Below are 64,595 nucleotides of genomic sequence, written 5' to 3' on the forward strand. Positions count from 1 at the left end.
CGTATTCAGCGATCTGGAATCCATTAGCTTGCTGACACTAAAAGTGATTTCAGCTTCAGAGAGAGAAACTCTGCAGTTACATTCACCCATATAATCGGGAAAGCTTTATTCTGAATTTTTAAGAATGCAGGATTTTGTACTGTACAGCTGTATGTGTTAATATATCTCTTTTCTTGACCCCAGCTTTTCAATCCTGCTTTAAAATGGCAACGAGATCTTATAGCTGATGATGTGAACGTTTACAAATATCTTTGGGGGGTTTTTTCCTCCCCAGCCTGGGCAGGAAACTCTGGGATTGTATTCATTAAGGATCAGCAAATGGGATGCTAAATCCTACACCCAGGATGGATTATCCCCTTTGCATCCTCATTCCCTGCATGCATAAATCGATCGATTTACATTTTAAATATTTAAATGAGGCCTTTGGTGAAGCTCCCGTCACCTCGAAAGAATGAGAGGGAAATTGCTCAGCAAGAATACCAAGTGGCTCAAATTAATAGACATCACCAGCCCTTCAAGAGTCATTTCAGGCTGAGTTAATAACCCCGTGTTTAGCTGTGAGCCATGATAGGGTTGGGTTGGCACGATGCGGTAATCCCTAAACTATGATTTATAGGCTCCAATGGGCGTCCTGACACGAACGAGACCAAAAAGAGAAATTTATAGCTTTGCAGGCAATGACTTAACCACCACAACTGAGGCCCAGATTTCTGCTGTTAAGCAAGACAGTTGTTAAGTGGGTTTAACAACCTTTCTTGCCACCGTTGTTAAGTGAATCTCGCTTCCCCTTTGATTTTGCTTGTCGGAAGGTCGCAAAAGGGGACCTCGGGACCCCCCTGGGAAACTGCGACTGTCATAAATATGAATTAGTGCCTGAACTTTCATCACGTGACCAGGGGGGTTGATGCAACGGCCATTAAGTGTGAAAAACAGTCGTTTCTAGTATCATCGTAACTTCGAACGGTCAATAAATGAACCATTGTAAGTTGAGGACTACTTAAAAGTAGCGATCAACTCTTTAGATATCACAGAACTACAGCTCCTATCATCCTCTACCCATTCCTGTGCTGGCAGGGGGTCCTGGGAGTTGTAGTCCAGGAAGCATCTTCCGCAGAGCTTTTTCCTTAAAATTGCAACCCCAGGATGTCCGTTTTTCCATCCAGAAAGATCCAGAAAAGGAACAGCCAGATAGCTATTTAATAAATTGCGTGAGCTGCTCTGCTGCTGCTTTTATTTATTAAATTGTTTTTTTTCTATTGAAGAAGAAATGACTGAATTAAAAACATGTAAAGCAGAACGGAAGCAGAAAAAAAAAAGGAAGATGAACAGTGTGAGAAAAGAATAAAAGGAGGAGAAGAAAAGGAAAAAAAAAAAGAATTAGAGAAAGAATTAGCTTTCCACCATTTGCTTGTAAACACATTTAACTTTTATCTTCTCTTTCTGAGGCTGCCCTGTAGCTAAACTGCGTGAGCTTTTTATACTGGGAAGAAAAATGTGCATTGTTGTTGTTGTCTTCCTTTATAGAGAGGAAAGGACGTGTTTTATCTGAATTCTTTCCTTCCCTATCTTTTTAAGTCCTGCCAATGCAAGTGTTAAAGAACAGCGTTGAAGAAAACAACCAACCCGTTGTTATTCCACCTTGAAAGGGAGGGGGAAAAAAAATTGAGATAATCAAGAGAGCAGATTCCAACACTGAGAGCAGATTCCCCCAAGGACATTACTAAACCTCTGGAATCCTTGCGCAAACATCCCTCGGCCCTGGGAAATCTCGGTTTATCTTCTCACCAGAGTTTTGAAACCTGACATGGGAGAACAGAAGATCTAGGAAGAAAACAAAAATAATAACAATGCCACAACAATGGTTGTTGGTGTGAAAAGCGGACTCAAGTTTCTCTCTTCAGTGCCGTTGTAACTTCGAACAGCCACTAAGTGAGGCCCAGGGCTACCTGCAATCCAGGGGTTGTCTGGGCAGGACCATGTAGAGTGGCGTAACCGCTTTCGATGATGGTTAATGCTTTTGTCTCCAAGGCGCAGTGTTTGGGCAGCTGCAATAAAGCAAAGGTATTAGGCTGACGGTCGAAAAAGGGGGTGAAACACTAGACCCTAAACCTAACCCTGATTTGGCCCCTGGGTTTGTAGGGGACCCCTGTGATGGGCAGGGTGGAGGAGACCCTGGGCTGCTCTCTGTGTCCTGGGCCAAGTTGACAAACCTCTCCAGGAACGTTGTGGATAATAAGTGCTTTGGGCCTTTCAGGAGGTGATTCAGGTTCTTGGCTCAACCAAGTTGGGTGGAGGGTCCCTGGGAAGGGCCTGGTTGATCCATGCCTGTTTGGCTGCATTTCTGAACCATATATAAATTTTGTTTCTCCCAGGAAATTTGAAAGCAGAATAGAGCAGGGATAAACTTTCTTTCTTTCTTTCTTTCTTTTTTCTCTCTCTCTCCTTTCCTTCTATCTGTCTTTCTTTGTCTATCTTTCCGTCTTGATGTGCACTGAAGATGGTGTTTGATTTCATTGTACGAGGTGAAATGACAATAAAGTAAACTAAACTTTCTGTCCTTTCTTCTCTCTTTTCCCCTCTCATTCTTTCTCCATCAATTTCTAATTTTTCTTCTTCCTTTCTTCTATCTCTCTCATCTTTTTTCCTTCCTTTCCACCCTCTCTTTCTATATTACTTCCTTTTATTTTTCCTTCCTTCTCTCAGCTCTCTTCCCTTCTTTCCTTCCATGCATCCCTTCCTTCCTTCCTTCCTTCCTTCCTTCCTTCCTTCCTTCCCTCCCTCCCTCCCTCCTTCCTTCCTTCCTTCCTTCCCTCCCTCCTTCCTTCCTTCCTTCCTTCCTTCCTTCTTTCCTTCCATCCATCCATCCATCTGCCTCCACACCTCAGAAACACAGCCGGGGAATTTCTCATCAAGTGTTGTGTGACCCAGCCCGGGACAAAGGAAAGTTAGCAGCATGACCAAGTTGGAAGGGACCTTGGAGGTCTTCTAGTCCAACCCTCTCCTCAAGCAAGAGACCCTATCCCATTCCAGACAAATAACCGTCCAGTCCCTTCTTAAAAACCTCCAGTGATGGAGCACCCACAACTTCTGGAGAGAAGCCCTTCCACCGATTAATTATTGTCAACTGTCAGGAAAAAAAATTCTCTTTAATTCTAGCTTTGGGCCCCTGGGGGGGTGGGAACCGTTGTGTCGTGTTAACCACACTTCCAGCTGGTTTATATCTATTGTGTTTGACTGCAGCCTTCCTGAAGGCAAGCCTCCTAATTATTATTATTATAACCCTTGAAGCACCTCTGCCAATGCCCAGAGCAACGCCTTCATCATGGCACAACCGAGGAAGGGGTTAACTTGCCAGCTTGCTCTGCAACTGGAGGAGGGGGAGGGAGGCCCGTGGGGCGCTTGAGCCCTTGCAAAGCCTTCCTCCCCCCCAATCCCAGCAGAGGCACTCCACTCAGCCCGGCTTGTGAATGGCTTCATTGAAGAGAAATGGGCTGGCTTAGGTGCACAAAAGTCCCGCTCCTTCTCTGCTTGGCGGTGGCAGCAACGGCCGGCCGGGAGAGAACCAGCACAGCCAAAGGGCTGGGGGAGAGCTTCCAGCCCCCACCCTCCAAGACCCAGCCACCAGCATCCCACCATGTCCGTGACGCTCAACAATGCCCACCAAGGTACGTGGGGTTTAGTTCGGGGAAGCCTTCCCTTGCCTGGCTGTGGTAGTGTTGGTAGTGTTGGAGAACTCCCCCCCAAAAAGTGCAGCGGTTGCTTTCCAGACGCACAAAACTGTTTGTTGTGCATGCAGAGGTGGGGGGGGGTCTTTTGAATTCCCCTGGGGGCACAGTTTCAACCCCCCTCCTCCTCTTTTGAAGACTAAAATATCAATGGGCTTTGCTATTTGCTTCTGCCTCCCTTTTTCCTTTAAGGCTGCGACTCTGAGAAGGGAAATCTCAAGAAAAAATATTCTCTTTTCTCTCTCTCTCTCCACGGGGTGTCATCTTTGGGGTTGAAAAGGGACCAAGGGAAGGCTCCCCATGAGATAAGGGTGGGTTGGGGGGCGGAATACTTGATCCATTGAGCTGGTAAAGAAATGCTATCCAAGCAAAATATTCCAGCTTGGCTTCTTCATGATTTTTTTTCTTCTTCTCAACTTTTCCTACAGGGGGGAAAGCCTTCCGTTTGCTGAAAGCTGAACAAGAAGGGAGGTTAGAAGAAATCAACAAAGTAAGTGGAACGGTTGGTTCTCTCCAACTTTTTCCTCTCTTTCTCTCTTGTCCGGTCGAGCCCACATTCACACAACCTGAATTTTTTAACTCCGTGCTTTCCTCAACTATCAGGGCATGTGGTGAATTGCCAAGAAGAGAACACGCAACCTCAGGAGGGAAATTCCAAAATTATGTTAGGAAGTATGATTTCATATAGAAAGAAGAATGGAAGCTTGGAACCAAATTCCAGCTGAGGTTGTGGATCAGATTTAAGGATCCTTGGGATAAACGCTTGTCCATCATCTGACCAAAATGTAAAAAATGGAAATAAAAATAAATAAAATACTGTCTCTCTGTCTTCTTTCATTTCTCTCCCTCCCTCCCTTTCTCTCTCTTCCTGTCATTTATCTTTGTCTCATCTCTTTCTTTCTTTCTGTCTCATCTCTCTCTTGTTCTCTCTCTCTCATCTATCATCTCTCTCCTTTCTCTCTCTCTGTCATTTTTGTCTGTTATCTCTTGTCTCATCTCTTTCTCTCTCTATCATCTTTCTATCATCTCTTTCTCCCTCTCTCTCTCTCTCTCTCTCCTTTCTCTTTTGCCCCAATGGTTGAAGGTTCATTTTGCACTTGTGGTATATAAAGCTGTCTGTTGTCTTGGTGGAAGGTTTTGGGATGTGGGTTTGGCCACAGAGGCGTGAAGAAATGTGGAGGCCGGCAATCAGATTTTGTGGCATTCAAGAAACCAGCCAGATCTGCCCTTTTTGATCCCTCCCTATGTTTCAGAATGGATCACCCAGAGTAAAAGGCTCCGATTGTCCCTTGGCAGCTTCAGTTTTTCACGAGAGAATGTGCTGGCTCTTAAAAAAGAAACATGTGGCTCTTGTTGATGCAATCTAAAAAGATTTCCAAACAGCCCTCTGGCTTGAAGCGAACATTTATGCAAGCCAAGGCTTTCCCTGTGTGGTATCAGCCTGCAAAAGATGGGAAAACCTGCTTGAGAAGTTTCAGGTCATAACTTCCAGGCGTTGCTTCCCCTTCCTGCTCAAAGGGTGTGTGGTTTGTGTGTGGTTGTTTTTTAAATCTTAAAAATAAATCCCTTTGGGGTACGGTGGGGAGTTATGAAAATATGTCTCTCTAGATTCTCAAATGGATTATTATTATTATTTTTTTGCCTTTTGCCAAAGATAGGATATAGGAAACTAGCTGGGTTTTAGAATGAGGGGAGGGTGCTTAAAGAAATTTGGAGCATGCCAGCAAAAGCTCTGTGGCTTCTGTCGGGATTATAGGTAGTCCTCAACATACTGGAACCTCTGGAGTTGGGCGGTCAATAAATGAACACAGAATAACGGAAGGGACCTTGGAGGTCTTCTAGTCTAACCCCCTGCTTGCGCAGGAGACTCTATCCCATTCCAGACAAATGGATATCTAGACTCTTCTTTAAAACCTCCAGTGATGGAGCACCCATAATTTCTGGTGGCAAGCTGTTCCACTGATGAATTGTTCTCACTGTTAGGAAATTTCTCCTTAATTCTAGGTCGGGTCTCTCCTTGATCAGTTTCCACCCTTTGCTTCTTGTCCTGCCCTCAGCTGCTTTGGAGCACAAGAGAAGGAGGATTGTGCGGTGCTTGGTGCTCTCTGAGCTTGGCTGCTTTCTTGAAGATGTCATCACTAGCACTGATGACGTTACATGGTTTGGTAATGAAACGTCTGCAACAAAACAGCCAAGCTCAGAGAGCACCAAGGACGCCTGGTATAAGCTCCCCTGTTTTGGCCAGAGGGTTGGACTAGAAGACCTCCAAGGTCCCTTCCAGCCCTGTGCTTCTATAAGTAGAGGATTATCTGCATTCCATGTGTCTGAATTGACTTTCCTTATTAGGCATGCCACGGAGTCTAGTGTGGCTTTGCTGACACAATTGTTCATTATCTCTGCTCAAGGGTCTGCAATCTCTACTTCAAGATAACTTTGTGGAAAATGGACCTCAGTCTTAATTTAGGGACTGTTGACCTTTTTCTCTACTTTTAATGATGTGTTTTCTTCCGGGCAGTTTCTTTCCTTTTTTTTTAAAACAGAATGGCCCATTTTTTTCGAAAAAAAAAACCAAAAACCTGCAACACCTAACAAGATATTTTCATTGCTCAGTGTAAAGTGTTTAAATTTGGCTTCCCCAAAGCCTGTGTATGCTGGTAGTTCTCGGTTTATGAGCACAATTGAGCACAACATTTCTGTAAACACACTGCCTGCCAAGGCTACACATAAAGGAAGATTTGATTGTTGCTTAAATCCATTGATTGTCTCCTTTTTAAATCCTTTTTTCTCTGTTTCAGGAGTTTCTCTGTGACCCAAAGTTTAGCGATGAAGAAGACCTGGAAGAAAAGCTTGCAGTTTTTAAAGGTACTAGTCCACACTGCGTGAACCAAATGTAGAAAAAAACATTTTCCTTTGGGTTAGGGGTGGAAGCATTGCAATTGTCCAGAGGATGGAGAAGGAAACAACCCAACATGACAATCCGCAATGTTATTGCTTTGGATAGATCCATGCCGGCCAGGGAATTCTGGGAATTGAATTCTCATATCTGGGAAATACCCTGGACCAAATTTCAGTTACCTGGAGAACGAGAGTCCATCTAAGCCAAGGAGATAGGAAATCTTTCAGTTGTCCCCCACTGTGGATAGAAAACAGTTCTTCATCTTACTTTTAGGGAGATTGGTGAGAATTTATTTTCTTTTTACCAGTCAAAATTACTTCCATTCACCCTCCTCTTTTTCTTCCCCTCTTCTTTTTAAGTGAAATGGAGCACAAGTCCTATTGTGGTCTCCTGCAGCTTGAAGTTCTCCAGATGTTTGGGGCCACCACCTCCCTGGCTCCAAATCCAGCACATCTGGAAGGGATTTTGCATCCCACCAGTAGCCAGGTTTCGTGGCCAAATCCAGCCTGAGGAATTGGCAAATGGTGGCTAGCCTTTTCAGCTGGGAAGTGGGATTATTTGTTAAGAATGTGTCTTTGGCTACAAGATCAGGGCGTGGCTGAGGACTGGGAATATTATTATTTGCCAGTACAACAGATGTGAATGGAACCTCTGGGTTTTTAAACATGTTTGACCTCCTTTGAGATTGCATAGACTACACCCTACATTAGATGGTTTCACAAGAACAACTGAAGTATCAAGTAACCAACCAGCCTTGGTTTTGCAAAACATCCTCACACCAGGAAAAGCAAACAAGATTGACGTTGATCAGCAATGGATCTGCAAGTAATCCTTGACTTTAGCAACTGTCCAAGGTTACCGAGGTGCTGAAAAATGCGACTGACAATCAGCCTTCACACTTACAACTGTTGCAACGTTCCCTCACCCTCATTTGTTAAAAAAATTCTGCCTCTGAAGGAACGGAGACTCGAAGTTGTGAAATGAAATTCGTGCTTGCTGCAAAGACCTACGAAAAATTCAGCCTTGTGCCCAAAGCTGCAATGTGCAAAAAAGACAGTCTCTTTATTTGCTGCCTGGAGAGGACTAAGCGGCACGGTTGTGTCGGTTGTGAGCACACATGCAAAGCATACACCCCCTTTTTTTTTTCCTTCTCTTTCCAAATCTTTGCTCCTGTCCACTTCTGGCCGGCAAATCCAGCATTTTCCTGACCAAAGACTTTTCTCTTTTGGACCTGACCAACAATCAAGCTTTTGTTTCGATGTCTTTTCTCCCACCGGACACAAAGTGCACAGAAACACACATGCACACAATGCACCCTGCAAACTTGGAGTTTGTATCCTTCCCCACCTCCCTTAATGAGAATGTATACATGCAGGATCTCCAAGGCTTTTTTTCAAACCTTGTGGGCTCAAAGCAGATGGGAGAAGCCAGGGCGGTTTTCTGTTTTTTTGTTTTTTTTATAAAGCATTTTGTCTCCTTGTTTTTCCATGAATTCACTGGGAACAAATTCTGGGAAGCGTTGAGCAGCAACGACACAGAGGAATTTGGACCTTCAACTAATTTGTGCAACTTGTTAAGCCAGGAAGAGCAATGAGGCTAGGATTAACATAACCAAGTGTTCAACAGGTTGTTGGAAAGCGTTTAAATCATCCCGTTTAAGCCTGTTTTATGGATGGATCTGAGGCAGTTTTACGATAGGGCCACACATCAAAGAAAGGCATGTTACTGTGCAGCGTAAAAGTGTGGTAAACAAACAATAAGTGAACAGAATTTTGGGTTTTGTACTTTGCCTTACTCCTTCCTTCCTTCCTTCCTTCCTTCCTTCCTTCCTTCCTTCCTTCCTTCCTTCCTTCCTTCCTCGTCTTTCTTTTCTCCTTCCTTTTCCCCATCCCATTTTTTCTTCTTCTTTCTTCTTTGGTTGCCCTCTCTTCCTCCTTCCCTCACTTCATTATTTAATTCTTTCATTTACTTCTTCCTTTACTTTTCCTCTTTCCTCTCCTTCCTCCTTTTTATTTTGTGCTTTCTCCTCTCTCCTTCCTCCTTTCCCCTTTCTCCTCTCTCCTCTCTTTCTTTTCTCTCTCTCTCTCTCTCTCTGGCTTTCTCTTCTTTCTCTCTCTCCCCGTCCTTCCTGCTTCTTCCATTTTTTTTTCTTGTAATAGCAATCACCCAGCCTGATCTCCCAGGAGGAAACAGCTGTATTTAAAGTCTCCTTTTCTCTGAAAAGAGAACTTGGAAACCAGCAGAAAACAAGCATCAAAGTAAAGTTGCATTGAATAAAATAAAATAGCCAGCAGGAACAGGAAACGAGTCAAGGGCATTTTCCAGCATCTTGGCACAGGGATAGTCCTTCAGATCTTTCAAAACAGGGAAGTACGTGTTGCAAAACAAAAAGGAGGCTGAAAAATAAAGAGAGAGAAAACCAGAATATTTTCCCTGCTGCTGACTAAACTAAACTGGATAACATTTATTTACAAGTGAACATGAAACGGATCAGATCTTTTCCCTCGTCTAACGGAGATATCTCTCTCTCTCTCTTTTTTTTGCCTTGTTCTAACTCAAAAGCTTACAAGAAAAAGAAAAAAGAGAGAGGGAATCCTTTCTTGTGGAGGTTTGCCGTCTCAAAGTCACAGCCTCAAGGGACGAAAAGAGGAGGCCCACCCATCCTTTTCTCCAAAACAATCATAATAATGGCTCCAATATGTGTACCTTGCATACTGGCTTTGACTTCAGAAGTTATGGCTGCTCCATCAATGGAGGCTTTTAAGAAGAGACTGGACAGCCATTTGTCCGGAATGGGGTAGGGTCTCCTGCTCAAGCAGGGGGTTAGACTAGAAGACCTCCAAGGTCCCTTCCGACTCTGCGTGTTCTAAGGGCTGAGTTTGGATGGTGCTAACCTTTGCTTCTCTTTTCTAGAAAAATACATGGAGTTCGACCTGAATAATCATGGCGAGATCGGTGAGCTCCTCCTCTGGCCAAGCTGACCCCGCTTGAAAAGAACAAATCAGTTTGTTTTGTTTCGTTTTTGCATGATAGAAGGGAGTCCTCGAATTACAACTCTTAAACGACCGTTCACAGACGGCGCTTATTAAACAAGCCCCCTTCCATCTGGTCCTCGCCCTTAAAACATCCCTGGGGTGGCGTCACGGGACTCCGTGTTGTGTTTTATGTTATTTTTATTATTTTAATTTAAAATGTACAGTCCGCCCATCTTAGGGTCATTCTGGACAGCTTACGAAATGTTCTATGACAGTTTTGCCAGAGGGAGGGGGAAAAAATGGCACTTAAGTTTCAATGTTTCGCAAAGCCGCATACCCTCGCGAACCGTGGCTTCGCTTAATGACCGTGGTGCTCCTTGGACGACCGCCTCCAGGGAAGCCCCAACATCGTGACTGGCCCCTTTTAAGACCTTCGCGACTTATGCTCCACTGTGGTTGTAAGTCGAGGAACTGCCTGTACAGAAGGCAAGGGACGTAGGCGCCTCTTCTCTGGGGTTCGGTTAGCGTCGCCCTCCGCAAGGCCTTTAGCGTCCTCTCTCCGTCTGTCGTTCCTCGCAGATCTCATGTCCGTGAAAAGGATGATGGAGAAGCTGGGAACTCCCAAGACCCACCTGGAGCTGAAGAAAATGATCTCCGAAGTCACCAGGGGCATCAGCGAAACCATCTCGTACCAGGATTTTGTGACCCTGATGCTGGGCAAGCGGTCAGCCGTCCTCAAGCTGTGAGTATCCGCAAAAGGAGCAAACGATGGGGTACTTGCAACAGTAACAGATAAAGTTAACGGATGATCCAGAGTTGGAAGGGACCTTGTAGGTCATCTAGTCTAACCCCCCTGCCCAAGTAGGAGACCCTACATCATTTCTGACAGGTAGGAGTCCAGATGGTGAATATGACCAACTGGCAGTGGCTCATTTAGTGACTGTTCAAAGCTGCAGTGGCACCAGGGGTGGGGAGAAAGTGACCTACAGCCGTGGGATTGAAAGGCAGACTGCTTGGCAGCTGACTTGTATTCATGACGGCCTGGGATTTCCCCTTTTCTAATGTTCTGACAAGCAAAGTCAACTGAGGAAGCCGGGTTTATTTAAACAATGGTGTTGCTAACTCAACAGCTGCATTGATTCACTAAACAACCAAGTGGCAAACAAGTTGGTAAAATAGGGGCGTGCTTTAAACAGTGGCTGGATTCTCTCTTGGACTCCTTCAGTGCTCCATTTACTAACCTTTTAAGTTCTTGTTGGTTTATTTAAATGCAATGGCCACCAAACTTCAGAGGACTCCATCCACAGAGAGAGGAGTTTCTTGCCCATCACTCCAGCTAAGGCCAAAAACTATTTTGCTAAAGATTTAAAAAGCTAAAATGCAAGAGGAACAAGAATGGCAGGAACAAACTATCCATTGTCTTTCGATCCCCGTCTCGGTTTCCATTCCTGTTCCAAGTTTTGAATCCTGGACGGGGAACAATGACTCTGAACTCTGCGTGGGCACAAGGGATTTGACTCCCATTATGATCAAAGCTTTCCAATTCCCCTCCCTTCTTCTTCCCCTTCTCTTTGCCCTCCGGCTTACATCCTCCCTCCATGTCCCACCCAGGCCACGCACCCCAAGATTCGCCAGAGGGAAACCCGTTGGTTGTGATGTTGGAAGAACTTATAACTGGGGTGGGGTTAGAGGCAGCCAACTAAGGAGGTGAGAGGGAGCAGTCTAGCCATTCTCAGCGGAGAAAAGTTGGAGAGGTTGGGTATCTACAGGGCATCCCAGATGAGTAAGCGACAGGTGAACATCGGTTCTTCTCAAAGAGGTAGACCATAGAGTGTTAGGGCTGAAACGGATCTTGGAGGTCTTCCCAGAATTCCCCAGTGAGCAGGCTTCTTAAGATGGATGGACTTCAGAACTCCCCATCATGCTGGCTGGGGGATTCTGGGTGTTGAAGTCCATACATCTACAAATTACCAAGAGATGAAAGGAAGGTCATTTCTGATAATATTCCATTCATTCTTCTCTCCTTTTCTGTCCTCTCCTCTTAGGGTCATGATGTTTGAAGGCAAGAGTCAAGAAAGCACCCCCAAACTTTCAGGCCCTCCTCCAGAGAGAGACCTCTCGAGTCTTCCTTAAAGGGAGAGGAGAACACGGAACCTTTTCCATCTCTGACCATCACAAGATCTCTGCCCCGTTGCTTTTAAACCAGCCCGTTTTAAAGACGACGTCTGGAGGAATGGCGAAGAAAAGTCCGCCAGACATCATCCAGAAGACTATCTAAACCACCCCTCATTTTTAGTCTCAACCGTAACCCAAATAGCAAGCCCCATTGTTCTCAAGAACAGCAGAAAACTCTAAATGCAAAATCCAGATTTCACGGAGCGTTTTTCGAACAGACAAACACTCTCCTTTTTTCTCCCAAATCTGAAACGATCCAGATTTTCTTTACGACCACTTCTGTTCCAAACAGAAACTACTTTTTTCTGAAAATGGCTTTGTGTACAGGTGGAAGAAGAGCTGAGCCCTCTGATCCAAGGGAGAAAAGAAATTCAGATGGTTTAGTTGAGTCATATCCTTTCAGGAGCATAACAGCCAGAATTTCGCATCAGGCAGCGTGTTATTCTCCTTAAAAGATACCCGTCCTAAGCCAGATGGAGCAGGCTTGAGTGACATCATGGTTAGTTCTAGAGTTGGAGATCTACACATGAAAAAATCCCATTTTTGCTACAACCACCACAAAAGTTCTACGTGTCTTCTCAGAGTCGCTTTTCTGATTTCTGAGGGATTCTTTTTTTTCCTTCTGTCATCCTGTAAAATGCAAACATTTTCGTGATGCTTGGTTTTCTAATCTTGGTTTCTTTGTTCAAGCCAATTTCCTTGATCAGACCAATGTGTCTTCCCCTTCTTGGTACAGGTAATCCTCAACTTACAACCATTTGTTTAGTGACCATTTAAAAGTTACAAGGGCAATGAATAAAGCCAGTCTTCACACTTACGACCATCGTAGCAATCCCACGGTTGTGTGATCAAAATTCATTAGCAACTGGCATGTATTTGTGATGGCTTCACATGATCGTTGTTCCCAGCTGGCTTCCAACAAGCAAAGTCGATGGGTTAGGGGTAGGGTTAGGAAGCGGGATTCTCTTAATGACCACACAACTCACTTAACAACTGCAGTGATTTACCGAACAACCGTGGCAAAAAAAAAAGTTGTAAAATCGGACATGGCTCACTTAGCAACCAACTCGATTAAAATTCTGGTTTCAATTGTGATTGTAAGTTGAGGACTACCTGTATGTGAGTTGTGGAATAAGAAAGATTTGGCTGTGGAATTGGATTTGATCCTCTTGAGGTGTTCTTTTTTAATGTTTGAGTTCACCAGGATCAGTTCTCCATTGACTTGAATTCGATCAAGTTTCTTTCGTTTTCTTGGTATCAATACAAAATAATTTGCCGTTTACTTCTATTGTTTTTTCTTTTTTCTTTTCAACTTCCCAGTCTAACCATTCAGACTTGGGGTCTCGTGGTTATCTCCCATTCAAATGCTAACCAGCTTCAACCCTGCTTAGCTTTCCAAGGTCTACCAAAGATGGCGAGAGGCGCCCCCTGCTGACGTTCAACCCAAATGAACCGATATAGTTAGACTCACATTAAATAATTCATATTCTGGCTTCTGATGTGTGTGTGTGTGTATGTGTGTGTGTATAGGAGGATTCGTTCCACATGCTAAACTCGGGATCATGGCTCTATTCACACGACCTTTGATTACGGGTGTGGTGACCTCTCCCAGTGCACCATAGACCCATAGGTGTATTTCAGCATAATGTGTTGTATGAACTCTGGGGAGGTGTGTTATTTCATCTGTGGAAACCCAGCTCTGTTGTTCATAGACCTTCCTGATTGTATTGACAGGGGTTCTACTACCTCACCTTTGCTTTGACACTCCCTGGAGTCATACATTGCACAAAGCCACTCAACTATTATTTGGGTTTAGCTTCCTGGTTTGTGTGAACCCAGGAGGCTGCAAATCGAGGCTTTAGAACTCAGTGTGCCAGGTCAATCTACCCAAGTGTGGTTTATTCAACCAGCGGTGGTTAATCAAGTCTTGACTTTGAAACATGGGCAAAACTAAGCGACATGGGCTATGAGGAACATTTGTCTTCTAGGATGTCTTCAAAGTCAGCTATTGAGGGGTGTCCAGAAGGTTTTGAGGTATGGATGAAAATACAACAACAATGAACTTCAAGCTACCACATCTAGTAGCATAATTCTTATGGCATACATGGATCTGGAATTCAAGGGCTTCCGTTGACTTGCTCATACAAAGAGAAACTGCATCTAGTTCTGGTCACCACAATATAAAAGATGTTGAGATTCCAGAAAGTTTGTGGAAAAGAGCAACAGGAATGATTAAGGGGCTGCATGCTAAAACATAGAAAGAATGAATACAGGAATTGAGTTTGTATAGTCTAGTGAAAAGAAGAACCAGGGGTGACAGGATAGCAGTCTTCCAGTATTTGAGGGGCTCCTACAAAGATGAGGGTGTCAACCTATTCTCCAAAGCACCAAAAGGCAAATGAGAAATTGTAAATACATGCCTGCTGCCAAATCCCCACATTTTGATCACATGATCCTGTGACATCCATAAAAACAAACACAAAAACACCCACATGCACATTGACTTGTTGATTTTTATACACACAAACATAAAGAGGGAGAGAGGGAGACACAGAGCAATTGATATTTCATTTTTATCTATAAACACTTGACTCTTATTAAGTTTATAATTCATATTACAGACAGGCTCATGGACACTTTCATTTTTAACATTTTCACTCGTATTTTATTTTATTTGTTATTTTTTATTTACTATTTTGGTTCGTTGCACTGTCAGCCAGATGTTTTGACTGGATTTAGCATTTGTATCTACTTCCCAAGGACCTGGGATAGGCATTGCAGGATGTAAGACTTTCCAAGCAAAGCTGCCTTTTGCAATTGACCGACGGGAGTTTTGTCAATGCCAGTGGTGTTCAAGGGATGCTGCCGTTGTTTTGGGGACTGCACACAAGGCTCCTATGACTACTGGCATATCTCTGCTTCCTTTTGCCAGTCGTCCTGTTTCTCTCTGAGGTCTTTCTATTTGATGATCTTCTCCCATTCTTCCTCTTCTATTCTGTTACCTCCGGGTACTGCCCTTTCCACTATCTAGACTGTCTGACGGGTTGTGTAGCAGGTGGCTGTTTGAATTCTAAGGACCCAGAGCATTTTAAACTTATTTTATTTTTATTATGTTTATTTCTATTTTTTTCTTTTTCACACACAGCCAGTGTACGTTCATATAGAAACACACCAACTCACGGACATCTATTTTTTTCAAAAAAATATCCTGCTCCTTGCAGATATATATATTTGGGTGTGTAGCAATAACCAATTGCATACAGATATTGGGGATCTGCAGGTAAGCCTCAGTTCAGCCTATGTGCCCAACTGTGGCGGGGGGAGTGCCTCTCCTTGACTGGATTCCCATAGCCCCCCAACCACCCCCCAAAATCACCCCACAATCATATAGTGGCTGCCTTCCCACAACTAATTTTAAAACTAAGTCCAGCAGACACAAGACTGTTGCGCAAATGCAGCCTCTGGATGGAGAAATGCAAGCAGCAACCCTGATTGGGTTAATCCTTTGGGGAAGAGATCCTTCTTCTTGGGAAGAGATCCTTCTTCTTGCAAAGAGATCCCTTCTTTTGTAAAATCCTTTTTCAGAAGATGCTGAGATCTTTAGATGCTGTCTAAAAGGGACAAATAATCCCGGAAGTCGAAGAGTCTGCATGAGTCTATCATTCCCGCCTCTATGTCCTGATGCTTTTGTTTTCATCTCCTTAGCACCAGCCATAGAGTTGACCGACCGGAAGAGAGAGGGAAGATTCCGGAAGGACGTCATTTTTTCCTTCCTTCCCTCCCGACGGAACAGAACGTCCGGGACTCCCAGGCGGGCTAGGAGCAGCGGCGGAGGCGGCATCTCTCGTTTTCCATCCTTTTTTCTCTCGCAACTCCCCTTCAGCTCCTTTCCTTTTGGGGGGGGGGCAGGTGTCAAACTTAAGCCGCGCCTAGAGCGTCGCCGGAAGCGGAAGCGCCCGCGCGTCCGTCCGGTTCCTCCTTCCCCTCCGTTGAAAAAAAGCGGGGGATGTAAGAACGGGCGGCGCGTGTCCGGGCTGCCGGCGGTGGCGGCGAGATGGGCGACGATATGGACGTGATCCCCGAGCGGGAGATGAAGGTGAGGCCGGGCTTCGAAGGCCGAAGGGGGCCGGACTAGGGGCGGGGGGCAGAAAGTGACGGAGGAGGGTTTTTAGTGCCCCCCCCAATTTCCTCCTTCCGGGTTCATGACCCCCCTTTTGGGGGCTCCTTTGATGAGTCTGGGGAGGGGGAGTCGCCCCCCTCCTCCTCTCCCCCCTCCCTTGTCCCTTTGCAGCCTTTCTTCCTGCACAACAACCCCGCCAGGTAGGCCAGGCAGGATAAGCATCTCATCTCATGTCATTATTATTATATTGTATTATATTAGCATTATATTAGTATTATTATATTTTTATTTTTATTATGCTGCATTTTATTATGTTATAATTATATTATATTATTATATTATAATTATAATACTGTATTACATTAAATATTACATGTTATACTGTATTATGTTATGTATTATGTTATATATATTATACCATACTAGATTATGTATATTATATTTATGATATGTTATTATATTAAATTACATTAATATTTTACATATTATGTTATCAATTATGCTTTTTGTTACTTTATTTTACTTTATTTAATTTTAATGTATTGTTTAGTAAGTTTGTATGCTGCTCCTCTTGCTATCCAAAGCGGCTTTAAGGAGCTTTCCAAGTTGGGTCCACTATGGGGTGTTTGGAGAGACCCTGTCCGTCCTTCCCCGTCCCCACCTGATTAAAAATAAAACAAAGGAATTATCCCGATTTGGGTAACTTAAAAGTTTTCCAAGCCAAGAAGCTGGATTTACTGCTTCCGCCACCGCACCGTCAAAAGAAATGTCCTGACTTTGGTTACCTAAAGCAAGTAAACCGACAGTTACTTTTTTAACAGTTAGAACATAGAACCATGGGGGCTGGTAGGGATTCCATTCTCATTCAGCTCAGCAACTGCAGAATAATAGGGTTGGAAGGGACCCTGAAGGTCTTCTAGTCCAACCCCCTGCTCAAGCAGGATACCATTCCGGACAAAGGCCTGTGCAGTCTTTTAGAAGCCTCCAGTGATGGAGCACCCTTAACTTCTGGAGGCAAGGAGTCCCACTGGTTAATTGTCCTCACTGTCAAGAAATTTCTCCTTAGTTCAAGGTTGGATTTCTCCTTGATTAGTTTCCATTGGTTGCTTCTTGTCCTGCCTTCTGGGGCTTTAAAGACCTTCTTTGTGGCAGCCCCTCAAATATTGGAAGGCTGCTATCATCCCCCTTGTCCTTTTTTTCATTAGACTAAAATGAAATTTCTAGTATATATACATTTCATTAGACGGAGTTAAAAGTTTGGATTTGGTTCTTTTTTTTTTCCCCCTTCAAGGATATCATGTGTCCCCTTTAATGTTTCTCTTTTTGGTAAAGCTTCTAATCTGTTTTTTTCCTGGCAGGATTTTCAATTCCGAGCCCTGAAGAAAATCCGGATCTTCGAAGCCCCCGAGGATTTGCCCAAAGAACGTGGCAACCTGCTAGTGGTGTCCAACAAATATGGACTGACATTCACCGGTTGTGCAGCCGGACTGCAGATCTTTCAGACGAAGAACCTGCTTATGCAGATTCAGGCTGGGGATTCTCCTAATAAAATAGGTGAGTTTTGTATCGGGGTTCGGTCCCTCCTGTTTAGCTAGTTTGCAGGTTTGTTTGATGGAATAGGTGCCACTGTGTGTCAGCTCTCAGTGACCGTAGGAGAGAGATGATCTCCACGAAGATCCGTCACCAGCCTGGTCCTTCAGGTCTTCAAAAGTTGCCCCCATCACCATATAACTCAAATCAATCCATCTTGGTGCTGGCAATATTCTGCCTGCAAAATGCCCAGCATCTATGCTGCCGATGACTCCAGAAGTTGTGTGTGCTCCAACACTGGAGGTTTTGTTTTTTGTTTTTTAAAAAAGAGATTGGACAACCATTTGTCTGAAATGGCAGAGGGTGTCCAGCTTGGGCAGGGAGTTGGACTAGATGACCTACAAGGTCCCTTCCGTTATTCTATATTCAGTGGAATGACTTGCCCTCAGAAGTTGTGGGAGCTTCATCCCTGGAAGCTTTCAAGAAGAGATTGGATTGCCACCTGTCAGAAACGGTGTAGGGTCTCCTGCTTGGGGAGCGGGGGGGTGTTGGGTTTGGACTAGACGACCTACAAGCTCCCTTCCAACCAGTTTTGTTGCCCTTCACCTTATGAGGCGTCAGCAAGATAGAAAGTAGAAAGCGGGTTGGACTAAAAGACCTCCCTTTCTGTTACTCTGTCCCTTGAAAGCCTCTCTCTCTTCAAAGGACAGAGCTGAGCAGAGAGGCAGCTAGGATTGGCAGTGTTGGTGCGAGAGGGATTTGTGTTCGTGGGGAAACAGAAGCGGCACAAAGCAGCCTAAGAAAAACAGAAATACTGTCCACCATGACAGTCCTCCAATATCCAAGGGGCTGCCCCAAAGAAAAGGGGGTCAATCTATTCTCCAAAGCACCCGAAGGCAGGACGAGAAACCATAGGTGGAAGCTTATCCAAGAGCAATGGAGTTGTTGTTGTTGTTTCAACTTTTCCTTTCATTTTGTTTCCACAGTAGAGAATATGCAGGGTCTTTTTGTCCCGACCAAGTTTTGGGTGCATCACTTGGCGCTCAGCTGTGATAACCTCACGCTGTCGGTTTGCATGGCCTCAAATGAAGTTGGGTCCTTCGTTGGCTTTTTCGACGTCCGCACCTTTGTGAATCAGGTGCGCTGGTTCCTCTGTATAAGTTTGAGCAACAAAATTTGATGTCTGCTTTGATCTTTTGTGCCTGACATTAATCTAGTCAACTTCTGGTCTTCTCATCTTTCTCATCTTTCCTACTACCTACCTTCTCTCTCTCTCTTTCTTTCTTTCTCTCCCCCTCTCTCTCTCTCTCTCCCCCATCCATTTATCTACCCATCCATCTCTCTTTACCCATCCACCCATGCATGGGTCATCTTTCAGTCTATCCATCCATCCACGTCTCTCTCCATCCCTCCATGTATGCATCTGTGTCTCTCTACCTGTCTATCCATTCATCAGTGTCTAGCGTCTGTCTGTCTCTGTCCATCCATCCTTGTTAAATGCTCGCTTGATCTCTTCCCAACAGGCTAAACAGCAGAAACGGCCGTTTGCTTATCAGAAGATGGCAGGCGCTCTGGTCAACGACCTGAAGTGGAATCCAGTCAATGCCACGATGTTAGCTGTCTGTCTGTCAGATGGGAGTGTGTCCGTCTTGCAGGTGACGGACACTGTAAAGGTGTATGCCACACTTCCTGCGTCGGTGGCCGTCACATCTGGTGGGTCGCATGGTTCCATCCCCTCACTCAGACCTGGTTTTCTTCTTTTTAGCTATTTGTTTCTTACTTATGTATACCTCACCCTTTATTATTATTATTATTTTTATAAATTACTCAAGGCAGTGAACATACGTAATCCACCTCCTTCCTCCCGTTTCTCTACAACAACAACTCAGTCACTTGGAATCGGTGGGGTGGGCTGAGAGAGAGGGGGACTGGCCCAAAGTCACCCAGCTGGCTTCCATGCCTGAGGTAGAACTAGAACTCACCATGTCCTGGTGATTGGCCCAAAGTCACCCAGCCGTCTTTCATGTTTGAGGCGGGACTAGAACTCACTTTCCTCTATTTTGTAGCCTGGTGCCTTAACCACTAGACTAAACCGGTGGAGAACAAACTCATAATCCTGGTTTACAAGGCCAGTATGCTGATTACTAAGCCATGTTGAACTATAGCTTCTATCTTCTCAGCATGACACGTCGTTGGCTTCATTATCTGGTTTGATAAACCATACCTGAAGTGTCCTTGATTGGCACCAAGGCTGTGGTGCAAAAATTGGCCTGATTTGTCTCAACGATGGGTTGTTCTCTTGGGGTTTGTGAGCCAGGTTGGTGTGGTAATTAATGTAACATTTTAAAGGCTATTTTTTAAAGAAAGTTGTTTTCCTCCCAGTGTGTTGGAGTCCTAAAGGGAAACAGCTAGCAGTGGGCAAACAGAACGGCACTGTGGTCCAATATCTTCCAGTAAGTCTTAATTTTGGCTTATTTCCGATCTGCAGTAATTTCCCATCCATTCCCAATTTGTGATTAGGGACCGGATGGAGTTTTGGGGCGTAGTTATCTTAGTTTAATGGATTCTTCAAATCACCCGGGTGGCTCAACATCCAGAATATAGATTAATTTGCAGAATAATTAGCTTAGCTGTGGGTGACTTAGAACTTCGCTGAAGAGCTGCACCAAACAAACAGAAACGTGGGGTTTTTTTTCCAATTTTTCAGAACCTGCAGGAAAAGAAAACAATTCCTTGCCCTCCATTCTACGTGGCGGATAATCCCGTTAAAGGTACAAAATTTAGTGATATTTCAGTAGGAACACGTGGTAGGCCTTCGTTCTGGTATTAACACAAGTTCCTAATAACTAAATTAGGCAAACCTGTGCTCGGTTTTGCAGAAAAATAAGAATTTTTTAAGTGACGTTTAAAAACGCAAAGTAAAAAAACTTAATACAGATAGTCTGTAACTTACGACCACAATTGAACCAAAAAAAACCCTTTTTTGTTGTTAAGTCCAAACAATTTCACTAACTTAGAAGCCTCCGTCCTTCTGGTCATGTTTTGTTTTTTTTAAATCTCTTCCTGAAGAGCATCTTCCCCCAAAAGGGACAATGTGGAATTTGATGGGTCAATAAATAAATCCACCTTATTACGAGGTGCCTCAACGATAAGGAGGCAAATGACTCTTCTAAAATAATCCCCCCTTTTAAATTGTTCTTCTCCAGTCCTGGATGTGTTGTGGATTGGCACTTACGTCTTCTGCATCATTTACGCCGCTGCGGACGGCAGTTTAGAAACTGCCCCTGAAGTGGTTATGGCTCTGTTGCCGGTATGTACCCACCATCTTGCTTTTTTTAAAAAAAAATAATAAAGTAAAAGAAAAGATGAGAAACTAAGCTGTTCTCTCCATTCAGAAAAAGGAAGACAAGAGGCCTGAGCTGTTTGTCAACTTTATGGAGCCTTGTTATGGTAGCTGCACCGAGAGACTGCACCATTACTTCCTTAACTTCGTTGAAGACTGGTAAGTACCAAATAAATAGAATATTTATAGCTCAGGGTTGAACTGTGGAGTCTGGCATTCTCTGCCCCTTTCTTGCAAGAGTTTCCTTATCCAACTAGGTAACATCATCAGGGCTAGAAGGAAGTGAGACTTGTTTTCTGTTAGTTCTGTTTCCCTGAAGACATTTCATGACCCAACTTGGTAACATCATCAATGCTAGTGAGTGTAGATTGCTCCCTGTTTATATGCAGAAGCTCTGAGCTGGGTTGTCTTTTTGCAGACGTTTCATGACCCAACTAGGGTAAATCATCAGTGCTTAGAAGCCTCCTGCCACTGTTGATGTCACCTAGTTGGGTCATGAAACGTCTGCAAGAAGACAACCCAGCTCAGAGAGAACCCTACCGGTCGATAGTCAAATAGAATTTGCAGGAAAAGACAACTCCAATTTCTGCTAGATGCCCCCAGGTGTAATGGCATCACCTGCTGATCCAACCTGAGATCTCAGGGGTAAGGTAATGAATTGGAGAAGCAAAGCCACAGTTACGCAAGATTTTGCCGCGGGTTAAATCAAAATGCTTTCTCCGTTTAGTATTTCAACAAGCTGCCCAGGCCCTTCAATCACAAATAATAACAAGAAACCCCCATAAATCCTCAGCCACAATTCCTTGCAAGCCGAGTTAACGTGGTTAGATCAATCCCAGTTCCTTCTCGTATCCTTCAACATGTCCGATGTTTGTCTGCTGTCTGTGGGCTGATCAGATCCCTCAAGGCTATGCGTAGGTTGTTCTTTTCACAAGAAACCTGAGGGGGAACTTGGTTTGTTCTTTAAACAAAGATTTCCCTTGAATTTTCCCATTGATGTGTTTCTTTCCTCCACCCCTTCCTAGGGATTTGGTCTTATTAGCTTCTGCCGCTTCCACCGAAGTCAGCATCCTGTCAAGGCAAGGAGATCAGGTAATTATTCTCTTCCCAAGCTCAGACTTTTGTAAGAAGAGGAGGGGAAAAAGTATCACATTTTGGATTCCTATGAGAGAAAAATGCCGGGGGGGGGACGGACCCCAGCCCTATCTGTCCAGCCTGCTAGGAGTTCCAGTTTGATTCTGCTCTTACAATACAGGTAGCCTTTGACGTACAACGTTTCGTTTAGCAACCGTTCAGAGTTTCGCAAATGGCGTGACCATTTCCCACACGGCCGTTGCAACATCCCCACGGCCGCAGAATCGAAATCTAGGTGTCGGGCAAGGCGTTCGTGTTCATGACGCTTGCCGTATCTCGGGGTCAGTCTCCTTTTTTCGTGACCGTCCGACATGCAAAGACCCCAGGATGCTCCCGCCGTCATAAATACGAGCCGGTCGGCAAGCATCTGGACGTGGATCAGGTGGTCGTGGGGATACCGCAACAGTCCCATGTGTGAAAAATGACACTTTTTGTTTTTTTCCATGGCAAACTTTGGTCATTAAAGGAGCTGCTGTGAGTTGGGGGCTACCTGTGACCCCCCCACGTTAAGGCCTTGGGGGTTTTTTTTGCAAATGTGTCTTGAGAGACGGATTAAATTCTCTTGCAGCCGAACTGGGAATTGTGGGTGTTGGAAGATTCCAGTCGCGCAGAGCTTCCCGTGACGGACAAGAGTGACGATTCCTTGCCTGTTGGGGTGGCCATTGATTATAGCAACAACACACCCATAACTATTAGTAAGTAGGAGGATTATTTGTTTGATCTGGGAAAGGAGGAAAGGTTCATAGTGACACTGTCTAATCTACCGACGCTGTTCGTTTTATTTTATTAAATTTGTATGCCGTCCACCTGTTTACGAAGCGGCTCTGGGCAGCTTACGAGAGTATAAATAACGCAACGAAACAATTGCAAGAGGCCTTCGATTTATATGCCGCTTCACAGGGCTTTACCGCCCTCTCTGAGCAGTGTACACAGTCAGCCTCTTGCCCCCCAACAATCTGGGTCCTCAGTTTACCAACCTCAGAAGGACGGGTCAAGGCTGAGTCAACGCTGAGCCATTCAGAATCAAACTGCTGGCAATGGGCAGAGTTAGCCTGCAATAGGGCATTCTAACCATGGAAGGAAGGGGAGGAAGGAAGGAAAGACGGACGGACGGACAGAAGGAAGGAAGGAAGGAAGGGTCCTTGCCTGCTCTACTCACACTTCCTGGATTTTAAGAGAGTGTTTCTGCTTGGTGTGTGAACCTTTTGCGTTTTGGTGTGGTTCTCCCAGGTGAAGATAAAACCTTGGCTCCTGCTCCGGTCTTGATGTTACTATCCACAGATGGCGTCTTGTGCCCCTTCTACATGGTCAATCAAAACCCCGGCGTCCGGTCTCTTCTGGTGACCCCTGAATCTCTCTCTGCCGAAGGGGAGAGAGGGGCGAAAGCCACAGGTAGGCCTTTGACGCTTCCGCTGGAGGTTTCTCGGAAGTGTTGGCGAGTTGTGTTTGTCTTATCTAAGACAGGGTCCCCAAACTTGGCAACTTTAAGACTTGAGGGCTTCGACTCCCAGAATTCTGTTCGGAGACCTCTGATCTAAGAAGTAACGGGAGTCTCACGGCTTTCCAAGAGAGCCTCCGTTGTAATTTTCGTTAACAACTGCGGCCAAAATAGTTGTAAGATCTCGTTAATGGTCCATCTCTCCCTTCCAGGCACCCCCGCTCCTTCAGCTGCCGCCAAGAGTGAGGCTCCTCCGTCCCCTCCATCCGCCCCAGGTCCATCCGTAGTCCCAAGCAGTGGGGCCACCCCCTTCGCTTTTACAAGCCCTCCTCTCAAAGCCCCCGTCCCGGCTCCGAATTCTTCTCTGCCTTATCCGTTCCCGTCGGAGGCCTCAACAGCAGCTCCTGCGCCGAGCACAAGCCAGGCTGCCGAGTTCTCTTCTCCCGCTACCCCGAAGGCACCCCAAGCTCCCGTCTCCTCGTCCGGCCTCATCCCGGTTTCCGCTCCATCTTTCTCCTTCGGGCCGGCAAGCTTCAAGAGCCGCGTCGACGGGCCTGTTCCTTCCGTCGCCACAAAGGCCAGCTTTGCTCCAGCAGCGTCCTCCGTCAAGGTCAACCTCAACGAAAAGTAAGCGGTCTTTTTTTTTTTTAAGTCTAGACCGGAGGTCTCCAACCTTGGCAACTTTTAAGACTTGTGGACTTCAACTCCCAGAATTCCTCCTCCGGTCACGTTAGCTCAGGAATTCTGGGAGTTGAAGTCCACCACAAGTCTTAAAGTTGCCAAGGTTGGAGACCTCTGGTCTAGACGAATTACATTCCCTTCTCGCCCTCCGGGATGGGCCTGGTTCTTCCTCAGCCGTAGAGAATTGGGATTTGAGGATTCCACACAGGATCTTAGCTTTTCATTTATTTATTTGTATCCCACCTTTTATTGTTTTTCCAAGCATTTTTTTACCCTTCCAAACAAAATCCTGGCCTTTTAGCTAACTCCAGAGTTTCTTCATTCAGGACACAAAATTGCTGCTTAACGCTGGAGCTTAAGCTTCCGGCTGAATCCATCCTGAATAAATGTTTTGATGAGTTCAGGGGCCTGACTGACATCACAGGGGGTGTCATGGATTCATTGGTGCCTCATTGAGACATGGCCTGTATATAAGAATCTAGTCCACTAACAGCACTAAATTGGCACTTCGAGATGGGTTGGATTTGGATCAGTTGTGGGAACGTAACGATTCTAGGCTACATCCTCTCTTGACGCCGCCTCTATGCCTTTCTCCTCCCGCACCCGGGCCCTAACCTGAAGATGTTCCAGGCTTGGTTCCTAGCACCTCTTCATTTTATAAGTCAGACAGGTTGATAAATGCTGAGGAATATCTAATTCAAGAATGCTAGGCGGCGGTTGCTTTACCTATTTTCATTTTTGAGTTTTTCCCTCTTTAGGTTCGCGGCTGCCGAGTCTGCTGCCCCTCCCACCAACACCGGCCAAGGTTCTTCGCCCTTCCTCTTTCCCCCGGCTGCAAAGTCTACCCCTGCAGGATCCCTAAGCGTGTCCACGCCGCCTCCTCCTCCCGCCCCCATAAAGGCTTCTACCCCGGTGACTTCAGCAAGTATGGTTCAGTCTTTGCTTTCCCCCACTTCCTTCCTTGTGGTTGTCTTTGTCACTTGAGTGTAAGCTGTTGGGGCAGGGGGCGTTCCATGTGTTCCCACCCCGCTCTGTTCTTCTCAAAGTGACCCACTAACGGAAGGCGGTCCTCGATTTACGACGGTAATGGAGCCCGGAATTAAGTCACTGCCGTTGTTCAGCAGGTCGCTCCTAATTTTACTTTCCTTGGAACGGGCGTTCGCCTCGTTTTGTCTTTGAGGGTTTAAGTCGTAACTGACCGCTAGCAGCAGTTGTGCGAGAGTGTGTCCCTCTTTTCGTGTTCTTGCCCCCAACAGTGCGTCCACCTCAAAGCGCTCCGGCCACCTCGGGCCTTCAGAAAGCTGCCAAGGTATCCCCCGTGGCTCCAAAATCGAGCCCTTCGCAGGTAAGAAGGAATTGGATCGCTTTTCCGTGAATTGAACCCTTCCGTAGTTTAGTTTGGTTTAGTTTATAGTCGTTGCACCTCATACAACGAAATCAAACACCGTCTTCAGCGCACATCATGACCATGCAAATAAACGCACCCTTCACACTCCACACATTGAATGGAAAACCCCTGACACCACACCAACGCTGCACTATACAGCAGAATTCAAAAGAGCTCCTGCCCTGGGATAGAAGCTGTTTTTCAGCCTATTTGTCCTTGTTTTTGGTATTCTGTACCGTCTGCCAGATGGTAATACTGTAGTTCAAGCCCCCCAGGTCAGGTCCTCTTTTAGGGCAACACCCAGAAACTTAAAACTGGCCACTTGCTCCACTCAGTTTCCATTGATAAGCAAGGGCTGGATGTCTGATCTGCCTGATTGCAAATTGAAAACTGGGATGTCTGTGCAGGAAGAGAGGGTTGAACATCTATGGGTATCGACGGCACTGCCAAACTGACAGCCGATGCGCCCTTTAATCGTCTTTATTTTGGCTGTGGAAGGATGTAAAATTCCATGTGGGTTTCATCGCCTTTCCCAGGTGGCTACGGTGCAACAGCGTGCCTACAATTCCTTCCTTCAACCGGTTGTGGGTTTTCTCTCTTCATCCTGATCCTTCATTCCACTTGATTCTTTCTCTTGATGGATGCTTTCATGTTGCCCCTTCCAGATTCGGCAGCAGCCTGCCGGTGTTGGGGTGGAGAAGCAGCCCTGTCAGTGGAAAGAGACAGATCCTGTCATCGTCGGGATAAGAGAAGAGGTATACTACCTTTGCCCCTGGGGACTCTTCTTGAAGTTTTGTAAGCGCCTGTTAGAAGATAGCTGTTGCGGCCTGTTGGCCGCCAGTCCCTCCAGCAGCTGAATTGAAGGAGGAGGAGGAGGAGGACGGGGGGGCAGTCAGGGTCAGCATTAAGGCAACCTGGGAGCTCCGGGGGGGGAGGAATGGAGCTGTCAGAGAGACAGAGGCAGAGCCTGGGTCGTCCATCAGCCTTCAGGTGGAGAGTCAACAGCCCCCAGATCTGGAGGTGGCTGATGGGGAAGAGGAGGAACAGCTGAATACAGTGCCTGATGTACAGAAGGCAGAGAGGAGAGGAGAGCAGTGGAAATCTATGGGCTGGTCCCTGGGACAGAAGAGCCACCGCTGCTAGCAAAGCTCCACCCTAGCTCTGAGGATAAAAGGCAGCGGGCGGAGATGAATAGCTGTGGCAGGCAGCCACTCGTTTCCCCTGCCGGATGGGCTTCTTAGCCCGCAGCGAGAGAGAAACGTTTTGCTTGGGCTGCCGGCGTTCCTAATTAAAAGAATCTTTGCGTTGACTTCAGAGGGTTTGTCGTGTTTGGGAGCTCTCTTGTTGAGCTCTTCTCTCTTCGCCTCCCGCTTGTCCTTCCCTGGAACTGAGCTTTTCATTCTCGACCGTCCACTCGGTTCCCGCAGATCGCCCATTTCCAGAAAGAGTTGGAGGAACTGAAGGCTCGAACGGCCAAGGCCTCGTTTCAGGTGGGCAGCGAGGAGGAGAAGAAGAAGTTACGCGTGGAAGCTAGCGACCTGCACACTTTCCTGCTGGAAATCAAAGACACCACAGAGGTAAGGAGCGGGCGGCGAAGTCGCCCGGTACCAAAAGCGGCAGGTTTGAGGGTAAAAACAGATCTGTTGTTTGAATTCAGACAATCAATCAGAAATAGAGCTGGAAGGAACCTTGGAGGTCATCTAGTCCAACCCCCTGCTCAGGCAGGAGACCTTTGACCATTTCAGACAATTGGCTGTCCACTCCGGTGGCAAGCTGTTCCGCTGGTTAATTTTCCTCCCTGTTGGGAAGTTTTAATTCCAGGTTCCTTCTCTCCTTGGTTAGTTTCCACCCGTTGTTTCTTGTCCTGCCCTCAGGTGCTTTGGAGGATAAATAGCTTGACCCCTTCCTCCTCTCTGAGGCAGCCCCTCAGACACTGGAATGCTGCTATCATGTCACCCCTGGTCCTTCTTTTCTCTAGACTGGCAATAATAAAACCAGGAGCAGATTATTCGTTAGGTTCAGGCATTTATTTTTTTTCCCCTTTGTTTTCCTTTATTGCTTTCAACGTATTCTACTTTAATATTGGTATCCTGCTTTTAGTATTTGTACAAACAATTCAAGGCTTCAGAACATGTACAACACACTTTCCTCCTCCTCTCTCCTCCTCCTATTTTACCCACAACAACCCCGCTTGGAGGAAGGTTGGGCTGAGGTAAAGGAACTGTCCGAAAATTACCCAGCCAACTTTCATGCCTAAGGCAGGACTAGAACTCCCAGCCTCCTGCTGATTGGCTCAAAGTCACCCAGTAGACTTTCATGCCTAAGGCGTCACCGTCTCCTGGTGATTGGTCCAGAGCTCTAAGCCAGCTCTCATAGCTAAATGCAGGACTAGAACTCACCAGCTCCCGGTCACTCAGTACATGGTCATAAGACAAGGACATCCTGTAACCCGCCTCTTTCTCTCACCCGCCTCTTGCAGTCTCTTCATGGAGACATCAGCCTTCTGAAGACCAATTTGTTGGAAGGCTTTGCCGGGGTGGAGGAAGCCCGGGAGAAGGACGAGCAAGCTCACAACTTGGAGTACTTGCACCTGCTTTACAAGAAGCCTTTGGACCCCAAGAGCGAAGGGCAACTTCAGGTAGGAGCAGAGCAGCCGGATCGGAGCCCAGAAGCAAAGCCTGGAGGATCTCTCTGGTCCAGAATGTCTGATCGGGTGCTTTCCGGAAGCTCCTCCAGAGGACCAGAAGAGACCCAACAAGTCCTCTTCTGTGTCTGTTGTCATCTAACCAGCTGGTCGATGGAGGGAAAAGCTGCCTGAGATTCAGGAGGCGGGTTCGGCATCAAAAACTAGTTGCTAGCGGTAACCCTAACTGGAGGAGGAGGAGGAGTCACTTTGTAGTGTGGGAAGATACCAAGGATTGAACGGGGAAGGGGAGAGGAGAGCAGAGGAGGGGAGGGGAAAGGGAAAAGAGAGGGAGAGGGAAGGGAGAAGAGGGAAGAAAGGAGGGAAGGGGAGAAGGAAAGAAGAGGAAAAGGAGTGAGAGAAGAGAGGAGAGGGAGAGCAGAGGGAAGAAGGAAGGAAGGGAAAAAAGGAAAAGGAGTGAGAAGAGAGGTGGAAAGGAGAGAAGATAGAAGGAAGAGAAGAGAGGAAAGGGAGAGGAGAGAGGGAGCAGAGGGAAAAAGAAAGGGAAGGAAGGGAGAGAAGGAAAGGAAAAGGAGTGAGAAGAGAGGGGGAAAGAAGAGAGAAGATAGAAGGAAGAGAAGAGAGGAAAGGGAGAGGAGAGGGAGAGCAGAGGGAAGAAGGAAGGAAGGGAAGGAAGAGAAGGAAAGAAGAAAAAGGAGTGAGAGGAGAGAGGGAAAGAAGAGAGGAGAGAAGATGGAAGAGAAGGGAGGAGAGAGGGAGAGCAGAGGGAAGAAAGAAGGAAGGGAAGGAAGGAGAGAAGAGGAAAAGGGGTGAGAATAGAGGGAAAGAAAGAGGGAAGGGAGAAGAGGAGAGAGGGGGAAAGAAGAGAGGAAGGGGAAGGAGAGGAGGGGAGGTATATACTGATCGTTGGCTCCAAATACCTCCAGATCTGAGAATGCCAGAGAGGCCACCAAGCCATCCCTGATGTTTGGTTAAGGGCCCAACCTTCCCCTCGGGCAGCTTGATCCACCCCCGAAGAACTTCCCGCGTTTTGAGCTGAACGTTGAAATGTTCTCCCGGGCAGGAAATCCGCCGCTTGCATCAGTACGTGAAGTTTGCCGTCCAAGACGTGAACGACGTTCTGGATTTAGAGTGGGATCGGCACCTGGAACAGCAGAAGAAGCAGAAGTGAGTGGATTTCGAACGGAGAAATGAAGACCTCTCTCCTCCTTTTAATGAGTTGCAAGCACAGCCATGTCTCTTTTTTTTCCCCTCGTCCTTTCCTCCTTACCTCACTCTCTCTCTCTCTCTCTCTCTCTCCGGGCTTTTGACCTAGGCGCTTAGCTGTCCCCGAGCGAGAGACTCTCTTCAACGCCCTCACGAACAACCGAGAGATCATCAACCAGCAGAGGAAGAGGCTGAAGAAGTTGGTCGACGGCTTGTACGAGCTCCGTTTGTACAACCACGTCACTCAGTGGAACGCCTCCGCTCCCGCTTCTTCACACCCTGGCATCCAGAGGTGAGGACGGCTTGAAGAATTCTTCCTTCCTCTCTTGTTGACCCATTTGGAAAACGTTGGGGAGGAAGGGATCTTTCTGGGTTTGCGCGGAACATCGTTTTCGCTGTTGGTAGCTAGTATTCCAATATTTGAGGGGTTTCCCCAAGGAAGAGGAAGGCCAACCCTAGTCTCCAAAACTACCTGAAGGCAGGACAAGAAGCAACAGGTGGAAACTCACCAAGGGGAGGAGCAACCTCGAAGCCTATGGAGATCCTTAAGTCACCCATCAAGTGGCGGTTGTCCCAAAGGTGCTTTTTCAAGAGGCAGCTGGACTTTCTGGTTTTTCTCTGAAGACTTTTCTCAGCACAGGACAAACCTCCAAAACGAAGTGGCCTCAAAGGCTCTCTCAAAAAGGATGCAAATGACCAGCTGTCTGCCAGGAATATAAAATCCTTCCGTTCCCTGCCGTTCAGTCAGAGCTGAAGAAGCTTCCGGGATGGGAAGCGAAACGTCTTCGAAGAAAGAAAACGAGGACGTCCAGAGGCCTCCTGAAAAAAAAAAAAAAAGCCCCTTTTGGGACAACCAACCTAGAACTAAAGAGAAATTTCTGGAGAACTCCAGAACAGCTCGCCTTCTGGAGCTGCGGGTGCTCCATCGCCGGAGGCTTTTAAGAAGAGACTGGACAGCCATTAGTCCAAGTGCTCGAGCAAGGGGTTGGTCTAGAAGACCTCCAAGCTCCCTTAATCTGTTCTCTTGCCTTACCTGAATTGAATGAGAATGAGATTGTGGAAGAATAACGCCGCTGAATCAGAACTGGTGGTGGACGAACGAACGAATGCGGCGTTGAGGGTTTTCCGAGTTCCTTGCTCTCACTTGCACTTGGGTTGTGAGCGGTGTGGCGATTTCACACCTCACTTTTGCGTGCTTTTTTTTAATTTCCACCCCCCCTCCCCCCTTTCATGACAGTTTGGAGAGAGAGCTGGAGAATCTGAGCAACGCCTTAACAAAAGCCACGCTGGAATCTTCCACCAAAGCTTCTTCCCCCTCGCCCGGTAAGTAGTCCCCGCCGTTACTTGACCAGCTTCTACGGAAGCAATGGACCGTTGCCTCCTTCCTAGGGCTGAGAGAAAGCAGCTGGCTTTGTGTGCCTGAGGCAGGACTAGAACTCGCAGCCTCCCGGTTTCTAGCCAGGCACTTTAACCAACGACACCTAGCATAGATAGAGGTCGCACGCTCACTTCTAAAAAGACACGAATTTGAAAAGGAACTAAATCAGTTTTCGATCCCCTACGGGTAGTCCTCAACTTACAACAGTTCATTTAGTGACCAACGTCACGAACCACAAAAGATCCATCTCATCCTGGGCACCCTTGTTTTTTTTTTGATCTATTACCATCTGGCAGACGGTACAGGACAATAAAAACAAGGAGCCACATACTACATACTACACAGTGTGGGTTTAACAGACATATTTTGAAATTACTGCCCCTGTGCATGGTCTGCCAATTGCCCAGGGGCAGATAGGAAAGCGCCCCAGAGGGTTAATGTCATTGCCCAGAGGATCCTGGGTTGCCCTCTCCCCTCTTTGGAAGAGCTTTAGAGCTCCCACTGCCTTAAGAAAGTTCAAAACTTCCTCAAAGATCCATCTCATCCTGGGCACCTTTTTTTTTTTTTTTTTGAACTATTACCATCTGGCAGGCGGTACAGGAGAATAATAAAAACAAGGACAAACAGGCTGAAAAACAGCTTCTGTACCAGGGCGTCTATCCTTTTGAATTCTGCTGTGTAGTGCAGTGTTGGTGCTGTGTCAGGGGCTGTTGGTTCAATTTGTGGAGGGTGTGTGTTTGTGTTTATTTTCATGGTCATGATGTGCACAGAAGATGGTGTTCGATTTCGTTGTAGGAGCTGCAATGACAATAAACTAAACTATATTAAACTAAAGAGCCCTTAAAGCAAGGTTTTTTGTTCCCTGGTTCTTACAGCTAAGTTGTCCCTTGTGAAGCAGGCTCAGCTAAGGAATTTCCTCTCCAAGAGAAAACTGCCACCTGTCCGCTCAACCGCACCAGGTAAACGAAATCAACATCAATATATCAATAAAATAAATATTTTCCATTTCAGGACAGGAAACGAGTTACTTCTCCTTTTTTGCATTTAGCCGCTGAATTTTCGATGATCCGTGTAGTTCTCACTTTAATTCAGAGCATTTTGAAGCCATTCAAACCCAAAGGCTTTTAATCCAGTTCAGGTAGTCCTTGACTTACGACCGTTTGTTTAAATGACCGCTCGAGCTAACAGCAGCACTGAGCAAAGAGGTTTTTTGACGGTTTTTCACACGTACAACCGTTGTAGCATCCCCGCGGGTCACGCGATCAAAATTCGGACCCTTGGCAACCGACTCGTATTTACGATGGGATTCGCTTAACAACGGTGGCAGGAAAGGTCACAGAATGGGGCGGAACTCTTGCAAAGTGAAACCTAAGAAACGTTTCACTTTGCAAGATAAATTTTGAGTTCAACCCATATATATATATATTTATATTTTGCAGCAACTCTGTCCCAGTCAGCTTTCCTGTCTCTGAGATACGACGAAGACCTGGATGAGATCAGCTCTGCGTCTTCAGTCGCCCAGTCCTTGGAGAACGAGGACGTGGAAGCGGTGGATCAGGAGGAAGTGGAGGTGGTGGTACCTGTCCCAGTGCCTCGTCACGCCCCGGTTGTCCGGACGCCTTCGATCCAGCCTCCCCTGCTGTCGCAGCCCCTGCCTCTTGGCAAACCCCACATCAGCATGGGACCAGTTGGTATGTAGTTTGTTTGTATCTTAGCATGACGCAGAAGCTGAAACCAAAGTTTTAAAAGATTTCCCCAATCTGAACACAGGCCAACTCCCAGAATCCTTAACCACGGGACAAATTCCCGGCTGGGGAATTCTGGGAACTGTAAAAAGAACTTGGGAGTGCCTTTCAGCTCCCACACTTCCCAGCAAGGGTGGAGGATTCTGAGAGTTGAAGTCCTCTTTAAGTCCAGGCAGGCGCTGTAGCTTAATCAACACATCAGATTCAAAACAAGGTGTGGTTTAAAGTTAAGTGAAGCCATCTAAGGAGAGTCAGTTTATTCAACCTAGTTTAATAGTCCCATGACTGTTTCCTTCACGTTGTTCGACTTTTGAGGTTATCCTAACCAAAGATAGATAGATAGATAGATAGATAGATAGATAGATAGATAGATAGAGTAGGTAGGTAGATAGATACCATAGATAGATACCATAAGTAGGTAGGTATAGGTAGTAGGTAGATAGGTAGGTAGGTAGAGATACCATAGATAGATACCATAGATAGATACCGTAGGTAGGTAGGTAGGTACCATAGATAGATACCATAAGTAGGTAGATATATATAGGTAGATAGACAGACAGACAGACAGACAGACAGACAGACAGACAGATACACACACACATGTATCTCTCTCCTCTCTCTCCCTCCCCTAGTGTCTACCCCTAGGCCCATCCTACCTGGGGCAGAGAACCCAATGTTGGCAACGAAGACAGTGAAGCACCGAGCTCCCATTCCTTCTGTCACTCTCCCAGCCCCCCAGGCTGCTGCAGAAGCTGCCTTCCGTAGACAGATGGCGAACCAGAATCCAGGTAAACTCCAGCACGAACACCTGGCTTACAGATCGTCCCTGACTTAACGGCCATAATGAAGCCCAGAAATGTCCACTGCTGAGCGAGACAGCCATTGTTCGTTCGGATATTTTCCCACGTCATTGTAGTTGTGTTTTCAGAGTTGTAGCAACGTTTCAGCAGAATCTCATCTGCCGTCATCAGGCTTCTGTATTGTGTCTGTGAGTCAGACTGTAAAAGTGCAAACAACTGTAAAACTCTGACTCACAGACAAACACAGTACAGAACTGCCTGATGATGGCAGATGAGATTCTGCCGAAATCACGATTTATCACTTGTTGCTTGTATGTACACTGAGAGCTTTTGCACTGGAGACAAATTCCTTGTGTGTCCAATCACACTTGGCCAAATAAAGTTATTCTACGATTCTATTTTCTATTCTATTCTATTCTATTCTATTCTATTTTCTTTCTATTCTATTCTGTTTTCTTTCTATTCTATTGTATTCTAATTTTCTTTCTATTCTATTTTCTTTCTATTCTATTCTAATTTTCTTTCTATTCTAATTTTCTTTCTATTCTAATTTTCTTTCTATTCTATTTTATTTTCTTTTTATTCTATTGTATTCATTTCTTACTCTATTCTATTTACTCTATTCTCTATATTCTATTCACTTCATTTCTCATTCTATTCTATTCATTTCTCATTCTATTCATTTCTTATTCTATTCTATTCTATTTCGATTCAATTTGATTCAGTTGTTCTATTTGATTCTATTTATTCTCTATATTCTATTCTCTAATCGTTTCATTTCTCATTCTATTCTATTCATCTCTAATTTTATTCTCTATTCCATTCTATTCATTATTTCCTTGCCCTTTATTCTTATTCAACAGTGGTGAACCCCTCCCTGACCGAATCGACTCTGAAGAACATCCCTCAGGTGGTAAATGTCCGAGAGCTGAAAAGCAGCGGGTCTCCCCCGACCGTTTCTCCAGCAGTGGGGTAGGTCGCCTCTTCCTTCCTCCGGTCTCTTTTCCAAATAAAGGAAATATTCTTCAAGCCGGATAGAAATAGATTCTTCGCAGAATCCCCAAAAGCAGAGATATCGGGAGTGGGTTGAGTTCATTCATTGTTAACGTTAACTTTTTGGCTGCAGTGTGTATTTATAACGGGCAAAAAAAAAAAAAAGATATTTTAAAAAACGCGCAGGCTTCAATGAAAGATGTTTCTTTTCAAAGGTGAGGGAGGTTGCTTGCTTTCCACAATTGTGTCTTGTCCAGTTTTCCAGCCATAGCAAGTCTTCACTTCCCACCCCACTCAGTTGTCCTTGAATTTCTCCGGAGCAGCTTATTACCAAAGCCAAGAACACACAGTGTTGCTTAATGGAGCAAAACTCTGCTATAAAACTCTGGACATTTTGCCTTGGAGAAGCTGGACAGTTGTCTTTGAAAAGCCCCCATTGATGGAGAGCCCACAATTTCGGATGTCGAGCCGTTCCTCCGATTAATCATTCCCTCCCGCCCACTGCTTCTTCTACACAAGTGGACAAGGCAGGGGTTGTGTGTATACAGCTTCTAGGAACTTGACAAGTCTTAGTTAGCTATCTTGGGTGAACCTAGCCTTAATTTTGGCTAGGTTTGCCCAACGTAGCTAACTTGTTAAGTGAGCTGTGCCCCCATTTTACGACTTTTCTCGCCGCTTTGTGAAGCCAGTCGCTGCCGGTTAGTCACGGGGCTGTAAAAACTCACCCGCCTTCTCCCCGTTGACTCGGCCGTCATAAATAGGTGTCCGTTGCCAAGCGGATCACGGGGATGCTGCTGCTGTTGGTTGTAAGTGTGAAAAACGCTCACCCGTCGCTTTTTTCCCCAGTGCTGTTGCAACTTTGAACGGTCACTAAACAAGTCGGGGGGGACTATCTGACCGGAAGCAGGAAGAAATTCGTCAAATGCTCTGGTTTCAGAGTTGGGGAAAGAGCTGGAAAGAAAATGCTCTCTCTCTCTCTTTCTTTCTCTCTCTCTCTCGCTCTTTCTCTCTTTTTCTCTCCCTCTCTCTCTTTTTCTCTCTCTCTCTCCCTCCCTTTCTCTTTCTCTCATACTTTCTCTCTCTTTCTCTTTCTCACTCTCGCTCTCTCTCTTTCTCTCTCCCTCCCTCTCTCTCTCTCTCCCTCTCTTCCTCCCTCTCTCTCTTTCTCTCACACTTTCACTCTCTCTCTCTTTCTCTCTCTCTCCCCTTCTCTTTTTCTCTCTCTTTCTCTCCCTCCCTCTCCCTCTCTCTTTCTCTTTCTCTCTCACTTTTTCTTTCTTTCTCTCTCTCTCTCCCTCTCTTTCTTTTTCTCTCTCTCTCACTTTCTCTCTCTTTCTTTCTCTAATTATCCCTTCCTTTTTCTAAATCGGGATCCGTGTCTGAGTTTGTGTCTCTGCTAAGCTGCGGTGATAGATGATATATCTCTCCCTCTCTCTGCTTCCACCGCAGGGGAAAGCCGTTTGTCTTTTGTTTTATGCTGACCTTGGACATTTTGTCCGGAGTTGCAAATCACGAGCCAGTGAAACTTCCTCATCCTTATTATTATTATACTTTTTCTCCCCAATTTCTCTGCTGAGAGTCTGACCCGAAGCCGCTTCGCTGCTCTTAGCTATCAATGTAGACCCAAAAGGCTGCAGTTTTCACTGTCAATATCGGATTTTTCAGCGGGGAAAAGTCCCCTGCTTGGCCATGACTTTGTGTCAGCTGCTTCGTCCCAGCCCGGCCTACCTTACCGGATTGTCATTATGGGAATATAAACCTGCCTTGAATTTTCTCAGGTGCTTGAAGAGAGGGGAGAGATTAGTGATCGCAGACACGGGTTGGTTTCCAGCCTAGATTCCCCTCCTAAAAGTAGAAGACGTGTTTAATTTGCTCCCTGAGTTGTTTGGTTGGGTTCTATCATTCTTTTCCCACTTCCTCTTCCAGGTCATCAGTTCCTCAAAGTGCTGCTCAAGGTGTCCATCAAGTTTTGGCTATGGTGGCAACAAATCAAGTCAACCAGGTACGGCTGATTTCCGGGAAGAGTGAAAGGGTCGAAAGGAAGGGAAAGCCAAGCCGGAGGAGGCTGTGGCTGAAAGGACGCTGAGAGCAACGGCACTTAGATTTATACACCGCTTCCCGGTGCTTCCCAGCCCTCTCTAAGTGGTTGACAGAGTCAGCCTATCGCCCCCGACGATCGGGGGCCTCATTTTACCAACCTCGGAAGGACGAGTCAACCTTGGGCTGATCGGGATCGAGCTCCAGGCTGTGGGCAGAGTTAGCATTTCATATTGCATTCTAACCAACGTGCCACATCCCAGAAGCGAGGGAGGGAGGGAAGAAATGGAGGAAGAAGGTGGGATGGAGAGGAAAAGGGGAAAGGAAAGGGAACAAAAGAGAGAGAAGGGAAGAGAAACAAAGGATGGGAAGGGAAGGGAATGAAAGAGAGAATGAAAGAGAAAGAAATAGGATGGGAAGGGAAGGGAATGAAAGAGAGAAGGAAAAAGAAATGGGAAGGAAAGAGAGAAGGAAAGAGAAAGAAATAGGATGAGAAGGAAAGGAAAAAGAATGAAAGAGAAGGGTAGAGAAAGAAATAGGATGGGAAGGAAAGAGAAGGAAAGAAAGAAATAGGATAGGAAGGAAAAGAAAGGGAAGGAAAGAGAAGGAAAGAGAAAGAAATACGATGGGAAGGAAAGGAAAAGGAACGAAAGAGAGAAAGAAATAGGATGGGAAGGAAAAGAAAGGACAAATGAAAGGAGAAGATAAGATAAGATAAACAGATATAAATTTTCCCAAGGCCTCCCTCAATGGAAACTTCTCACCTCATCTGCTTTCTGGACCGTTTGTGCCCTGCCTGTTTTCTCACCAATCCTTTTTGCTTTAATATTTCAGGGGACCCCGTCAAGCACCCTGAAGATGCAGGCGCCGCCCAGTTCGGCAGCGGCGACCGTGGCGCCCATCAGCCAGACCTCGGTTGGGAAGAAGAATTCAGGTCAGTTTCGATTGCGCCCGTCCTTTTGCGAGACGGTCAGAGGGGAAGAGCCAACCTTGACAGCATCTTTGACCTTGCTGTGAAGTACAGCAACCCAAGAGATTTATTTTTTTTAAAAAAAAAAAAAAAAAAATCCCAGCAATTAAAGTCCAGATTTTTAACTGTCGGGCCTCCTTAATTGACCCGGAAGGTCAGAAGGTCGCAAAAGGGGATCACATGACACACACACAACACACACACACACACGGGACACTGGAGCCATCGTGAATACGAGTCAATCGCCAGGCTTCCAAATTTTGACCCCCTGATGCTCCAACCGTCGCGAAAGTGTCAAAAACGGTCGTAAGTCCTTTTTTTTTCCTTCCCCCAGCGCCATTGTAACGCCGCGAAACAAAACCATCGTAAGTCGAGGAGTTGCTTCTCTTCGTTTATTTAAGAGATCCGCCTGGCTTAGCCATCTTGAAACCCAGCGCTGGCCTGCTGCCAAACACAATAAAATTCTAAAAGCTGAAATTAATCATTTAACCCCTGGGTAAAGAGCAAATCTTTACAGCCTTCCAGAAGGCTAAAGGGGCCGGCAAAGGGAGGGTGGGGGAAGCTGGCCAGATGTGGGGCGTTATCCCACGTTTTCAATTACGCACCACTTGGAGAGATTAAGCGTAATCCCTTCTTACAAATGCCGAAGGCAGGAGCTGGGTTTCTGACGGCGCTAAGGCATTTCTGCAGCCATTGGGGTTGCACAGGTCCCTGAACTCAGTTTTGGGTAGAGGGTTTGAACTCCGTAGAGTAAGATCTGTCTTACTTTATAGCTGAATAGGGACTCAGTGGCCCAGTGGCTAAAACGCTGAGCTTGTCAGCAGTTCAGCCGTTCGAATCCCCAGCGCCGCATCACGGAGTGAGCTCCCGTTACTTGTCCCAGGTTCTGCTGGGAGTACTGGCACCCAGTTGTGTTCACCACACTACAAAAAAGAGGTTGAGACTCTAGAAAGAGGGCAGAGAAGAGCAACCAGGATGATGAGGGGATGATTGGAGGCTAAAACATGAAGAGCGGTTGCAGGAACTGGGCCTGGCTAGTCTAGGGAAGAGAAGGACCAGGGGAGACAGGAGAGCATCTTCCAATATTTGAGGGGCTGCCCCAGAGAGGAGGAGGAAGGGGTCAAGCTGTTTTCTAAAGCACCCGAAGGCCAGACGAGGAACAATGGATGGAAACTGAACAAGGACAGATTCAACGTGGAAATAAGGAGGAATTTTCTGACAGTGAGAGCAATCAACCAAATGGAACAGAAGTTGCCTTCAGAAGTTGTGGGAGCTTCATCACTTGAGACTTTCAAGAAGAGGCTGGACTGCCATCTATCAGAAATGGTGTAGGGTCTCCCGCTTGGGTGGGGGGTTGGACTAGATGACCTACAAGATCCCTTCCAACTCTGATTAACTCTTGCCTGTTACCTGCCAACCGAGCAGTTCGAAAACATGTAAAAATGCAGGTAGAAAAATAGGGACCACCTTTTGGTGGGAAGGGAACAGTGTTCCTCCGTGCACCTTTAGATAAAAAACACCCTCCTTTTAAAAACAGAATCAAAACAGAATAATAACAAGATTTGGAAGGAACCTTGGAGATCTTCTCAAACCTCATTCTGGACCAATTGTTATCCAAACTCTTCTTAAAAACCTCAAGTGATAGAGCCCCCCAAAGCTTCTGGAGACAAACCATTCCAATGAAACGAATTAGGATAGTTTTTTTTCCCCCAAACCTGGTTATGCTACAAGCCACAATCAAGAGGAAGAAACTTTCCGCCCTCTCTCTCTCTCTCTCTCTTTCTCTCTCTCTCTCTTTCTAAGGCCTTGGTAGCCGACGGAGCGTTGAAACGTTGCAGCTCAGAACAGGCCTGGGGTGTGAGAGGTCTGCCAACTGGCAAAAAATAATTTACGCACTTAGGGCACGTTGAGCAGAAACTGTTAAGTCTTCCTGCCAAGCATGGTCAGCTGAGCCCTCCTTCCTGAGCATTGCTGCGCATTCAGCAAAATGTGCAGGTGCGCCAATGACAGCCACACCGAGAAAGTCAAAGCTTGGGGCCCGATGAGCTCCGGGACGTAGGAAGGTCAAGGAAGAAGAAAAATGGGATCGTGCAACGTTCATGGATTTGGAGAACTGAAAGGCAAAGAAAAGAACTGCTTTTCGGTTCCCTGTTCCCAACAGGGAATCAACAGCAAAATGTCGCCTAATCAAAAAAAAAACCCCACCAAGAATACACTAACCAACGTAGTCAAGCCACTAGCATATAAACGGAGAGCAAACCCCGCTCACTTCTAGCACTGATGACGTTACCTAGTTGGGTAGTGAAACGTCTGCAAGAAAACCCCCAAGCTCAGAGAGCACCAAGGGCCCCACAATTCAACCCCGAGCTACAAATATTGTCTTCTATTAAAATGTTTCTTTTATATGAAATATAAAACAGCTTTGATGCCTCTTTGTGGGGAGGGGTGGAGATCACACCTAGCCAAGGCATCAACATTTGTTCCTTGGAAGGAAGGTGGGATACTAAAGAGAAACAGCTCAGCTGGGTGTTTTTTCGGGGGCGAGAGGCAGGATTTTGATGAGCTTCGGTTATCTGCTAACTTTCATGATTCTTTCTCACATAACTTTTTCACGATGCAGGAGCCGCAAAGACAGCCACGCCTGTCCCCACGCTGCCGGCGACGTCCATCTCGGCCGCTGCTTCCCAGTTCAACAAAGACTTCACGTTTGCTTCATCGGGGTCAGTACTGTCCACCTTCCCATCCTCTCTTTTCGAACGCTGGGGTGGCCTTTTAAGGGAGGGGGCGTATAGCGCAGTGGTGAGACTCAATAAATTTTACTACCGGTTCTCTGGGCGTGGCTTGGTGAGTGTGACATGGCTGGGTGGGTGCGGCTTGGCTTGATGGGCGTGGCAGGGGAAGGATACTGCAAAATCCCCATTCCCTCCCCACCCCACTAACCTGCTTTCCAGCTCCATTCTCCTGTGCAGAGCAACCAAAGAAAACCCAGCCGATCAGCTGGGACTCAATGGGAGGCAGAGAATAGATGAGGTTGGCGGGACCAGTCAGAGGTGGGATTGGCCGGTTCTCCAAACTACTCAAAATTTCCGCTACCGGTTCTCCAGAACCGGCTGAATACCACCTGTGATATAGCGGATGTAGCACCAAGCAGCGATCCAAGAGACTTTCAGCTTTTGTCGTCTGGCCCTCAAACAGAAGAACCCAGCTGCGTTTTAGTGGCGTGGTGAGCGAGATGAGAGCTGAGTCACCTCGCTTTGAGTCTCGGTGCTTTCCAAGAGGCAGAAACACCCAATTCCCAGAATTCCGCAGCCGTGCTGCAAATAATCTTGGGAAGAGGAGTCCACGCCTCCCGAAATCGCCACTGTTGGGAAACGTGGCTCGATAGGTAGTCCACGACTTGCGAACCATTGGTTTACTTCAAAGTTACAATGGGACTGGGAAAAGCGGCTGACAACCATTGCAGCACTTCTTCCCTCCCCTCCCCCCCCCCAGTCACATGATAAAAATTTGGGCACTTGGCAACTGGCATGTACTTGTGTCAGTTGCAGCCGTGTTTGTGTGTGTGTGTGTGTGTGTGTGTCTGTGACATGATCAACTTTTGGGATCTTCCCAGCCGGCTTCCGACAAGAAAACTGGATAGGAAGGGAAGACAGATTCCTTGGACAATTATGTAATTTCATTTCATAAAGTAGCAATTCGCTTAACCGGGTGGTAGAACCGGGCGCGGCTCCCTTCTTGAACGACTGCCTCGCTTAACAACAGAAACAACTCCAGCCTCCGTTGTGGTTGTGAGTCAAGGGCTCCCTGATTCCTCATTGATGATCGTGACAGATAACCATGGCTGCCCCCTGGAATTCGACCGAAATCCTCGGTTGTACGTAGGAGAGAGAACGAAGGGTGGGCGCCCCAAAAAATCAGACAAGCTGGGAGGGGGCGGGGAAACCAACCATACATGGCAGCGTAGAAGAAGCGACATATAAACCTTGCTGCCATCTATAAGGCAGTTCTTACAAATGGGGTGTTGGTTTGTTTTGTTTTCAAACTTAGGGCGGGGTTTAACTTTGCTGCAGTCCCTGCTTTAGCTGCGACGATGGCCTCTTCCGCTTCGGAAGGTAAGTTTTGGGGTACAGTGTCTTCTGATTGAACAAGGCGGGAGGTCAGACTAGAACAGGGGTCGCCAACCTTTTGGACCTCAGGGACCGCCAAACTCATAATTTTAACTCCCAGGGACCACTAACCGGTTCTGTGGGAATGGCCTAATTTGTGGGTGTGACTGGCTGGGCATGGCTCGTAGGTAAATATTATAAATATTTATATAAATATTGAATTTTTTTATTAAAAAAAAGAGCAGCTTTGACCCAAAATCAGGCAAAGCAGGCAGACAGATTGAGTTGCTCACAGAATCATTCAGTGATCTATCTATCTGCCATCGGCTAGCTCAGTCTGTCCCGTGAAATTTGCTTTGCCGTGAGTCTGCACTGAATAATAGAACCTTCAGTCCTAAGGGAGGTTCGGCTGTGCTTAAAAGCAGAGCCGAAGATCTAAAGACTAGCTAGAAAGCAAGAAATCCAACCATTTCCTGCTTCCTCGCTAATCTAAATCAGCTGATGGTCGGAAAAAGGAAAAATAGCAATTTAGCAGGGAAGTTTACTGGGTAAGGAGTGAGTGGGCGAGGAGGGTTCCCGCGGCCCATGCGAGCAGCGCAGCCTTGTGTTTCTGCACAGCCTGGATTAATTGCTTTGGGGGGGTTGCGCTGGGGGTGAGATTTATCTGCGGCCCACCAAAATTTTCTCACGGTCCACCAGTGGTTGGCGACGGCTGGCGTAGAAGACCTCCAAGATCCTTTCCAATTCTGTTATTTGGAAGAGGAGCAGGAGGAGGGAAGGGTGTCCTGCTTGAGGAGGGGGTTGGACTAGATGACCTCCAAGGTCCCTTCCAACTCTGTCATTTTTGTTATTCTTTTGGCAGCCACAACCACGCCAGCGAAAGAGTCGAACCAACCCGAAGCCTTTTCCCTTGGAGGAGGAATGAAATTTCCTTCCGTCCCGGAGACCCCGTTTACTTTCGGGGGTTCCAAGACCGCCGGCCTTCCTGCCTTCGGGAGAGCCAGCTCCGGAGACCCTGCTGGCCTGAGCAGCAACGGGCAAGCGGCCGAGACTCCCCTTCCCTTTGCAAACGCCCCCAAACTGGAGACCCTTCCCCTCAAACTAGGAGATGCGGTGACCCAGGCCTCGGTGGCCGGAGAGACGCTGGGCAGCTTCTCCGGTCTGAGGGTTGGCCAAGCCGACGAGAACGCCAAGGCCGCTCCGGCTAAGGGACCCTCCCCCGGCACAGCCGCCGGGCCACAGCCGCCGGGCTTTTCAGCTGGCAACGCTCTGCCGGCGAGCAAGCCTGCCGAGGCCGGCCCCACCACCTTGACCACCACGATGGGCAGTTCGGCGACCGGTGGCCTCTTCGGCAATGTCCACTTGGTCAATCCTGCTCCTCCCAATGTCTTCGGTCTCGCCACGCCGGCGGGCGGTGCCAAGGCTCCGTTTGCCTTCAGGGGCCCTTCGACCAGCGCCCCCCAAGCGTCGTCTTCCTCGTCTTCGGCCCTTCCGCCATCCGCCCCAAGCCTCTCCTTCGGGAGTCTCTTGAGCACTGAGGCCACGCCGGCTGCCCTCACGGGTAAGGGAGAAGGCGACGCCCGGACAAGCCCTGCCGAGAAGCCGCCTTCGACCAACGGGGCCACGTCACCGCCGACGGCACAGGTTGACCCCCCGGCGTTCATCCCGGCCCCCGAGCAGAGTCCAGCTGAAGTGGCTGCTCCTCCCCCAGCAGAGGCAGAAGTGGGAGGGCAGCTGACGACTCCTTCGGAAGCTGCACCTGGCAAAGATCCGGCTCCCGCCTTGGCGCCTGGCGAGCCCAAGACTGCGGGGCTGCCTCTTCCTGAAGGCGCTGCAGAAGAGCAGACCCCAGCTGCCTCCACTCCACCGGCCGCCGGTTCACAACCCCCGGAACCCACCGCCTCCCCTCCAGCCAGCACCGCGTCCGTGCCAACCCCGGCCAACAACACCTCTGCCTTTACCGAGGCCATCCCGACCTCTTCTGGCTTCCCACAGCCCTCCGGACTGCCGCCGCCTCCTCCTCTTCCTTCCTCTTCTTCTTCCTCTTCCACCGGCTCAGCCTTCAGCCAGCCCGCCACGGCCGGCTTGACCAACCCGTCTGCTCCGCCGGTCTTCGGTCAGGTCTCCTCACCAGCCCCCCCGGTCTCTTCTCCCTTCGGCCAGCCTCCCGCCGCCCCACCGTCTTCCTCGGCCGTGGCCACCGGGTTTAACACCTCGGTCTTCGGGACTGCAGCCACCTCTGGCTTCGGCCAGTCGGCCTTTGGGCAACAAGCTCCCATTTTCGGCCAGTCCTCCGCCAACCCGCAGGGCGGCTTTATCTTCAACCAGGCCAGCTTCGGAGCCACGCCGGCCTTCGGGCAAGCGGCTTCCTCCGCCCCTCCGGCGTCCAGCAGCGGGAACGTCTTCGGGGCGGCAGCGTCCAGCAGCAGCACGGCCAGCTCTTTCTCCTTCGGACAGCCTTCGACAGCCGCTGGGCTTTTTGTTCAGAGCAGTGCTCCCGTTTTCGGGGAGAGCTCCAACTTCGGCCAGAGCGGGGCCGTCTTTGCGAGCCCGGCTTCCATGACAACCACCACCCCGACTTCTTCGGCCGGCTTCAGCTTCTGTCAAGCTTCCGGTAAGGTCGCAAGAGCGTGACATACACACCATCATAAGTAGGAGTCAGCGTCCATATTTCCATCTCCTGACCCACGGGGACGCCCGAGCGGTGTGAAAAGCGGTCATAGTCCCATATTTCGCACACACCCCTCGCCCCGCTATGGTAATTTTGAACGGTCAGTAAATGAACTGTTGCAAATCGAGGACCGCGCCTATAATTGTGCCACACATTTATTTCCCTTGGTCAGCCAGAGATGAAAATCCAGGACAAAATCCAATCCTCCCTGGATGGCAGCCGGGGAATAAACTCTGCGCCACCCTTAAGGGCAGAGAGATTAACATCCAGATTGCAAATTTAGATTTATTCATTTTTTTTCAATCCTGACCTCGCTCAACCCTGTTTTCTGACTGGAATCCCAGCTTAGGCAGTTTTTCATGCTGAGCAAACATTGCGTAATTTCATGCATTGGAAATTGGCTGGGATTTTGGGGGGTGGGCTGGGGGCTTCTTTGCTTAAGAAAAAAAAGGCAGCCCGGAGCGCCATTGGCTGAGTAAATTTGCAAGGAAAGGGGGCAAAGAGGAACTGACAATTTCTCCGACTCCATGCCAGACGACGAATCAGGTTAACCGTGCAAGAGCCCCATTTTCTTGGAAAGAGACTCCGCTTAATTACCGGGACAAAAGAATATTTTAAGGGGCAGGGACCCTTCTGGGTAATTACAACTCGCCAGAAGCACCGTTGGGAAGAGCTGATAAATTCCTTTTGAATCGGAATCCTTCGTTACCGTTTCGTGGGAATGTATGATTAACAGAGTTTAAAGGCGTGGGATTATTTTGGGACGGGCTTTTCAAACAAACAACAACAATAATAATACACACACACACACACACACACACACACACACACACACACACACACGGAGGCTGCAACCAGCATAAATGCAATTTATACAAGGGGCGCCAGAAAATCAGGAAGGGACCAAGCTGTCTCTTCTCTTTCTTCCTTTCCCTTCCTTCTCCTTCCTCTTCTCTTCCCTTCCCCCTTATCTTTCCCTTCTCTTTCTCCGTCACCTTTTCCTTCTCTTCCTCCTTCCCCTTCTCTTCTCCGTTCCCTTCCTCTTCCCCTGCCCTCCCTCTTTTCTTTCCATTCCCTTCCTTCCTTCCTTCCATTCCCTTCCCTTTTCCTTCCCTTCCTCCTTCCCCTTCTCTTCTTCGTTCCCTTCCTCTTTCCCTGCCCTCCCTCTTTTCTTTCCATTCCCTTCCTTCCTTCCTTCCTTCCTTTCCCTTCCCTTTCCCTTTCTACCTCCTTCTCTTCCTCCTCCCCTTCCCCTTTTTCTTCCTCCTTCCCTTTCCTTCTTCCGTTCCTCCCCTTCTCTTTCCTCCTTTTTTCCCCTTCCTCTCCCCTTCCCTTCTGTGCTGAATTCAGACCTCATAAGGCATTCATCCATTAACCATAACTTTCATTGTCCACATTACGCAGAACGTGGGTTGATGTGTTGGTGGGCCACGTATCACAGGACGGTGCTGGGGGAAAAATTTACAACTAGTCCTCACCTCTAGCGCCTTCACCATTTGCATTTTTGAATGGTCGCTAAATGAACGGTTCTTTATTTGCGTGGCTAGGAATGCCAGTGTGCAGTTTTCACAAGCCGTTGAACCTCGTTTGTTTTCTCTTGATCCTTTCAGCCTTTGGATCCAGCAGCCCAAGTACCGTGTTTGGCCAAGCCACCAACACCAGCGGGAGCCTCTTCGGCCAGGTAAACCCTTCCAAGCCAGCCATCTTCCTCTCCAAAATTGCACTGATGGGTCTGATCAGGAGAAAATCTACTGTAAAGTTGCTTACAGTTGTAATCATTTAAGCATGAGCCAGCCGGGTGCTGCAAGCAGCCCCAAAAAAGCCAATACGGGTCCCAGGCTGAATAAACTAGGATAGAACCAAGATCCCACAACGTGTTAGTGCCACTTTATACTCCCTTGGTGAGACCACTCTCGGGATGATGTCTCCAGTTCTGTTCACCACAGTACAAAAACGGTGTGTGTGGAAAAAGGGTGCAGAGGCGAGCAACAGAAGCGATCAAGAGGCTGGAGGCTAAAACATAGAAAGAATGTTTGCAGGAACTGGGTATGTCTAGTTGGATGAAGAGAAGGACTAGGGGAGACAGGATAGCAATATTCTAATATTTGAGGGACTGTCAGAGAGAGGAAGAAGGGATTATTGACTTATTCTCCAAAGCACCCGAAAGCAGGGATAAGAAGCAACAGATGGAAACTAAACAAGGAGAGAAGCGACCTAAAATGAAGGAGAATTTTCCTAATAGAAAGGACAATCAATCGGTGGAACAGCTAGCCTCCAGAACAAGGGTCCCCAAACTTGGCAACTTTTAAGACTTGGGGGTTGGACTAGAAGACCTCCGGGTCCCTTCCAATGCCGTTATCCTGTTCTAAAGGCTTTGTTTGAATCGGGCCGACCCGGCCTAACATTTCTTCCTTGGGTCTTCTGCAGCCCTCCTCTTCCAGCGGGGGTCTCTTTGGATCCGGTGGCGGCGGGAGAGCGGGGGGCTTCTTCAGCGGCCTGGGGGGGAAACCGAGTCACGAGGCGGCCAACAAGAACCCCTTTGGCTGTACCAGCGGCGGCTTTGGCTCCTCGGCCAATCAAAGTAAGTGGAACTGCAGCTTTCCCCCGTTGGATAGCGGCCTCCTTGCAGGCTGCAGATCCACAGGGCACAGATTTTGCATCGGTAGTCCTGGACTTAACGCCCGTTCCTTTAGTGACTGTTTCACGGTTACAACAGCGACCTTTTTCACACTTAACGACCGTTGCATTATCCTCGGGGTCACGTGGTCACAGACCTTCGGACTCTTGGCCTCCGGCTCGTATTTATGACCGTCGCAATGTCCCCTGGGTGTGTGTGTGTGTGTGTGTGAGAGAGAGGGGGGGGGTCCCCTTTTGTGTGACCTTCTGGCAAGCCAAGTCAATGAGGGTTGGGGGGGGGGTTTAAATCCCGCTTCACCTAACAACCATGTCACCAACTTAACAACGGCAATGATTCCCTTAGCAACGGTGGCAAGAAAGGTCGTAAAACAGAGCAAAACTTGCTTTTAACAATTGCCCGGCTTAGCTACACGCACATGGGGGTGGGGGGTGCTCCCATTTTTTGTGGCCGTAAGTCAAGAACCGCTGTGCTGCTTACACTGCGTGTTTTCTGCGGCTGCGCCATCGACGCGCTCTCTAACCGCCGTGGTCACTTTGGAACGGTCCCTAAGTGAACTGTCGTAAAGTCGAGGACTGCCTGTAGCTTTACGCTGTCCAAGGGAGAAAAGAGAAGGAGAAGTTTTTTTAAAAAATTTTTCCCTCCTTCCCCCATCGCAGACACTTCGAACCTTTTTGGAAACAGCGGGGCCAAAAGTTTTGGATTTGGCACCGCTTCCTTTGGTGACCAGAAGCCGATGGGCACCTTCAGCTCCGGCGGAGGAAGTGTGGCATCCCAAGGCTTCGGATTCTCCAGCCCCACCAAAACAGGTACTCAACACCCCCGACCCCCCGCAAGATCCAGCCTCAGGTGGTTAGATTAGCACCTCCAACCCTTCCATTCCCAAGTAGCCACTGCCTTATTCGCGGGGAGATCGACAGATCATTTCCTCGGCTTCCGACCGCCAACGGAGCCCCAAATTATCCACCGCTTAAGGTTGCTGGGCCAGTTTTGTCCCCCGTTGCCTTCCGTGCCTTCCGTTGCTAAGCGAATCGCGGCACGGTTTTTTTTTTTTTAAGCCTGTGAAGTGAATCACAATCCGTCGCAAAAGGGGAAACCGCCTGACACGCACGCACGCAGCCACCCCCAGGGATGCTGCGGCCATTATAATTACGAGGCGGTTGCCCGGGAATGCTGCAATGGTCGTAAGTGTGGGAAACGGTCGTAAGTCCCTTTCTTCGGTGCCTTTGTGGCTTCGGTGAATGCTTGGAAGTCAAGGATTTGCCCTGTAATTTTATAATATCCAGGGAATTCCACCAAATCCAATGGCCGCTTGACAAAAAGTCAGTTTTAGTCATTCAACCGGCATGCTTTTTTTAAAAAAAAAAATCACCTTTCTTTCCTTCCTTCCTTCCTTCCTTCCTTCCCAAGGTCCTTTTCAGCTCTATTCTTCCTTCCTTCCTTCCTTCCTTCCTTCCTTCCTTCCTTCCTTCCTTCCTTCCTTCCTTCCTTCCTTCCTTCCTTCCTTCATTTTTTTCCCCCAGATCGTTGTTGTCTTTACAGCCAGGGGGTATCTCCTTACATTGCCCCTAGGCTCAAATTTCACCCAGGGAGTATTAAAAGCCTCCTTGGTCAAACAGGAGAAGACAGACCAATGGCTTTGCTGGCTCTCGGACCGGCCTGAATTAAAAATAAAAATTAAATGTGAAACGTTCAGAGGAGATTTTGGGGAGAGAACAACACCGATTGCAAACATAATTCTGGGCAATTCCTCATTCCCCCGCTTGTGGCTGGAACGGGGTTGAAAGCGGAATAAAAGTAAATAGTCTCCGCTTAGCAACAGAAATGTTTGGGCTCCATTGTGGTCATAAGTCGAGGCTCAGACGGATGGAGGGCTTTGTTCCTTCCTCCCAGCTGTTCCTTCCCTCCGGATTTAAATTGGAAGGGAAGAAACACCCTGCAGAATTAACCCCTGGGATCCACACCTGTAGAACCAGGTGACTCGAGAGCATCCAGGTTATTCTTCCCAGGTACACCTGCCCATCCCATCAGACCTGGCAGGAGAGGGAGGCTCCCCCGATCCCGTATCTGCTCCCACCTGGTTCTTCCCACCACCCCGGGGAGCCCGCAAAGCGGTTGAACGAGGCTACGTTGGGGGCCCTTGGTTTACTCCTTTTATGCTTTTAATTTTGTGGATGTTGGGTTGTTGTTTTTCCCCCTGTTGGGAGGCGGCTTTAATTATTCTGCTTGTAAGCTGCGCAAAGTCACTTTTTGGGAGGGAGGGAAGGAAGGAAGATTGGAGAGAAGGAAGGAAGGAGGAGGAGGGAGCTATAGAAGGAAGGAAGGAAGGAAGGAAGGAAGGAAGGAAGGAAGGAAGGAAGGAAGGAAGGAAGGAAGGAAGATTGAAGAGAAGGAAGGAAAGAGGAAGGAGGAGGGAGCTATAAGAGAAGGAAGGAAGGAAGGAAGGAAGGAAGGAAGGAAGGAAGGAAGGAAGGAAGGAAGGAAGGATTGAAGAGAAGGAAGGAGGAAAGAGGAAGGAAGGAAGGAAGGAAGGAAGGAGAAAGATGGGAAAGAGGGGAAGGAAGGAAGAGGAAGGAGGAGAACTATAGAGAAGGAAGGAAAGGGAGGAAGGAAGGAAGATCGGAGAGAAGGAAGGAGGAAAGGGGAAGGACGGAAGGAGAAGGAGAGGGGAAGGAGGGAAGGAAGGAAGGAAAGGGAGGAAGGAAGGAAGCGAAGGAGAAGGAGGGGGAAGGAGGGAGCTATAGAGAAGGGAGGAGATAATACATTGTAGGAAGAGAAGGAGGGAAAGGGTGGGAGGATGAAAGAAGGTGAGAGAAGGAAGGGAAGGATAGAGGAAGGAAAAGAAAGGGGGGAGGTAGGGAAGGAAAAAGAGAGAGAAAGAAATAAAGGGAGGGCAAGATCAAAGTAGAAAAAAAATCACGCAGCCCTCCCCTCTTTTGGGCCCTGGAGAAACACAAAGCCAGGCTCTGCAAGACCCCCCCCAAGAAATCCCCCCCCCCCCCCTCCTCCTCCTCCTCCTCCTCCTCCTTCCAGCCTTTTTCTCCACTGCCCCTTTCAAAAGAAGAGGCCGGAGCCTCGAAAGGACCGGAAGCCCATCTGCACGGCAGCCTAAAGGGAAAAATTAAGATCCCCCCGCCCCCGATGCTCCAGGCTCTCCCCAAAGAAGTCGGGGTTCCAGACGGGCCACATTTTTCACCCTGCAGGTGGTTCCCCTCCCTTCCTCCCCCTCAATTCCCAGGCCAGGAGGAAGGTTCCCTACTAGTCTCCCTCCAGCCTCCTGAAGGCTGGCATGGTGGTGTCTGTTTCCCCCCACCCCCCACGATGATGATGATGATGATGATGATAATTGCTACCTTAGCAACTGCTCGCGGGCGAGAGGTTTCTCCCTCTCTCTCTCTCTCTCTCTCTCTCTCTTCCTCTCTTTCTCTCTCCCTCCTTCCTTCGGGCTGCAAGCTGCAAGGCGGCGGCGGCTTCTGCAGCCAGCCGCCCTGCCCTGCCTCCTCTCTCCTCGCGTGCAGGCAAACCTCCCCCACACACACACCACCCCGCTTTCCTGTCCCCCCGCCCCTTCCTCGAATCCGTGTCCGAAGGATTTCTGGTTCAGACCATGCCTGTTGAATGCCGGCCTTCCTCCGGCAGTAAGTGCCCTGGCCATCAATCGGAAGGCTCCCGGGGGTCTCGGGGGGCGTTGTTGGGGGAGGCGACTGGAGGGGACTCTTTGCTCTTTTGAGCCTCTGGAATGGAGAGGAGGAGGGGGAGGCCCTGCAGGACCCTTCCCTGCCCTGTGCCCCCAAACCCAGCTCAGGCCTGTCTTCTCTGGTCCCCCTGGCGGGGAGGAGTGGGGTGTGGGGGGCGGGAGTTTCCCACGCTCTCTAGGGTGAGAGGGAGGGAGGCCTTTGGCTGCCATGGAAATGCAGCCCAGTTTGAGGGAACCATCTTTCGATTTGGGAGGGGGTTGGGGTGTCAAAAAAACGCTTGGCCGGGAAGGTGGGGGCCCCTCGGGACAGGGATGCGCCCCAGGCTGAGCTTCAGGGCAGTTGTCACCTTGTTTAACGGTTGACTTCGATGGGGGGGGGGTGTTTGTCAATGTGAGTCTGTTTATATGACATCTTTCCTTCTCTCTCTCTCTTTCTCTTCTCTTTCTTTCTCTCTCTCGCTCTCCCTCTCTTCCTCTCTCTCTCCCCCTCTCTTTCTCTTTCCCTCTCTCTCTCTCTCCCTCTTTCTCTCTCTCTCTCTGTCTCTCTTTCTCTCTCTCTCTCTTCTCTCTCTCTCCTCTATCTCTCTCTCTCTTCTCTCTCTCCTCTCTCTCTCTTTCTCTCTTCTTTCTTTCTCTCTCTCTCCCCCTCTCTCTTTCTCTCCCTCTTTCTCTCTCTTTCTCTCTGTCTCTTTCTCTCTGTCTCTCTCTTTTTCTCTCTCTCTTTTCCCTCCCTCCCTCTTTCTCCCTCCCCTCTCTTTCTCTCTCTCTCCCCTCTCTCTTCTCTCTTTCTCTCTTTCTCTCTCTCTCTCTTTTTTTGCCTCTGTTTTGCTCAGGTGGCTTCGGAGCTGCTCCAGTGTTCGGCAGCCCTCCCACTTTTGGGGGTTCCCCCGGGTTCGGAGGGGTGCCGGCATTCGGTTCAGCCCCGGCCTTTGCAAGTCCTCTGGGCTCGGCGGGAGGCAAAGTCTTCGGTGAAGGGACCGCGGCGGCCAACACGGGCGGATTCGGGTAAGCTGGTCCCAAGGCCCCTCCTGTGTTTCTAGACCTCAAGGTTTCCCCGCCCATCCTTGCCTGCATGCATCATCCGGCTCCCTGCCTCGTCCTTCGGGAGGGAGGGAATGAAAAGAGGGAGCGGGGAAGGATAGGAAGGAAGGAGGGGAGGGAGGGAGGAAGAATAGAAAGGAAGAGGTAGGAAGAAAGAAGGAAGTAGAGGGGGAGGGAGGGAAGAAAGAGAGAGAAAGAAAGAAGGAAGAGGAAAGAAAGAAAGAAAGAGAAAGGACGGAAAGGAAGGAAGGAAGGAAGGAAGGAAGGAGAGAGGCAGATAGGAAAGGAGCGAAGGAAAGAAGTAAAAAGGGAAGAAGGAGGGAAGGAAAAGATAGGAAGGGAAAAATAGGAAAGGAAGTCGAGAGGGGAAGGAAGGGACAGAGGCAGGTAGGTAGAAGTGGGGAGGAAGGAGGGAAGGAAGTAAAAAGGGGGAGAGAAGAAGGAAGGAAGGGAACGATAGGAAGAAAGGAGAGAAGGAAGTAGAGAGGGGAAGGAGAGGGAGGGAGGGAAAGGAACACATTGGTTTCTCCTTCTGGTCTGCTTCGTTGGGCGGCCAAGCAGGGGTGGTTCAGCAACGTCCTCTTTGCATTCCTCCTCACCCCACTCTTCTCTCTCTCTCTCTCCCTCTCCCTCTCTCTCCTTCTCCCTCTCCTCAGCTTCGGCAGCACGGCAAGCACGGTCTCCTTCGGCACGCTGGCGGGACAGAACACCCCAACTTTCGGCTCCCTCTCTCAGCAGTCTACGGGTTTTGGCACACAGAGCAGCGGCTTCTCCGGGTTTGGGTCCAGCGGAGGAGGTAGGAGATGGGGGGAAGGATGGAGGGAGGGAGGGAGGGAAGGAGGAAGGAAGGAAGGAAGGAAGGAAGGAAGGAAGGAAGGAAGGAAGGAAGGAAGGAAGGAAGGAAGGAAGACATGAGAGAAGGGAGGGAGGGAAGAAAGGAAGGAGATAGAAGGAAAGAAGAAAAGGGAGGGAGTAGAGAAGATGAGAAAGGGAGAGGGAAGGAAGGAAGGAAGGCGAGAGAGAAGGAAGATGAGAGAAAGGAGGGAAGGAATATAGAAAGAGGAGAAAAAGGAGGGAGTAGAGAAGATCAGAAAGGGAGAGGGAAGGAAAGAAGGAAAGAAAATAAGAAAAGGAGAAGGAAGGAAAGAATTTGAAAAAAATGAGACATTAAATTAATGTTCAGGATGCTGACCGAGAAAACGGGGGTTGGTGAATTCTAGCGCTCCCTTAGGCATGAAAGTTGGCTGGGTGACTTTGGGCCAGTCCCCAGGTGACAGTGAGTTCTAGTCCAGCCTTAGGCAAGTGGTCCTTCTCTTTCAGCCCAACCCACCTCACAGGGTGGTTGGTGGTTGTGAGGAAAATAGGAGGAAAGAGTATTAGGCAGGTTTCAATTTCCTTGAGTTTCTTCTTAAAAATAATTAAAAGGGGCATCGAATCGAATCGAATCCACGAGGGCTTTCTAATCTGGAAAGAAAGAAAGCGTTGCGAATCCACCTTCGAAACCGCCATCGTTTCGCAGAGTGTATTCCTTCTTTTGTAACTTCCCCACTGATTTTTCCTTTTGTCCATCTTTTCTTTCCCCTCCCCCCTCCTCCCGCAGGATTCGTCTTCGGATCGTCGAACGCGTAAGTCCAGATTCTTGCGCTTCTTGTCTTCCTTTCTAGCGGCTGCTTTCCGTAACTCGAAAGCTTTCTTCTGCGGCTGAAAGATATTAAAAAAAGGGCTTAATCCCACTGGTGTTTGTTTTTTTTTTTTAATCAGCTTTTTTGGGTCTCTCTTCTTTTTCCTTGTAAGAGCATTAATGGAATAGCCGAGGATCTGGCGGGCAAGAGGTTTTCGGGGCGGTTCTTTCTGTCGTTTAATGAGCCCATAATCCCTTGTATCGGGGTGGAGTCAGGACAACTGAATGGAGCCGAGTGCTGACTGGCCAGATGCCTTTCCTGTCACCAGTACAGAGTTATATTCAGCAGATAAATTCTCCGTCTGCCCAGAGAGAGAAATATCTGCCGCTACCTAGGATCGAACTCACAGCCTCCCGATTGTGAGTTGACCACTCAAAGCCTCTTGAAGCCATTCTCATCCAAAGGCCTCTCTAATTCAGAGGTAGTCCTCGACTTAACGACCGCCGGAGCATCCCCCTGTGGGTCACACCGCCCGAAATTCATTGAGTGACCATTCAAAGCATCTCCCAATCAGAACGCCTCCATCCAGTTTAGGTGGTCCTCAACTTACAGCCGTTCGTTTAACGGCCGTTCAAAGTCGCAATGGCGCTGGGGGAAAAAGGGACTTACACACTTAACGACCGTCGCAGCAGCCTTGCGGCAGGTGATCAGAATTCGGATGCTTGACAGCCGACTCACGTTTATGATGGCGACAGTGTCCCGGGGGGAAGGGACACACAATCCTGTTCTGCAACCAATAAGCAACAGGGAAAACCATATTCACTTAACGACCGTGTTACAACTGCAGGGGTTCACTTAACAACTGTGGCCAGAAAAAGGGCGCAAAATGGAGCGAAACTCATTTGGCAAATGTTCCACTTAGCGATGGAAATTTCCGGCTCTTTTTTTTTCTTTTCCTGGTCGTAAGTCAAGGACTACCCGTACTCCAAAACACAGCGGGTTCAGTCTTGATGAACCGACTTCCTTTTTCTCAATTTCTCGTAGTTATTGTTGTTATTATTATTATTATTATTTCTCTTCCCCTTTTTAGATCCACTTCGGGATTCAGCGGCTGGAGAAGCTGAACGGCGACAGCGGCTCTTTGGCGCTTCTGGGACTTTTCTTTTCTTTTCTTTTCTTTTCTTTTTTTAAACGTCACTTCCTCCAACTTTTTATACCAAGCCAAAACAGAGGAAGGAAACCAACCAACCAACCAAGACCCCATCCAACCTTCCTAAAATTGCCTATATTTTTTTTGTTGTTGTTAGCAGAAATGTTGCTTGGCCTCGCTAAATAAAGCTATTTTGTCTGCTGGTCTTTGAATTCCGCCTTGGCCAACTTCAGAAGCCCAGAAAAGCTGTTTTGTGGGTGCGGTTTTGTTTTGTTTTTTTTAAAAAAGGGATCCCCTTTGAAGGAGCTGGGGGGGTGGGAATCCTTTAGAGATCTGCGGTCTCTTGAGTGATCGGTCGATTAGAACTCTTAAGGTCCTCGAAGTACGACCTTAGCGGAGTTAAACTGATGACAGCCATAAAGCAGGCTGTTCACCTGACCGACTTGATCTTTCTTTCTTTCTTTCTTTCTTTCTTTCTTTCTTTCTTTCTTTCTTTCTTTCTTTCTTTCTTTCTTTCTTTCTCTCTCTCTCTCTCTCCTTCCTTCCTTCCTTCCTTCTTTCTTTTCTTTCTTTCTTTCTCTCTCCTTCCTTCCTTCCTTCCTTCCTTCCTTCCTTCTTTCTTTCTTTCTTTCTTTCTTTCTTTCTTTCTTTCTTTCTTTCTTTCTTCTCTCTCTCTCTCTCCTTCCTTCCTTCCTTCCTTCCTTCTTTCTTTCTTTCTTTCTTTCTTTCTTTCTTTCTTTCTTTCTTTCTTTCTTTCTTTCTTTCTTTCTTTCTCTCTCCCTTCCTTCCTTCCTTCCTTCCTTCCTTCCTTCCTTCCTTCCTTCCTTCCTTCCTTCCTTTCTTTCTTTCTTTCTTTCTTTCTTTCTCCGGTTGTTGAAGTGAATGCCGTGATCAGGCTTGAGCAGGGGGCTGGAGTAGAAGACCTCAAAGATCCCTTCCAGCCCTTACTCATTTGTTCAGATGCGCATTGCGCCCCCCCCGTGCCCCCAGTTTCACTGGCGGAGGGCTATATAAAACAAACGACAAAGCCAAACAAAAGGAGAAATATTTCCCCCGTTGCATTTGAGCACGCATACGAGAAGGGACAAGAAAGGGAAAGAGGGAAGGGAGAGAGAAAGAAGGGAAGAGAGCAAGAAAGGAAAAAAATAAGGGAAGAGGAAAGAAGGAGATTATAAGGAGAAGGAGGGAGGGTCTCCTTCAAGTCCTGCCACACTGCCCACCCCGGCCCTCCGAGGTCAAACAACCCTGATGCAGCCCTCAATGAAATCAAGTTTGACACCCCTGAACTAAATAGTTGCCTTGGCATCCCACAAGGGGTCTTTCATCAGCTTCCCCTGTCTGGCTGCGATGCTGAGATCTCCTTGTGGTGTCCCATCCCCATCTAAACAAACTCCATTTTCTTTTTTTCTATTAATATCAACCAAGGTTGCTCAGATGTAACCCCCCCTGGCGTCTCTTCCTGGGCCTGAATCACAGCCCAGGATGGGAGTGAAAGAAGCAGGAATTATTAGTCCAAAAAAGGGGAGAGAGGGGGAAAAAAAAACTACTTGGAAACCTCAGTTTGAGCAATTTCACAATGCCACAAACCTTTGAGGAAGCTTGATATACAGATATACCTATTATTCTTAGGCAGTGAAGAATGAAGGCAAAGTGAGCATCGGGAAGAGGAAGGAAGGAAGGAAAGATATGGGAGGAGGAAGGAAAGAAAGGACTGAACGAAGAAAGGATATGGGAGAACGAAGGAAGGGTTCAGCATCCCGAAGATAAAGATTTCTCCGTTTTTCCAAAACCGTGAGGACTAGAAGCTTTTTCTTTTTCCTTTTTGTGACAAGGAAAGGATGGTGGATTCCTTTTCCTAAAAATAGCAGCCCGGAGAAACGACACCTCGCAGTCCCACGTGAAAATCGAGACCTGAGCCGCCCGAAGCCCACTTCGTGGCGTATCTGATTTTTCCGGCCTCCGTTGCTATGTTTCAGGCAGCTCTTCATATATTTTTTTTCACTTTTCCATTTGAGTTTATCACGGAAGACAGCTGTGGCAGCTGGCCTTTTATCTTCCTAATGGCATCTACTAAGAATCTTCTGCATGTCAGCTATTTCAGTCGTTCTTAACCTTCGGTATCTTAAGCCCCCTAATCGGTTTTCGGGGACCCTCAGAGATCGAAGCAAAATATAACAATAACTATTGAGCTACCAACCAGCCCCAAAGGCTGTGAATCTCACTAAAGGTTAACTAACAACAACAACAACAATAATAATTTCCTGACACTGACTGGTTGTCCATTATATTTATCAACTACTGCCTCTTTTAAAGCCATGAAGTTGTAATACACAGTTATTCATGGTTGTGTGGAAGGGAGGAGAAGAGGAGGAGGATACTGGAGTCCTTGGTCCACTTTGAGCTTGACTATTTTGTTGCTGACTTCTCTTAACCAAACAAGCTACCATCATCAGTGGGAGAAGGCTGTGGGCTTAGTCTTTCTCTTCTAACACTGATGACGTTCCCTACTTCGGTCATGAAATGTCTTGCAAGGAAACCAAGCCTAGAAAGCATCAATGCTACAAATACCTTCGGGGGTTTTTTGTGTGTGAATATTGGCTGTGAAGTCTTAAAAGGTAAAGATTCTCTGGCCCATCTGTGCTAGTCGTTTCTGGCTCTAGGGGGCGCTGCTCATTTCCGTGACAAAGCCGAGGAGCCAGCGCTGTCCGAAGACGTCTCCGTGGTCATGTGGCCGCCACGACTAAAGGCCGAAGGAGCACAGAACGCTGTGACTTTCCCACCCAAGGGGTCTCTATTTTTCTACTTGCATTGTTTTTTACATGCTTTCGAACTGCCAGGTTGGCAGAAGCTGGGACAAGTAACGGGAGCCCCCTCCGTGACGCGGCGCTGGGGATTCAAACAGCCGACCTTTCTGACCGATGAGCTCAGCGTCTTAGCCCCTGAGCCGAGTCTTTCCTAACCACCTCCTTACACCTTTCCTTCGCATTGCCCCTCCCTCTCCTACCTGAACATCAATCTCCTGAAGGCATGAGATCCAGAAAGCTGCGTCTATTAACACGCAACCCCATCGGCGGCTGTGTGGCTGATCCTGGAATTCTTTCCTTCAACCGCTCCCGATCCAGAAGCTGGAAGAGGCATTCCAGTTTGACAGCTGGTTCCCTGGCTGAGCTGGCCAGGATCCAATTCTCGGCAGAGAGTTAATTTCAGCTATGGATCTCTTGGGCCTTCCCGTTTGTATCTCTGGCATGCAAGATTAAATGGGCTTTGTCGGATGGAAGAGAATAAATTCCTTTTTTTTTTAAATTCGCAGGCCTTCTCTGGCCAGCTGTCCCCCCACAATGATTCCAGGCAACCCACAGCAATCCATAAAACATAGTCACAAATACAGATATCCTCGACTTGCAACCACAATCGGGATCGCAATTTCTGTCGCTAAACAAAGTGTTTGTTCAGGGAGTGGGGTCTGATTTTATTTCCCCCGATTGTTAAGTGAATCACACAGTCGTTTCCATCTATGAGTGGAGCAGGACTCCCCTTGAATAAGCAAGGGGAATCCTGCTCCACTTCTTAACATCAACTTGTGTTGGTTAGAAGCTGCCCTCAAAGTCAAGATGGAAAAGGACTGAATTGAGGTCCACTTGCACCACCCCTGTCCTCAAGGAACAAGACTTAAACCGAAGATGACAGCTGTCTTCTCCAGAGTTGGGTCTCCTAAGCTGCTGCAGATCTTGGGAAAACCTTGACAGGTTGAGTCACTGTGCTTCTCCCGAAATATGACTTGACTTCTGCTTCTACTGTTTTTTTTTTGAGGGCCGTAAACCATCATGCAAAAACGATCGTGTTCTTCAGAAGGACAAATCCTGAAGCTGAACTCCTTCGGTCACCAAAGAAGAAGAGAGGACTCCTTGGAGGAGACCCTGACGTTGGGAAAGATGGAAAGGCAAAAGGAGAAGGAGATGGCAAAGGAGGAGATGTTTTGGTGGTGTCATCAACGCAACAAACATGGATTTGGGCAAATTCCAGGAGACCGGAGGATGGTGGGGCCTGGTACGCTGTGGTCCATGGGGACACAAACTTAGTGACTGAACCACCACAAACCTTTGCTTTATTTGTAGGTCTTCTTTCCCGAAGCGCGGATCTAAGTTGGTTCTTCCTAAGGTAAGAACCACAAGCAGAAAGGATCACAAAGAATCGGGCACAACTTAAAACTGATGCCCCAAACCAAATTGCATCTTTTCAGGCCTTTGCAAGGGCTTCTTGCTGACCCATAAAGATGGAAGGAGAACAACCGGATGATTTTTTTAAAAAGCATCAGGAAACAACATTCCAAGCATTCTGGTCTATTTTGATCCTTTGTCCTATTTTTCGATCCTTCCATTCTCTGGAAGTCTTAATGTTACAGGGGAGCCGGTGTTCTCCAGCAGTTGTCGACGGGCGGCCCGGCCACCAAACGTCTTGTGTGGGCCTTCATCACAGGGTCAGAAATAGACCTGGGCTGTAGCCAAGATTGCTGACCCTCAAAATGCCATGCATTGTTGGCTGAGCCTCCGACAGGTTTGAGCTGCGGAGAAGATCCTGGTTCTCCATGCAAATATCTTCCCACTGAGCTCCTACAGGTGCAACCTAGAGCAGTGGTTGCCAACCGGTGGGCCAGGGACCACTGGGGTGTTCGTGAGAAAATTTTGGTGGTCTGCAGAGTAATGTCTCCCCCACCAGCAATTAATCCAGGCTGCGCGGAAACACAAGGCTGAGCTGCCCACCCACTGACTCCCGCCCTTCGACTGAGCATAAACCTTACCTGGAGTAGAGAGCCACACGAGCTGGAACTGGAAGATGAAACCAACAGCAGGGGAGGGAAATCCACTCCAGGTTGGCTTGCTGACATCGGTGGGAAAGTCGGTGTCATGCCCTTGGTGGAGACTGACTCTGAGGGAGAGGAGGAACAGCCCACAGGGAGTGGAAGTGTGGCTCCAGAGGTTGTAGAGGAGGCTGGGGAAGGGCAGAGGAGGACCCGGGCCCATCCCCTCTCCATCCTAGGGCACGCAGGGAGGAGAGGATAAGGGAGAAAGATGGTCTACTGGGGAGGAGAGGGCCTTGATCCTCTTCATGGGCTGCAGCTGTGACAATTGCATAAGAGTTTGGACCTGCGTACTGACAAAAACTGGAAACAAAGTGTGTTTTATTTTGGTCTGCAGTTATCTTGGCTGATGTCCTTCCAACAGACTAGGTCTTGTCATCTCCTTGAATTTGGTAAATACTTCTGTTCCGTTGTGGAAATTCCTTCAGTGTCGTTTGTTTTGGTTTTTTATTTCACCTCTATCTGCTCATTAAGTTTGGACAGTATTACTTCCTTTTGAAGACTATTTTTGAGTACGTTTTATCTCCAGCTGAGAATTATTATTGAACAGTGGGGCCAAGTTGGAGGCATTAAAGGACATTTATTTACGTTTTGGATTTGGTTACATTTGTGGTACACTCTGGGTCATCACAGTTGGTCCCATATTCCAGAGCTGCAGAAGTCACAGGATTGGCCCTTTGGTCATCCCGGAGCAGCTCCTCCAGTCCATGGCAGGCCGGTGCACCCAGGTGGAGGAGCAGCTGTTCTGGGATGACCAAAGCGCCAATCCTGGGACTCCTGCAGCTCTGGAATATGGGACCGACTTTCCCACCGACGTCAGCAAGCCACCGTCAGCTGACATCCATATCAGTGGTCCGCGGGGTTTAAAGTTATGACTTTGGTGGTTCCTAAGGTCCAAAAGGTTGGCAACCCCTGGACTAGACAGATGTTGGCTTAAACTTAAAGCCTTAATCGAGCCACCTGTTATCCAGACGTCTCGCTTTCTGATGTCCGCCCTGGAACATCAAAGGTTGCTTACCTGTAATAGGTGGGACTTGAGTTGAATGGGAACGGGACCAGCCGTTCTCTATGTCCTTTATTTTTCCTCTCTGATGTGCCTGTTAGACACAGGTGGTCCTCAAACTTACAACAGTTCATTTAGTGACCGAAGTTGCAGCGCCACTGAAAAGAGTGATTCACCAGCATTTTTCATACGACCGTTGCAGTACTTCCTGCCTCCCGGGTCACATGATCAAAATTCAGACAACAATTTATGATTTATGAACAATTTTCATATTTATGATGGTCGCAGTGTCCCCTTTTCTGAGAAGCAAAGTCCATGGTGAAGCCAGATTCAGTTAATGACTGTGACTTAACAACTGCACGGATTATTCGCTTAACAACCGTGGCAAGAAAAGGGGATGCAATGAGGCAAAACTCACTTAACAGACGTCTCCCTTAGCCACAGACATTTTGGGCTCAATTATGGTCCTAAGTTGAGGACAATTGTATCTGATTTTTTTTTCCCCTTCCACATCTTCCCCTTCCTTCCTCTTGTTTTTCGCACAAATAAAATCAGACCAGTCCTCTTTTGGAAAAAAAAAATACTGTTTAATTTCTTTGCTCTTTTTAAACATTCCTCCTTTTTTTTTCTTGATTTCCCTAAAAGCAGAAGTATTCCCTTTTTTTATTTTGACCTCTTTATTAATTATTATTATTATTATTATTATTTCAACATCTCTTTTTAAGTGCCCATTCCTGGTACTTAAAAAACAAACCCACACACACAGAGTAAATTCACAGTATTTTTGCCAAAAAAAAACCCAAAACCCAAAACGGTTCTTATTGCTGAATCAAAATCCAGGCAGAAGGTTGATTGTGGAAGTAGTTAGGGCCAGTCCTGTCATTCCTGAAGGTTTGTATTTTTCTCCTGATGATACAGCTCTTCCTTTCCCATAAACTCCACCTTCCTTCTGAATTCTTTGGCCCTTATCTCCCTTCTTGTGTGTGTTTGTTTGTGTGAGTGTGTGTACTGGTACCGAGGAGTTGCTCGACAGCTCGACAACCCCAAATCAAGAACTATTCACAGTGATGCAATGAGGATAACTCTTCCCCAGAAGAACAACAAACACGGTTGAATCTTATCTACTTGGGGTTCCTCAAATGTGGCAGCTTGATGATGTGTGGACTTCAACTCCCAGAATTCCCCAGCCAGTGTGATTTAAGGGGCAGGGGGAGGCCTGTCAGACCAAGCCAATCATATCTAGTCTCCAGGATGAGGTCAGCCTCTGCTTCCTGAACTTTGCACTCCTCTGTAGAAGACGGAGAAGGCAACTGTTGGGTTTTGCAATGCTCTGAAGAACCACCTCCCTTTTTTTCAGGAAGGAAGCCATGGTGAGAAACCTCTCCACTGTTTCCCAGCAGCTCCCATCATGCTGACTGGCCGCAGCTGGTGACAGCTGGAGTCTCCCATGAAGAACCCCTCAGAGATGTCCTACCGCTGGTCCACAGTGGTGGCCATCACCAATGTTCTATGTCATCGTTACATAAAACCAACTATGAACAAGATCGACCAAGCCTGCAGGAATAAACTCAGGAGTATTCAGTGCATCTAAGTAGACAGAATTTTGTAAAGAAACACAGAGGTGGCCTTCAAGTATCTAAGATGGTCAAAGATGGGAGAAGACAATGGTTTGGAATTGTTTCAGAAGACAGAATAAGACCTTGTGAGAGTTTAGATTACAAGGAAGATGTTTCAGGCCGAACCCCAGCAAATAAGCCCTATCAGGAGATGTTCATCGATGGAACAGAGATCTCCAGAACCGGAAAATCAGCTCACCCAAGCTTGATATTCAAATTTAGAGTTGGAAACAAGAAGAAAAACGAAAGAACAGGACTTTTTAAATTGAGTTGTGGCTAGTTGGCACGACCTTACATGCAACAGTCTTTAAACTGTGGCATCCCTGGTCCTCTCTAAACTGGGTTGTTTTCCTTCAGACATTTCACTACTAAACTAACATCATCAGTGTTAGTGTGTGTGCCTTGCTCCCTGTTAGTATACAGTAGTTCTGAGCTTGGTTGTTTTCCTTCAGACGTTTCGTGACCCAACTAGGTAGTAACATCATCAGTGCTAGTGAGTGAGTGGCTTGCTCTCCCTGTTTATATTCAGTCGATCTGAACTTGGTTGTTTTTCTTGCAGGCGTTTCATGACCAGATTAAGTTACATCATCAGTGCTAGTTGGTCTTTAAACTCCCCTGGTGTCTTTAGCAAGAATACCACCATTTTTTTTTGGCTGCCTACAATATTGTGTGAAACGTCTCTCTTTCTCAGGCAAGTTTTATGCAGAAACAGTATTGCAAAGAGCCAGCTGGTTTTTGTTTTAAGAACGTACCTACCCTATCTTTACTCTCTCTTTTTTAAAAAAAAAAAAACCAATAGAAAATCACAGAATGGAGACCTTCATCAGGATACATTCCCTCCTTCTCTTTGAAATCTAAAGCAGAGTAGACCTTCCCAAGCCCCAATACTCTTTGCCTCAGGGATCCAGCCCAGAGGAAAAAGCAAACCACGGTTTTCCAAGCTTTGGAGGGAGATGCACAGGCCAACTTCCTAAGATTTCCTAAAAGTTAAATCTCTTTTATCGCACCTCGCTGCCATGTCTCCCCATGTCTTCCCCGCAGGCGTCGGGCAAGCTGCACCCCTCCACATCTCCAGCAACCCAACCACAATTACCGTTAGATAATTAATTTCTGAAATAGCCAGGAGGCACGGAGACAATGCCAGAGGATACGCTGAAAATGCAATGAGCCTCTTTTAAATTAAACTATGCCCCCATACCTCAAATGAGCATTGCCAAATTAATTTGGCTGCCCATCGTGCCAGCCATAAACCGAGTTCTGTTCTTACAAATCCAACTGTCTCCCGCAAAGCCCTAATTCATAGATATATCCAAGTAGTCCTTGACTTACAGCCACATGAGTGGTGGGATTCAAAAAAATTTTTTTACTACTGGTTCTGTAGGCGTGGCAGAGGAAGGATACTGTAAAATCTCTAGTCAGAGGCTGTATTTGCCGGTTCTCCGAAGTACTCAAAATTTCCGCTACCGGTTCTCCAGAACTGGTCAGAACCTGCTGGATACCAACCACCTCTGGGCCACATCTGTTCTGTGAGTTTTGCCCTGTTTTTACGACCTTTCTTGCCACGGTTGTTAAGTGAATCTGACTAGTCAAGGACTACTTGTAATATCCATTTCCCAGCCCGAGATCTCCCTGTGGTCTCCTTTCCAAGAACCTTCTAGATATTTGCAGTTATCCAAGCTTGGTCAGCCATTTCCCCCACGTCTATCCATCTTCTTACATCCTGCTGGAGACTGTGAACCATACCAGAGAGGCAGTAAAAAAAATCATTCTATCTTTCCTTCTTTTTAAAGGGCAAATATGCTTGTTTTTAGATCTGCCCGGCTCGGATCACAGCCCCGATAACTTCTCTTCTCTAGCTAGAGATATTTAATTTCTCAAAATCCCACAGCATTGTTGTCAGCAAGCAAAAAATAACATCAAGTTTAAGCCGACATTTCTGCATCACACTGATTATTTGATGTAAGTTTTCTCCCTGGGCTCTTTTCCTCGGCAAAAGAAAAATAGTCTGCATATTTCCGTATTGTTCTGTAAACATTTACCCCCCCAAAAGCCCAGCTCTCTCCCACCATTAATTAATTAATTCAAAGTTTGTTCTCTGCTGGTTGGCATCCCTTATGCTATTCCTACTTGGGCACAGTGAGTGCTAAACTGTCTTTGGATCGTTCTGCATCCTGGATCTCTGTTCTCCTAAATGATACAGGGCAGAGAGGCTTTCAATTTTGATTCCTTCCCCTTATTTTTCTTTTTTTCAATTAAAAAAAATAGGGCTTTTTGCTCTGTGCAAAACTACAAAGAGGCTATTTGGGCTGTGCCTGGCATGAAGCTGGACAAGGGGGAATTTCTAAACAGGAATTGTTTAATTTAAAGGGAAAGAAGTCCTCCTCAAAGAAAATGGAAGTGTCTTCTTGTGGTTTTTTTTAGAGGAAAACAGTGGGGGGAGGAAAATAAATAAGAAGTGTTTGAGAAAAACCACTGGAATCAAACTTTACAGGCCACTAAATCAACAATGGGATGAGAGACTGTGTAGCAAGGGCCTGGCTTTCTGCAACAGGCAGAAGTTCAAAGGATGCAGTTTAGGATGAAACGATATTTCAGCCTGTGTTCAACCCCAGGACAGAAACAAGACCGTTTTGGGGGTAGTGGGGTGGAAAGGGGTGTCTTTTTAAACAATTCCTGTCCCCTCCTTACAGTAAAGCTTCTGCCACACACATTAAAAACAAAAAGAGAACACAATTCCTTGCTGGTTTTTTTTCCTCCTCTTCCTCCTCCTCCTCCTCCCTGACAGACTCACGGAGACCCAAATGCAGATTAAGGCAAATGTTTGGCAACGCAAAGCAAACGTTGTCGACGTGTAAGGCCGCACAACTTGGCTTTTAGGGAACAAAACCAAAAACGGAACAGGCACCACTCTCAACCCATCATCCACGCCCTGGTCCACGGAAAGCCACAGTGCGCATATGGGCAGCACCCACTCTGCCACATTCATTCACCCCTTCCTTCCTTCCTTCCTTTCTCTCCT

The 64,595-nt window shown here is 47.5% G+C and overlaps 3 protein-coding genes across 5 annotated transcripts in view; 2 read left to right on the top strand and 1 right to left on the bottom strand.

Moving 5' to 3' along the window:
- Positions 1 to 3,533: 3,533 nt before the first annotated feature.
- On the top strand, positions 3,534 to 13,053 carry AIF1L (allograft inflammatory factor 1 like). Its single transcript, XM_026712378.2, has 6 exons — positions 3,534 to 3,665; positions 4,154 to 4,215; positions 6,521 to 6,587; positions 9,535 to 9,576; positions 10,176 to 10,338; positions 11,642 to 13,053. Exons 1-6 carry the CDS (start codon positions 3,635 to 3,637, stop codon positions 11,727 to 11,729), a joined length of 453 nt encoding a protein of 150 aa, XP_026568163.1. The 5' UTR covers positions 3,534 to 3,634; the 3' UTR covers positions 11,730 to 13,053.
- A 2,433-nt stretch (positions 13,054 to 15,486) lies between these two features.
- NUP214 (nucleoporin 214) lies at positions 15,487 to 54,306 on the top strand. Of its 3 annotated transcripts, XM_087914749.1 has the most exons (36): positions 15,487 to 15,867; positions 17,250 to 17,445; positions 18,408 to 18,559; positions 18,945 to 19,134; positions 19,804 to 19,874; positions 20,129 to 20,192; positions 20,628 to 20,731; positions 20,817 to 20,923; positions 21,790 to 21,856; positions 22,467 to 22,593; positions 23,129 to 23,290; positions 23,549 to 23,963; positions 24,776 to 24,942; positions 25,274 to 25,362; positions 26,070 to 26,159; positions 26,832 to 26,981; positions 27,884 to 28,042; positions 29,112 to 29,215; positions 29,364 to 29,546; positions 30,492 to 30,577; positions 31,508 to 31,591; positions 32,072 to 32,323; positions 33,010 to 33,165; positions 34,041 to 34,149; positions 36,097 to 36,172; positions 37,042 to 37,141; positions 39,798 to 39,897; positions 41,225 to 41,289; positions 42,146 to 43,897; positions 45,565 to 45,635; positions 46,382 to 46,535; positions 47,249 to 47,398; positions 51,120 to 51,291; positions 51,984 to 52,123; positions 52,928 to 52,952; positions 54,040 to 54,306. In XM_087914749.1, exons 1-36 carry the CDS (start codon positions 15,826 to 15,828, stop codon positions 54,071 to 54,073), a joined length of 6,165 nt encoding a protein of 2,054 aa, XP_087770875.1. In that variant the 5' UTR covers positions 15,487 to 15,825; the 3' UTR covers positions 54,074 to 54,306. The 3 variants fall into 3 exon arrangements, with proteins under 3 accessions (XP_087770875.1, XP_087770876.1, XP_087770877.1); XM_087914750.1 differs by lacking the exon at positions 47,249 to 47,398 and having other exon boundaries at positions 15,563 to 15,867; XM_087914751.1 differs by lacking the exon at positions 33,010 to 33,165 and having other exon boundaries at positions 15,697 to 15,867.
- Positions 54,307 to 63,812: 9,506 nt separating this feature from the next.
- Positions 63,813 to 64,595, bottom strand: part of FAM78A (family with sequence similarity 78 member A) — a 12,152-nt gene continuing 11,369 nt past the window's right edge. The window contains exon 4 of the mRNA XM_026712553.2: positions 63,813 to 64,595. This exon is cut by the window's right edge and continues 1,213 nt beyond it. The gene's annotated coding sequence lies outside the window, so the exon portion shown is untranslated.

This window comes from Pseudonaja textilis, chromosome 17 (assembly GCF_049901715.1).
Source record: "Pseudonaja textilis isolate UNSWEBS1 chromosome 17, rPseTex1.2, whole genome shotgun sequence".
NCBI lineage: Eukaryota > Metazoa > Chordata > Lepidosauria > Squamata > Elapidae > Pseudonaja > Pseudonaja textilis.

Excerpts from the sequence above, each read along its gene's own strand:
- AIF1L (XM_026712378.2), top strand. The coding sequence starts at position 3,635 with ATGTCCGTGACGCTCAACAATGCCCACCAAG. Across the intron at positions 4,216-6,520 it reads GGTTAGAAGAAATCAACAAA|GAGTTTCTCTGTGACCCAAA; the intron begins GTAAGTGGAACG and ends TCTCTGTTTCAG. Across the intron at positions 6,588-9,534 it reads AAAGCTTGCAGTTTTTAAAG|AAAAATACATGGAGTTCGAC; the intron begins GTACTAGTCCAC and ends TCTCTTTTCTAG.
- NUP214 (XM_087914749.1), top strand. The coding sequence starts at position 15,826 with ATGGGCGACGATATGGACGTGATCCCCGAGCGGGAGATGAAG. Across the intron at positions 18,560-18,944 it reads TCCGCACCTTTGTGAATCAG|GCTAAACAGCAGAAACGGCC; the intron begins GTGCGCTGGTTC and ends TCTTCCCAACAG. Across the intron at positions 20,924-21,789 it reads CTTAACTTCGTTGAAGACTG|GGATTTGGTCTTATTAGCTT; the intron begins GTAAGTACCAAA and ends ACCCCTTCCTAG.